The sequence below is a fragment of the Coptis chinensis genome, chromosome 5 (genome assembly GCF_015680905.1).
Source record: "Coptis chinensis isolate HL-2020 chromosome 5, ASM1568090v1, whole genome shotgun sequence".
Classification (NCBI taxonomy): Eukaryota; Viridiplantae; Streptophyta; class Magnoliopsida; order Ranunculales; family Ranunculaceae; genus Coptis; species Coptis chinensis.
Genome location: NC_141460.1, coordinates 21,616,470 through 21,688,558, shown reverse-complemented (window position 1 = coordinate 21,688,558; position 72,089 = coordinate 21,616,470). Strand labels below are relative to the sequence as shown.

General features: G+C 36.5%; 3 protein-coding genes, 1 non-coding gene and 1 pseudogene across 7 annotated transcripts; 4 read left to right on the top strand and 1 right to left on the bottom strand.

Moving 5' to 3' along the window:
* The first annotated feature begins 13,907 nt into the window (after positions 1–13,907).
* LOC147497076 (small nucleolar RNA R71) lies at positions 13,908–14,011 on the top strand. The gene has a single exon (XR_015197214.1). It is a non-coding gene; the product is annotated as a small nucleolar RNA R71 (small nucleolar RNA).
* A 12,572-nt stretch (positions 14,012–26,583) lies between these two features.
* LOC147497075 (conserved oligomeric Golgi complex subunit 4) lies at positions 26,584–32,800 on the top strand. Its single transcript, XM_086559807.1, has 2 exons — positions 26,584–28,331; positions 32,061–32,800. The coding sequence occupies exons 1-2, from the start codon at positions 26,745–26,747 to the stop codon at positions 32,688–32,690; spliced, it is 2,217 nt and encodes a 738-aa protein (XP_086415933.1). The 5' UTR covers positions 26,584–26,744; the 3' UTR covers positions 32,691–32,800.
* Positions 32,801–32,916: 116 nt separating this feature from the next.
* Positions 32,917–34,814, top strand: LOC147497074 (plant-specific TFIIB-related protein PTF2-like). Its single transcript, XM_086559808.1, is given in 2 exon segments — positions 32,917–33,756; positions 33,758–34,814. Coding segments are annotated over 2 exon segments (1,704 nt in total). The 5' UTR covers positions 32,917–32,977; the 3' UTR covers positions 34,683–34,814.
* Positions 34,815–36,019: 1,205 nt separating this feature from the next.
* Positions 36,020–40,442, top strand: LOC147497073 (NEDD8-activating enzyme E1 regulatory subunit AXR1-like; annotated as a pseudogene). Its single transcript, XR_015195026.1, has 10 exons — positions 36,020–36,113; positions 36,933–37,007; positions 37,602–37,690; positions 38,058–38,131; positions 38,229–38,391; positions 38,829–38,914; positions 39,472–39,555; positions 39,644–39,824; positions 39,918–40,006; positions 40,102–40,442. The product of XR_015195026.1 is annotated as an NEDD8-activating enzyme E1 regulatory subunit AXR1-like (transcript).
* A 785-nt stretch (positions 40,443–41,227) lies between these two features.
* Positions 41,228–48,206, bottom strand: LOC147497072 (protein RRP6-like 3). 3 transcript variants are annotated; one of them, XM_086559805.1, is made up of 12 exons: positions 47,867–48,206; positions 47,517–47,767; positions 47,341–47,439; positions 46,597–46,680; positions 46,181–46,267; positions 45,442–45,562; positions 44,533–44,717; positions 44,398–44,436; positions 43,294–43,811; positions 42,715–43,213; positions 41,819–42,474; positions 41,228–41,524 (listed from the first exon to the last, which is right to left on the bottom strand). In XM_086559805.1, the coding sequence occupies exons 1-12, from the start codon at positions 48,078–48,080 to the stop codon at positions 41,452–41,454; spliced, it is 2,826 nt and encodes a 941-aa protein (XP_086415931.1). In that variant the 5' UTR covers positions 48,081–48,206; the 3' UTR covers positions 41,228–41,451. The 3 variants fall into 3 exon arrangements, with proteins under 3 accessions (XP_086415931.1, XP_086415932.1, XP_086415930.1); XM_086559806.1 differs by having other exon boundaries at positions 41,228–41,560; positions 47,864–48,205; XM_086559804.1 differs by having other exon boundaries at positions 47,864–48,205.
* Between the last annotated feature and the right edge of the window lie 23,883 nt (positions 48,207–72,089).

Below are 72,089 nucleotides of genomic sequence, written 5' to 3'. Positions count from 1 at the left end.
TGCAATAAATAAAATCCTAAACTAGCATGATATTCGATTGCAATAAATAAAAACCTTAATCTATACTTCCATTCCCTAGTCTGGGCAATGGAACTAATAACTAAAAACATAAAGAACTAACCTGATTGAATAACATAATGAACCAGAAGAATCAACAAACCCTAACCACCAGCTTCATCTTCTCCCTTGAAGGAGAAGATTAGCCTTCCATAAAGAAGGAAGAACACGAAGAACGAGAAGAAGAAAAGTCGAAGAACATAAGACTAGAAAGAATAACTTATTAAGACTCGGCCAGTTAAAACCAAATCTTTTATTATTAATCTCTCTCTGCCTTAAGTTCTGGAGACAAGAGTATAAGTGAATTGGCAAATTACATGAGGCACTTAGGTCCTCTATTTATAGGGGTTACAATGAGTTCTAGAAGCATCCCAAACCGTCATTTGTTTCCTAATACAAATCAACTTCTTTCAGAGTCCAACTTCGTCTCCAAAATTGAGAAAGAATTGGCTACAGTGCCATTTCATGCATTTAGACGCACGATCCATGCGTCTCAGACGCGAAACTCTATTTTCCTTATTTTGCTTTATCATTCTATCCTCTTTTGCGAGCTTTGGTCCAAGCAACGAATCTTTTGTCCTTGGGCTTCCAAATAGGCTTTAAAATAAGTCCAAGTCGCATCTTTAATAGCTTCAATTCCTTAGCCTTCTCTATGATTGTCCACGGGCTTCCCATGTGATCCTTAATGCTCTAAATTGCTCCGTTTTACCCCTTTTTCTCTAATATTCCACAAAACTCTCTTTTTCACCTACAGAATCATAAAATATAACTTACAAATACTATTAGTCTACTAAGATAGCTAAACAAGAGGCATAATCGAGGGTTGAATTGCACTTTTTGAGCACTTATCAATTATATAGACTAATCTACAATGGCAATAACACAAATAGTGCTAATTTCACTGACTTGACCACATGCTCCACAAGACATGCCTCCTCTCACTGGTTTGTCCCTCCGTTTCTTCTTTTCAATAACCTGTTTATAAAAGAAAGAATTAACCAATACACTGAAAACAAAAACAAAAACTAACAAGTTGTACAAGGAATTAGCTCAAGGATAACTTTAACAATATAATAAACAAGGGTAATCTATTTTAAGACTAAAGGCAATACGCTTTACAGAGAGAGACAGAGAGATTCACCTGTATACGATTATAAATCAAACAAGGTTCAGAATAACAATGCATAAACAACTCCGTACATATATGGAAATTCAAATTAGGTGCATCAAAGCAAATAGCACAAATACCTCCTATCCAGGTTCTGCAACTATATGTTATTTTTGTTAGGAATATACAACTTAATTATACTTACTCTTTACCAATTACCAAACTATACAAACCTTTTGTCTTGTACGTGTCTTAAACTTCTTAGTTGAATCCGAGCCTAGTGTAGATACACTATGTCCTTAAGACAGATTTTCCCCCTCACGGTGCTTGAAGATTGATAGGAAACTGTCTCCAAAGATAGAACGGATTTCCTTCATTCTATAGAAAGCTAGCACTTCAATTCTACAGAATCAGCAAACACAACATAGTATTTAACTGGGAACAGGAGGAGAAGAGAAAGATCATAACTCTGTGTGATCTGGTGTGTCTTTCTCTCCAAATTCATTCACTATTTATAGGTGAGTGGTACCTTTTCGAAACAACACAGTGACTCTTGGGAAAAAGTAATCAACTCTTTGAAAAGTCACATGTTTCAAAAGGACACACTGTTTCGAACCAGTGCCTATTTCGAAAGGTCACACCTTTTCGGCATGACGCACTGTTTCGAACCAATGCACATTTTGAAAGGTCGCACATTTTCGGCATAATGCACTATTTCGAACCAGTGCACCATTTCGAAAAGGCTTTTCTCACTTTACGTACTATTTCAAGAGAAACCCATTTTATCTCAAGTTTGGTAACTAATAAAACATAAAATTGAATAGTTTACCTACAAAATGAACGATGAACTCAAAATGTAAGTAAACTAAAACTATCTTATGAGCCTATATGTTTATCAAAGTTTCTACTCTCAATTCTATCGAAATAGAGTGGAGTAACAAATTCGTTCCACTCCTAGTGCTCTAGCATGGAATGTTTTCTAGTCTAATTAGTCGGTCTTAAGTCTAATGAGAGCTTTACGAAGGGTGTTATACTACGATACCTAAATGAAATTGATTATGTTGAATTTAACTACGAATGCTATGGAAATATGATTGTTTATGAATCTAGATAAAGGATTAGAGGGGAATTGAATCCACCTCGAATCCAACTTAATAACCTAGCATAGATTCTTGTATCTCGATTCTTACGTTCTTACGGCAAGAAATTCGAGTTCTAATCCCTAGTGTTCATGGCATTTCTACCGAATACTAACTAGCATGTGAGGTCGTCTACCCATTCTCATGGCGAATCATGACCTTCTAGAGTGGAATAGATTCTACAATGCTTCTACACTATACCACTAAGTTTTCATCAAGGCTTCATCAACCCCTCTAATGGAGGTTTTAGCCTTGAGTCATCAAACCATCATTTCCCATTGAATTATAACTACTCATCATATTAAAATTCTAACTTAACTAAATTAACTAACAATGTTTCAAACTACTTAAACTACGAAATGATAATCAACAAGAATTAAAACTAGATCTATAAATTGAGATGACAAAAATCGAAATTGATAAAATAACTATTTTATTTATCTAATCAATCAAGAACAATGATTCAAAGACTTAATCTAAAACAAGAATTGAAAATGGAACTAAAACTTAATTAATCTACTGAAAACTAGATCTAGAATTATCTATATGGTTTTAGGTCTAACTAGCTACCCTTAACAAAGAGCTAAGCTTTGGTTTTTATACTTTCAAATCCAAAAATCGTGCATGGGCTTGGAGCCATGTTTTGGGCCAGAGAATCAGGCCCAAAACCCAATACTTTCAGTCCAAAAAGGCCTCTTTAGCTGCAGTTGGCTTCAACAAACTTTTCGTCCACTTCTGCTCCTCTGATTGGATCAAGGCTTAGAGCATTGGAAATCTCTTTCCGAGCCAGTCGTTTTGACATAAGGTAGGCCCAATTCCGAGGTATTAGTCCAAAGATATGGTCTTCGGAAGTTCTGTTGACTTTGTGCACTGTTTCTGCCCGCGTGGACCTTGACTCTTCATCTTTTGACCGGGCTTTACAGAGGCTTTGTCTTCTTGAATCTTGGCCTTTAATCATAGAACTCCTTAGCAACCGATCTTTTCTCCTTTATCTCGCTAAAGTGGCACATTTCTGCACATAATGGACTTTTACGCCTGAAATGTATAAAAACAAGTAATCAGTATTAACTCTTAATTATTACTCACATAATTGGTCTAAAAGTATGATTGTTACAGGGTTAAAACTACAGTTTTGGGCTCTTATCAAACCACCCTCAAACAGCATTTTGCTTGTCCTCAAGCAAAGATGAGAAATTAGAATAAGTGACCAAAAATGGAGTTCTATCTACTCTCTTTACTGAAAGTCGCGATTGCATTGACCATATGTAACAAGGCCTTAAACCACTAGGAATTCCCTAGTGGACGAGTTATAGCCTCGTGAGAGTTTTCCAGTAAAGGTACTCACAAACTTCAACTATACTACAACGACTAAGAAATAAAACTATTGTTTCCTCATTCATGTCCCAACTATCTATACATCTCATTAGCAACCTGAATAAGAATAACCAAGTTAAAACCTAAAAACTAATATATGCATAATAATCAATCATCTATGATACAAATATATATACTATGAGTAATACTATGAAATGCCTAGCAGGTTCGTTTAAAAACTTCGAATAGCGGCCCCTTAAGGAGGTCCTCACATAATTGTCAAGATCGAAAACCACTCGATTTTTCCGCTCAAGTTTACTACTCCGGTTAATGCGGTGGGCACACTTTACCTTACAATCTCAATGACAACAAGGAAGCCTGAGTCGATCAAACACATCTGCCACTTTACTATCACACTAACCTATTCCTAATTGAGCTAGAGGTCTTTATTAGGTGTTCATGGGATTAGGAGATGGTTTAAGAAGGAAGGAAATGGATATTCAAAAGACAAGTCCGAGATAATAGAGTATTTATATTATGTAACTTAGAGAAAACCTTGTTATTTTCTTTTGCTTCTATACTTTGTTTCCATCCTTAGCCATATTTTTCTTTTTCTTTTCTTTGGCTTTTGACTCCCTTTTATTCTATTTTTGAAGTTTTTATTTATTTCTATTTTTATTATTATTATTATTATTATTTTCTTTTTCTTGGATGGAAACTTCTTTTCTTTTTCTGAAGCAACTACTAATTTTTGTTTACACAGGTTTTTCTCTTCTTCTTTCTTCACTCATTCTATTCTCAGACTTATTCTAGATTGGGTAAGTTGAATTTTTTATTTTGTTTGTTTTTGTAACAGGGTAAAGGAATTGTGGTTTAAGGAAGGCTAAAGAAAGGCTCAGAGGGGCAACTAGTGGAAAATAATTCATAGGTTTGAATTTCTGGCTATATCGATCCAAAGAGGGCCTAAATTCTCGCTTAGGATATGGCATAGTGATCAAGCAAGTGGACGTGTGATTTCTCTATCCGGATTTTACTTCTCCCTTGTGTCATTTCTCAAATGTTTCGCTCATATAAGGCTTTAAGCTATATTCTCACAGGATTTGTAGAATAAGTACTCTAGCCTAGATTTCAGAAACTTACTGCTAACAATCATAGATACTCATGTAATATATTTATAGATAGATGCAAAGATTATTACCTACATATTAACCTAAGTTGCTAACAATTATTCTGATGCAAAAGCTACGTGAGACTTCTAGATTGTTAAGCACATAGAGAAGGAAAACAATACCAATATTCCTAAGTGTATAGCATAAACTTATTTATATTTTTGAAATTTTTAACTTGAAAACAAATGCATATTATACATATCTATATCCTAACAGATGCCTTAATTACATGTGTTTCTATGCCCCCAAACAAGAAGCATGCTTTGTCCTCAAAGCATTTAAATAAAGAGGGTAGAACAATACCATGGAAACGCGTGAAATTCTGGGACATCTGCAAAACAAGGTTAGAACATACTAATATAGAAAATAAAAATACTGACGCAACTCTATAAGAGTTCCACCCATTATGGGGTTAACAGAATTAAATATGCTTGGGACATAAGCGGACAATAACAAAACTAAAACTTACCTTATCTCCCCGCTTTAAACGCCCTCCTCCTCATTAAAGAGATGAGGTTCCTTCAAGATCCTACCGGTCCATTATAACTTGCCAAGCTTGCCGCCATTTATCATCTACTAATGCTAACCCGTTAAGTGTTATTATGTCCGATGGGATATACGGGCGACCAAATGAGGTTGCACCCGCCATCCCGCCAAGTCATTATTCGCATAATAAGCGAACCACCCAATTGGTGGGTCTCATGACTTCAACCCTTTTCCAATCTCGTGTGAATTGTGGTACGTAATCACGTAAACAACTACGATGATGCGGCTTTACCAACACAGGCATAAGAAGATACTTACCATGGTTTGGGCTCTCTTAAGACTAGCGACTAAAACTTCGGGGAATGTCATATCGGCGACGCCCCTCGCCTAAAGCGAGGAAAATGTCACCAGCCCGATCATCTTTTTGCGAAAATGAACTGGCCGTTCCCCAAAATATTCATCGATGATGAATAACATGGTGGTGCCTACGTTTAGGAAAAAGGCTACCAAGGGCAATGCTATATCGCCCCTGGTCCATTACTCGAAATACCCCTCCCCCATAATACTCATGGAAATATGTATAATCATAAAGATATGCATTATCGGTCATATATGCCCATGTGTGAACAGGATTAGGTATTGGTAATCCTGAAACTAAAGCGACCACATTTTTATTGAATTGATGTGTCGTGTCATCGACTATGACGGAGAATTCTTGTTCTCCATCCTGATTACAATAGAATTTAATGTGGTCTTAGAAATAAGCAGTAAGCTGTGGTGAATATAAATCGTCATCACTTACCAGTAGATGACGCCATCCTAACTGCAGGATCCTGTGTCGGAACCAATGTCCATAGGTCTCGGTGCCCAACACGTCTTCGAAAGACTATTCAGGTATGACTATAGGGGATGTCATCTCAACTACTCTTTGAACAGTTCCAAAAAAAAAATCCTGGAATGACCCTCTGAAAATTGGAATTTTCCGTTGGCCGAAGGCGGTAGCGAATTCATTATATAGCGCAGCGCGGTCGCTACTTCGTGGGTTTTGCTATTACAGTGTTTGGGCACTAGTCGCGCTCAAGGAGGGCGCGGGTCGCGCTCTGACTAAACTTTGTGAAATTGTATGCGAGTATGCGAGCACGCCTCTCTGAAGCCTTGGCGCTTCGTAAGTCTTTGAAACAAAAATTTGGAGGAAAAATAAGGAAAAGCTTGGAGTGAAAGGTGCGGGATGATGGTGGGGTGTAGTGTGGTTTGTTAGTGTAGAATGAAGGGAGTTTAAATAGGTTTTGAGCTTCCAAAACGAATCGGCAAGTTCCCAAATTGTTTTAAGGCAATTTCCGGAAATAGAAAAATTCCAAACCCGAAAACGGAAACAAACCATTTTCGTGATTTTCTAAAAATCCTGGTATCTTTCAGAATGGATTTAAAATAGTAACTTCTAAACTCTCATACATTTTATGCTACCACCACACAAATCATATATATGCCGATATCGGCTAAATTATCAACCTTTCCTTCAAGACTACTTTACCGCGGATGATCATATAACGAATTATGCTCGGTATAAATATTACCACCCCCAAACAAGTCGGGAAGGTGGGATTAATGATAAAAACAAGCAAGACTTTCGAAATTAACCAATTATATTAAAAATAAAATTTAAATCCAAACAACATTAAACAAACACATTAATATTTAAATTTAACTACTTAATTAAAATCCAACTAATAAAACAATCAAAACCATGAAATAACAGCGAACACAACTGATGGTGAACACCTAGCTATGTGATGAAGATAGGCCCGAGAGATGGAGATTGGTCCCGGCATGGAGAATGGCTTGAACCATCTCGTCCGGCGGCGACGACGCATGCCCAATCGGACTCGGCTGAAACAGAGTCCTCCACGGGTGGCATGCGTCATAGCATCTCTATTCGGAACAAGTGCTGTGCTTCCATCTCAGTCCTGATTACTACATATTGGGCTTGTTGATGCTGGTGGATAGTCTCCATGTTAGACAAGATATCGTCCTGAACCCCTTCGAGCATTTCAAATCTCGTCTAAAGGTTCGTTTGCTTCTTTCGAACTACAATCTGTCTATCTCGGATATCTTCACAAATACCATAAACACAATGCAAGGCAGTTTGCAACACTTGCATGCGTTCTAAATTAGAACTACATTTATCTAATGCATCGTCATCCGGACATGTCATATCCTCCCTTTCATCCTCCGACTCAACCATTTTTCTTCGACAACGGCTAAGTCTCTTGGATGCAATCCAGATAGATACTTGCATTAGAATGCAATTTGATCTTAATAGGAGCAGATCTTGCGGCGGCTCTAAAGGAGAGCATGATCTTAGTGATCAATAATACGGGAAGAGGCCAAGCTCTTCCCCTCCTCGAATCACATTAAATATTAAATCGAGGATGCAGAAATTATACTTATTTGTTTGCAAAATCCGAGAACGTCTGCGCACATTGCGGGGCGATATCATCGACTTTGTCTTTCCCGAGGCGTTCCTACCAATCCACTGAGCTATAGCCAGTTGATTGGTTCTCAGGGTTGACTGGCGGACGCAATGAATGTAGATTGTATTCACCCTCCACGATAGTATCCTTCATCAAAGCAGGAACTCCAGTATACTGGGATTCCTGAATTATCGTTACCAGGTTGCTTTCAAGCGTAATTCCTAACAGTTCAGCCAACAACTGTCTCGTTACTTCCCTCCTCATTCCTGCTATCTTTATGAAAATCCTATCCCCCTCCAATTCTCACTTCTTATAAAATTGTTCTACCAAATCATAGTGATAGAACTCCTCAGTCGAGTACCACAGTCCGTTCCAATACCTCCTAATCATCTCCGCGTCGTAAAATGGCGCGAAGCTGTCGGAAGCAAAAGCGTGCTCCGGCAAAATTCTTCGTCATAGTGCCATTGAAGTTTCTGAGACAACTAATGGTTTTGTAGACTGTGGGGGAGGCAAGTTTGAAGAAAAACAACTAAAACAACGGTGGTGGCGATGGTTACTTGAATTGGTGGCGGTTTTTCGGAGTTAGGTTGGTGGTGGTAATGGTTTAAAGAAGATTTTAGTTGGATTTGATTATCTTGGTGTGGGTGTAGTTAGGTTTTCTTCTCTCTCTCTATTTTTTTTTTTTATTTTGGTGTTTAAGGTTTGTTTTACCTTGATAACCGGCGGGATTAACTAAAAAGAAAGAAACCGTGCGTTTGTTTTTGGGAAGGAAGGAGACGCACAGCCGTGCGTGCGGTTTGGGCCCAAGCCCAGTTTGAATTCCGAAATTTTCCGATTTTTCGCGCAATTTCAAACTCAATTTGCCGCTTCATTACTGGCCCGATTTTGGTGAATGAGTTATGAAAATGATCAGTAGAGAATTTCCAATCCAATGATCCATAAAACACTAAATTTCAACCATGGGTGACGTATAAAAGGGTAGAAAAATGCCTCAAAGTGCGTGTGTGACGTAAGTTATGCGAACGAAGAAAATCTAAGTTTAGATTACGTCAACCCAATTGAACTACAAGTAATGGGCCTAAGCAACACAAATGGAAAGTTCGAGCAATCCAGATGGAGAGACCGATTGCCCACCCCCAAACAAATTTTTATACACAAAATTTGTTCTAACGCGGGTCGTTTAAAGTCAGATTCCCAAGACTTGTTGGATTGCTATTTCTATGATTAAGAATTTTTTTATTACTATTTATTTTATTTATTTTATTTTTTTATTAGTGTATTATAAGAAAAACGAAAAACATTAAATACATAATTTACCCCTTAGAGGAACATGACTCAAAAACCGAGAAAACATGCAAAAGTGGAAAACGTGAATTATGTTAACCGTGGACTTAGGATCCGTCACTTACAACCACACACTCCATAGGGAGGGCCCGGTTACCTGAATGGTGCACTTACCACTATATGGAAGTGAAAGGAAGTACACCAATGACAAAGGTCAATCCTCATAGACAGGGTCCTGTAAAAGGACTTCCTCTACATCAGGGGACAAAAGTTCGTGAAAATGTTTTAACCGTTGACCATTAACTTAAAAGGTACAGTTGTCATTTAGATTTACCAAGGTGATTGCCCCGTAAGGGGTGACTTCAGTAACCAGAAAAGGGCCAGACCAACTGGTTTTTAGTTTTCCTGGGAAAATATGTAGACGGGAGTTGTAAAGCAAGACCTTTTGACCGACCACAAACTCTTTTTTAAGAAGATTTGCTTATCATGAACACGCTTCATGTTAGCTTTATAATCCTTCAGCGAGATCGTAAGAATCGCTTCACATTTCTTCAAGCTCATTCAGTTGCAACTTGTGTTTGACACCGCCTCATCAATATTGAAGTTAAGGCTTTTATAGCCCACGAGCCACGGTGCTCTAATTCAATCGGGCAAATGACATGGTTTCCCAAATACAAGTCTAAAGGGAGACATACCTATAGGAGTTTTGAAAGCAGTTCTATCGCCCATAAGGCATCCGATAGACGCTTTGACCGATCTTTCCTATCAGGGTTTACAGTTGTTTCTAAAATCTTTTTGATTTCCCTATTAGAAACTTCTACTTGTCCGCTAGTTTATGGATGATAAGGAGTTGCTACTTTGTGTGTAACTCCATACTTTTTCACTAGGGATGCAACGACTCTGTTGCAAAAATGTGTTCCACCATCACTAATGATGGCTTTAGGAATGCCAAACCGACAGAAAATATATTCTTTAATAAAAAATACAACTGTCTTATGGTCATTGCTACGGCAAGCCAGGGCCTCTATCCATTTAGACACGTAGTCCACGGCAACTAGAATATAAATGAAATCGTGGGAAATAGGGAAAGAACCCATGAAATCAATGCCCCAAACGTCAAAAATTTCTACTATTAAAATTGGATTTAATGGCATCATATTATGTTTCGTGATTCGCCCAAGTTGTTGGCAACGAATACACGTCTTGCAATGCACTTGGGCATCCTTAAAAAGGGTAGGCCAATAAAATCCACATTGAAGCACTTTAGCGGCTATTTTCATCCCACTAAAATGGCCACCACACTCTTTGTCATGGCAGAACGATAGAACTTCATTGTATTCCCACTCGGGAATACAACGACCAAATAATCTGATCCGCATAAATACTTAAAAAGGTATGGCTCATCCCAGTAGTATAACTTAACTCTGGCCAAGAACTTCTTACGTTCATTTCTTGACCAATTATGAGGCATAACATCAGTCGCTAAATAATTTACAATGTCAGCATACTATGGTGCTAAAAAAAATCGCATACAGATGCTCATCAGGAAAAGAGTCCGGTATGGACTCAGAATCACTCTGATCGTCGTTTGTGAGTCTAGAGAAGTGGTCGGCAACTACATTTTCGACCCTCTTTTGTCCTTTTATTTCTAATGTGAACTCTTCCGGAGAAGGATCCAACGGATTAATCTACTTAGCATCCTTCTTTGCAAGAAGGTACTTAAAATTTGTATGGTCCGTGTAAACTAAAGTTTTAGAACCAACCAAATAAGGATCTAAACTTATCTAAAGCATAAATGACACTAAGAATTCTTTTTCTGTAGTTGAATAATTCCGTTGAGCATCGTTTAAGGTTTTACTAGTATAATAAATAACAAAGTGGACTTATTATCTAGTTTTTGTCCCAAGATCGCACTAACCTGCATAGTCACTAGCATCATCACACATAAGTTCGAAAGGTTTAGACCAATCGGAGGTCAGTATAATTGGTGCGAGAGGTTAGGGGGCTTTTAAAGTTTCAAAAGCCTGCGTCTGATTAAAATTAAAATCAAAGATTGCATCTTTCAAAAGTAGATTAGTTAAGGCCTAGCTATTTTCGAGAAGTCTTTAATAAACCGCCTATAAAAACCTGCATGGCCTAGAAAGGCTCTAATATCACGGACAGTCCGTGGTTTAGGTAGAGTCGCTATCTTATCTAGTTTGGCCTTATCTACTTCGATGCCATCACTAGATACAATGTGACCTAGTACTATGCCTTTTTTCACCATGAAATGACACTTTTCCCAGTTTAAAACGAGACTCTTTTCTTCACACCGTGTCAAAACCTTAGACAGGTTAGACAAACAGTCTGTGAAGGAGTCTCCATAGATAGAAAAATCATCCATGAAAACTTCCATAAAAAGCTTTCTACCATGTCACTAAATATATGAAGCATACATTTGGAAGGTTCCGGGAGCATTACAAAGGCCAAAAGGCATTCGTTTATAGGCATACGCCTCGAAAGGGACATGTGAAGGTAGTCTTTTCTTGGTCATCAATATCAATAATAATCTGAAAATAGCCCGAGTAGCCATCCGTAAAACAATAAAAACATGACCCGACTAGGCGCTCGAGCATTTGATCTATAAAAGGTAAAGGAAAGTGATCATTTCGTGTCATAGCATTTAAACGCGTCAGTAATCAATACAGATCCTCCATTTCATAGGACCTTGTGTGACAACATAGTCACCCTTTTTCGTTACGCACCATGGTAACTCCCGATTTCTTAGGAACTACATGAATGGGGCTTACCCATTCGCTATCGAGATTGGGTATATGATACCCGCGATCGAGTAATCGTAAGACTTCTTCCCTAACCACCTCTTTCATGGGGTTCAAGGTTCAACGGCGGCGAGGTTCAGCGAGAAGTCTTCGCGTTATCCTCCAAATGGATACGATGAGTGCAAATATTAGGGTCAATTCTCGGCTAGGGACCAACCAATCGCAGACCGATGTTCCCCAATCACCCGGATTAAACGTGTCTCTTCATTCTTAGATAACAGAGAAGATATAATTACCGGATGACTACCATCCGGATCAAGTTGAATATATTTTAACTCTGGGGGAAGAGGTTTAAGCACTGGGGTGGAAGGAAAATCAATAGATGTTTCGTCGGGGTCCTCATTTTGCATAATGAATACTTGCTTAGGTAGCAAGTCTTCATACTCAATATGTGGAGCAACCGAAGGGTCTACAATTGGTGTGGACTCAAGGATGGTGTTGACTTCCTTTAAGTAGGAGTCATTTACAAAATCTGAAATTCCAAAAGAAAGGAATTTGTACATATTGTTTTCGGGAAACGTGTTGTTAAAATAATCTTGAGCTAAACTCTCGATCATGCTAACCTCCCCATCTATAGACGAATCTGGTAATTGGTTCATCATTTTAAAAACATTTACCTCAACTGTAAGATGGCCAAAAGATAAGGACATCTTACCATCGCGGCAATTTATAAGTGCGTTGGCAGTTGCCAAGAAGGGGCGCCCTAAGATGATCGGTACAGAGTCGTTGGCAACTTCTGTATCGAGGATAACAAAATCAGTAGGATAGTAAAAATCCTGAACCTTAACAAGCACGTTTCCTACTACACCCTTAGGATACTTAACTGAGGGAATGGTGGTTTCGCTCTATATTTAGCGTATGGCTCGACTTGATGTGTTACCTTGGCTTTCTGTTTCTTAGTTTGTTGTTTAACTGGTACCTCTACAGTGGTAGGCTCTTCAGTTTCTACTTCGGTATCTAGTTCGATATCTGGTGTAGGGAGTACTGATGGGGGTAACTATAGGCATAGTTACTTTGTTATCAACCACTCTTCCGAATCGGAGAGTGGTGATGGCATTCAGTCACCTACTATTGTCGTTTCGTTCTAGTATTACCGTTTACCTCAAAGGTCGTGTTTGTTGTTTTAGGGTTGGGTATCGCTTGTCCCGGAAACCGCCTTTTGGTTGGGCTTTCTCTTGGGCTAACCGTTGTATGCCCCGATTTATGGATTGTAAGATCTGTTGGTTTGACCGAGTCATTGATTGGAAAAGTTGTTGGGTAACCTGTATAAAGGCGCGTCTATACGATCCGGATGTGATGGTGTAGTAGTCCGCAGTGGTGCGGCTGAACTATCTCACGTTGATTATTTATGGGTGGGTTGTTACTATTGTTAACCTTAAACGATACCTCTATTGGTATTATAACTATTATAATTACCCGACCTTGTGCTAAACCTTGTCGTGGTTTAAGCTTGGTTGTTATAATTATTATAATTTCCCTGACTTAGTCCCCGGCCTTGCCTAGGTGGAGCTTGATTATAGTTGTTAAAGCCTAACATTACGGTTATTAGACCACGGAGATGAAACTTGTTGATTGTTTCGCCAACTAAAGTTGGGATGTTGTCTCCATGGGGCATTAGGAATAGGATAGTTATTAATGGAGTACACATTATCTTGCTCTAATTGTTGTTGTTCATAGGCGAAAGGACAATAGGAGTCGGGTGCTCGGGGACTCAAACAGACATTACATGGGTTGGAGTTAACATTCATGACGGGGTAGGCTTTTGTTGCATAGAAATAGCCTTAACCTTTTAGTTAGAGATTCGATTAAATTTTTAAGTTCTAGATCGGGTTTCATCTCAAACATACCGCGCGCCTTAAATCTGTTGAAAAAGAACTAACAAATACGGGGGATATCATCACTACCCCCAATTGTTATTACGTTTAGTTTGATCTTCTAAAAATTTGTAAGCCTCTGAGGCTCCTTTACTTAGGAAACAACCCCCATTCATTATGTCAAGGACTTCTTTATGGTGATGTTGAAGTCCTTTGAAAAAGGCACGAACTAACGTGTCTTTTGCTAAGTTATGGTGTGGACACTCAATAAGCAGATCGATGAAACGATTCCAAGCCTCAGAAAACGATTCATGAGGATTTTGTCGGAAAAAATGAATCTTAGAAAGCATCTCATCCGTTTTTAGGGGTGGGTAAAAATGTCCCATAAACAGTTGAACAAGTTTAGCCCACGAGTCCACAGAGTTAGGCGCTTGGGCAGTTAACCAAGACGCTGCCTTATTAGCTAAGGTGAAGAGAAATACCCTCAGTTTAATTTGTTCCGTACCAACCGTAGGATGATGGAATGTTGTAAGGACTTGTTCAATCCTACGCATGTGTTGGTAAGGTTTTTCATGGTCTAAACCATGGAAAACGGGTAACAAATTAAATATATTTGGGGGAATTCGAAAATCCCCCACTGGGTCTGCTAGAACGATGCAAGATTTAGGGCTATCGCTCAAGGCTTTGTAAAAGTCGGAGAGAGGAGTCTCTTTTCTTCACCATTATGTCCGTGGTTGGTGGAATAGTAGCTAGAGGTGTAGTGATTGGTATACTTTCGATAGATTTGTTTGTTGATGTTGACGGTTAATTACGTTTGGTGTTTTTCTCCCACAGGACCTTAATCTCATGCAAGTCTAAGTCTAAACCGACAACAATCCAAACAATCTTGATATATTAGTATGAACCTCTAACTAGAGATCGAGGGTATGGAAGAAAGGAATACCTGATAAATATTCCTTGCTTTCGCTTATGAATAGCGTCTTGTTTACGCGTGTTCAGTGTAAATAACAAGTTAGAACACTGAAAAACTTAAAAAATCAAAGTTCGGAACAAACCTGTAGAAATTCGGAAAATTTGGCTTAGAGCGGTGGTGCTTCGCGCCAGATAGCCTTGATCGCACTCTGTGTAACTTGAAATTCCAGTGTTTTAGGGCGGGTCACGCTCCACATGGGGGCGGGTCACGCTCGTGTTCCAGTAACTTAGGGCGGGTCGCACTCCATATGGGGGCGGTCGCGCTCCGTGTTCCGGGCTATAAGGCGCAGGTGCGCTCCTTATAGGTGCGATCGCGCTCAGTGTAATTTTGTCGCGGAATTTTTCAACGCTGAAATAGATAACCACAGTATGAATCAAACGAGGGTGGGTGGGTTTAATAGGGCTTAAAAATGACTAATTCTACTATGATAACAATGCTAAAGTACAACTAAGATGGTAGCGGCGCCATTTGATAAAATGTAAAATTGAATAATTTACCTACGAAATGAACGATGAACTCAAAACGTAAGTAAACTAAAACTATCTTATGAGCCTATATGTTTATCAAAGTTTCTACTCTCAATTCTATCGAAATAGAGTGGAGTAACAAATTCGTTCCACTCCTAGTGCTCTAGCATGGAATGTTTTCTAGTCTAATTAGTCGGTCTTAAGTCTAATGAGAGCTTTACGAAGGGTGTTATACTACGATACCTATATGAAATTGATTATGTTGAATTTAACTACGAATGCTATGGAAATATGATTGTTTATGAATCTAGATAAAGGACTAGAGGAGAATTGAATCCACCTCAAATCCAACTTAATAACCTAGCATAGATTCTTGTATCTCGATTCTTACGTTCTTACGGCAAGAAATTCGAGTTCTAATCCCTAGTGTTCATGGCATTTCTACCGAATACTAACTAGCATGTGAGGTCGTCCACCCATTCTCATGGCGAATCACGACCTTCTAGAGTGGAATAGATTCTACAATGCTTCTACACTATACCACTAAGTTTTCATCAAGGCTTCATCAACCCCTCTAATGGAGGTTTTAGCCTTGAGTCATCAAACCATCATTTCCCATTGAATTATAACTACTTATCATATTAAAATTCTAACTTAACTAAATTAACCAACAATGTTTCAATCTACTTAAACTACAAAATGATAATCAACAAGAATTAAAACTAGATCTATAAATTGAGATGACAAAAATCGAAATTGACAAAATAACTATTTTATTTATCTAATCAATCAAGAACAATGATTCAAAGACTTAATCTAAAACAAGAATTGAAAATGGAACTAAAACTTAATTAATCTACTGAAAACTAGATCTAGAATTATCTATATGGTTTTAGGTCTAACTAGCTACCCTTAACAAAGAGCTAAGCTTTGGTTTTTATACTTTCAGATCCAAAAATCGTGCATGGGCTTGGAGCCATGTTTTGGGCCAGAGAAGCAGGCCCAAAACCCAATACTTTCAGTCCAAAAAGGCCTCTTCAGCTGCAGTTGGCTTCAACAGACTTTTCATCCACTTCTGCTCTTCTGATTGGATCAATGCTTAGACCATTGGAAAACTCTTTCCGAGCCGGTCGTTTTGACATAAGGTAGGCCCAATTCTGAGGTCTGAGTCCAAAGATATGGTCTTCGGAAGTTCTGTTGACTTTGTGCACCAAGTTTACGCCCGCGTGGACCTTGACTCTTCATCTTTTGACCGGGCTTTACAGAGGCTTTGTCTTCTTGAATCTTGGCCTTTAATCACAGAACTCCTTAGCAACCGACCTTTGCTCCTTTATCTCGCTAAAGTGACACATTTCTGCACATAATGGACTTTTACGCCTGAAATGCATAAAAACACATAATCAGTATTAACTCTTAATTATTACTCACATAATTGGTCTAAAAGTATGACTGTTACAGGGTTAAAACTACAGTTTTGGGCTCTTATCAGTAACTTGGGAGATAAATTACTCATTCATATCTCAATGGATTTGTGCAAATCCATTTTTCTAACAATCCCCCACATGAATGAAAATTTGGCTTCTTCTATCATAAACATCGGATTTCTGTTCTTTTATAAATGAAAAGATACACATCAGGTCAAGTAGCATGGGAGGCCTTGAACTTTCCATAGTGAAAGACGATTGGATTTAATTGGTCGATTAGTATACTTCAATTAATGTCCTTGAACTATCAACCATTTGTATAAACATATACAATCATCTTCACGTAGTACCTTCTTGAATATTGTTAGTTCTCACGTTTGCGTTCATTTTGGCTTTAAACACTTCTTGGTTTCAGAGAGTGCTTTTAAAATATTTGCCTTAAAATTCACATAGAAGCGACCCCATTTCACACTCACATAGGTGATTTCTATAAAGAGTATCCTTCAATACTCCACTTGGATAACATAACTTTCCAAGATATAGTAAATTATTAAAAGTTTGACTTATCTTGGGTCTCGCGGCAGATATGCATTGTATAGGAATGGGTTAGAGTATATTATTACTCTACAGTGTTAACTGAGTCACAGACATAATTCAGTTGGCCCTTTGAACCTAGATCTTGGGATCTCCAGTCAACTAGGTTAGTTTTTCCATTATGAGGACTCTTGGTTGATTATCTCAAAGGCTTTAAGCCCATTCCCCTTGATAATCTTTCCACTTGATCTCTTGTTAAACCTTTTGTAAGTGGATCCGCAATGTTCTCTTTTGACCTTACATAGTCGATTGAGATAACTCTATTTGAGAGCAATTATCTAACGGTGTTATGTCTACGAGGTATGGGTCGAGACTTCCCGTTATACATGCTACTCTGTGCTCTACCAATAGCAGATTAGGTCATCCACAGTGTATACACATTTCACTTTATCCTGAGGTTTAGCCCAGTTTGGAATATCCTCTAAGAAATTTTGAAGCCACTCTGCTTCTTCTCCAGCTTTGTCCAATGCTATGAATTCTGATTCCATAGTGGACCTCGCTATGCACGTTTGTTTTGAGGATTTCCAAGAAACAGCTGCACCTCCAAGTGTAAAGACATCCACTTGTGGACTTTGAGTCTTTAGTGTCAGATATCCAATTAGCATCGCAGTACCCTTCTGGAACGGTTGGATATCTTGTATAGTCTAGACTAAAATTCTGAGTATACTTTAAGTATCCCAAAACTCTCAGTATGGCAGTCCAATGATCTCTGCCGGGATTACTTGTATATCGACTTAGCTTGCTCACAGAGTATGCTATGTTGATCAGGCCTTGTACAGTTTATGACATACATTAAACTGCCAAGTATACGAGAGTATTCTAGTTGAGATATGCTATCTCCAGTATTTTTGGCTAAATAAAGATTTACGTCAACTGGTGACCTTTTTGGTGTGATGTTATATTTCTTGAACTTTTCAAGAATCGTCTCAATGTAATGAGATTGTGATAGAACAAGTCCATCCTCTGTCCTAAAGATCTTAATTCCTAAGATAACATCAACGACATCTAAATCTTTTATGTCAAACTTACTAGACAACATTTGTTTGGTAGATTATATGACATCCATATTACTACCCAAAATTAGCATATCGTCTACATAGAGACAAACAATGACACATCCTTTTTGAGTGATTTTGACATAGACACACTTGTCATACTCGTTTATTTTGAAATTGTTTGACAACATTGCATTGTCAAATTTCTCATATCATTGCTTAAGTACTTGCTTTAATCCATATAAGGATTTAACAAGCTTGCAAACTTTCCTTTTTTGTCTAGGAGCAATAAACCCTCCGGGTTAACTTTCCTTTCTTGTCCAAGAGCAATAAACCCTTCGGGTTGTTATATGTATATTTCTTCATCTAACTCACCATTCAAGAATGTCGTCTTTACATCCATTTGATGTATCTCAAATCCATGTATTGGTACTATTACTATTAGCATCCTTATAGAAGTTATTCTTGTAACTGGAAAGTAAGTGTCAAAATAATCCAATCCTTCTTTTTGTCTAAAGCCCTTGACCATAAGTCTAGCTTTATACTTGTCGATTGATCCATCAGTCTTAAATTTTTTTGTGAATATCCACTTATATCCCAAAGTCTTGGAACCTGGTGGTAAATCCACCAATTCCCATGTATGATTTTGCATTATAGATTCAATCTCGCTATTTATTGCTTATTTCCAATAAGTAGCTTCTGGAGATGACATTGCCTCCTTGAACGTTTGAGGATTATTTTCCAACAAGTATGTTAGAAAATCAGGTCCAAAAGACGTTGACGTCCTTGACCTTTTGCTACGCCTAGGTTCCTCCTCAATTTCGCTTTGTGTAGGATGGTTACTAGTTGTAGCATCTATAGTTCTCTTTGTTAAACTTGGCTCTATACACATGTTATACGGAAACATATTTTCAAAGAATGAAGCATTCCTTGACTCAATAATTGTATTAACATGTATATCTTGAATCTCTTATTTATGAACCAGAAAACGATATGCATTACTCTATTATTTGCATATCCAATGAATACACAATCCATAGTCTTGGGTCCTATCTTCGCCTTCTTAGGTTTAGGGACTTCCATTTTAGCGAGACACCCCCACACTTTTAATTATTCGTAGGAAGTCTGATGACCTTTCCACAATGCGTATGGTGTTTTAAACATCTTCTTGTTAGGAATCTTGTTGAGAATGTAATTAGCGAAAAGCAAAGCTTCCCCCCACAAATTCTGGGGTAAACCAGAACTTAACAACATAACATTTATCATCTCTTTTAGAGTTCGGTTTTTGAGTTCCGCAATGCCGTTTGATTGAGGTGAATAAGGAGTCATAGTTTGATGAATGTTTTAGAACAGAAACCTTCAAAAGGTGATTCATATTCACCTCCTCTATCACTCCTTAATTATAGCCTTAATCTTTTTGCTTAGTTGATTTTCAACTTCATTTTTATAGTGTTTGAACACTTCAATTACCTCATCTTTACTTCTCAACAAGTAAACATAATTATATCTAGTGTTATCGTCAATAAAAGAAATGAAATACTTTTTACCACCTCTAGTTTGCACGTACTTAAGATCACATATATTTGTGTGTAGTCTAGAGGTTCAGTACTTCTTTCAATGGAATGAAAGGATGATATGGTCAACTTGGATTCTACAGAAGTTTCACATTTATGTTATGGGTCTATTTTTATCTTTGGTATATAGTCCAAATTAATTAATCTACGCAAAGTATCATAATTAACATGTCCTAATCTACCATACCATACATGTGAAGACTTAATCAAATAAACAGAAGGTTCAACTTTATTGGCGCTCTTTGGCACAATAGTAAAACAAGACATCTAAAGAGTCTATCCTGAAAATAGCCTTTACCCACGAATACATCATTCTTAGTTAGTACAAATTTATCAGAAATAAAGACTAACTTAAAGCCATTCTTGCTCAGCAGTGACCCAGAAACCAAGTACTTGCGAATGTCAGGCACATAGAGCACCTCATTCAGAGTTAGTTCCTTCCCATAAGTCAACCTCATCACCACCTTTCCTTTGGCTTCAACCTTGGACGTAGAAGAGTTTCCCATAAATAGTTGTTCTTCCTTTTCCACAACATGATAAGTAGAGAACATTGACTTGTTGGAGCATATGTGGTGAGTAGCACCAGTATCCACCCACCATTCCCTTTCATTTCCAATCATGAGACATTCAGAAACCACAGCAGATTGGTTCATGTCATTAACATTGTCAGAAAGCGTGTCCATTGTCACATTTGCCTCAGTCTTTTGCTTCTTGTACTTCTTTGGCTTGCGACATTCACTTGCCTTATGTCCAGCCTTCCCACAGTTGTAGCACTTGCCCTTGAACTTAGTAGGCGTACTACTTTCTTCGTCTTGAGCTTTGTCTTGGCGCTTCCTTTTTCCCTTAGCACTTGATCCTTCCACAACATTGGCCTTTGCCACCATGGGATCCTTGCCCTTCTTTTTAGATAGATGGTTATCTTCCTCTATCCTTAGATGGACAATCAGTTCTTCAAGATTCATAACTTTGCGTTTATGCTTAAGATAATTCATATAATCCTTCCAAGATGGTGGTAATTTCTCAATCATAGCAGCCACTTGGAAAGATTCTCCTAGGGTCATTCCTTCAGCAATGACATCATGGAGGATTAATAGAAGTTCTTGGACTTGGCTTATGACGGTCTTACTATCCGTCATTTTGAAAATCAAGAAATCTTCCAACTATGAATTTCTTTATGCCAGCATCTTCACTCTTGTATTTCTTGTCCAACGAATCCCAAAGTTCCTTAGCAGTCTTGAACACTTTATACACATTGTATAATGAGTCAGCCAACCCGCTAAGGACATAATTTCTACATGAGAAATCAACATGAAACCAAGCATCCTTGGCCAAAACCTTTTCCTTGTCGGTTTCATCAAGGCTTACATCAGGAGTTTTATCCCACAGAAACCTTGCCAAGTTAAGGGTGGTCAGATAGAAGAGCATCTTCTGTTGCCAGCACTTGAAATCAGTTCCATTGAACTTTTCAGGCTTCTCCTCATGAGGAACATAATGGGGAACAGCAGTAGGAACAATAACAGCAGGAGTAATTGGTGGTGTTGTCATATTCTGAAGTACAACTACACTTTGTTATTCCTTTAAACCAAACAGAAACAAATTTTGATCGGTAAAGAAGAAGAAGGAAAAGAAATCTATTTTACGTTGTTAGGAATATACAACTTAATTGTACTTAATCTTTACCAATTACCAAACTATATAAACATTTTGTCTTGTACGTGTCTTGTACTTCTTAGTTAAATCCGAGCCTAGTGTAGATACACTATGTCCTTAAGATAGATTTTCCCCCTCACGGTGCTTGAATGTTGATGGGAAACTATCTCCCAAGATAGAACAGATTTCCTTCTATAGAAATCTAGCACTTCAATTCTACAGAATTAGCGAACACAACATAGTATTTGACTAAAAACAAGGGGAGAAGAGAAAGATCATAACTCTGTGTGATCTGGTGTGTCTTTCTCTCCAAATTTATCTACTATTTATAGGTGAGTGGTGTCTCTTCGAAACAACACAGTGACTCTTGGGAAAAAGTAAGCAACTCTTTGAAAAGTCACATGTTTTGAAAAGACACACCATTTCGGCATAAAACACTGTTTCGAACCAGTGCCTATTTCAAAAGGTCACACCTTTTTGGCATGATGCACTGTTTCGAACCAGTGCACATTTCGAAAGGTCGCACATTTTCGGCATAATGCACTGTTTCGATCTATTGCACCATTTCGAAAAAGTTTTTCTCACTTTATGTACTGTTTCAAGATAAACCCATTTCATCTCAAGTGGGGTAACTTGGGAGACAAATTACTCATTCATATCTCAATAGATTTGTGCAAATCTATTTTTCTAACAATTTCAAGTTACAAAGTTTCCACTTTCTTCCATTTCCTTGTTCTTCTTCTCAACAATAGATTCCACCAAACTAGTCCTAGTCCCAAATATAACAGTTAGTTGTAGATAATAAGACCTCTTCATCTTCTGATCAAAACCACTCTATAAAGAAAAGCAAGAAGAAAGCAACATTCAAATAAGAACCGTGAGCCCAAAGGATTCTTCCTTGGTCCTATTACAAATTAGTCTAAACAAGAACAAGAACATGTTAGAAGAAGAATAATAATAAGTAAATAGTAAAAAAACAAATTAGTCCAAAACCAAACACAAATTTAATATTACCAATTTTTTCACAAAAGAAGGACTAAACAACCTATTCATTTTAGAGATGGTGAGAGAAAATGAGACGAAGATGAAAGATGGTGGGTGTACAATAGCAATGAGCCAATGAACATTTATAATAACATGTATGTAGAAGTGGTTTGTTTCTCTATATTTTTTTTGTTGTGAGAAGAATTAGGGAGTCTTAATTCATGTTTATTAGCATTATTCATCTAGATGAAAATGACGTGATAAAAAGTAATTATGGCCTGTATTACAACGAAAATGCTTTTTCTCCCGTATGAAAATTACACTCTCAATATCCATATTCTCTCAGTATGAAAATTGGTGAAAAAAAGGCGTCCGAGCCAGCCAACTCACCATTACTTTGGGGAAAAAAAAACAGCTAAAGAAGGTTGAGCTACATTTAGTTGGGAAAATTCTGCAAATCTCTAGTTTCTCTCACTTAACAAAATAATTCCTCTTCTAGTCTTCCCTATCTAAATAAACTCCTTCTCGCCAAAAACTTATTATTATTATTATTATTATTATTATTATTATTTTATTATTTTGTTAATCCTCTCAATCCGTTAAATCATTTTTTGTAGGTGAATAATGTTATTATTCTTTTATAATAATATATATGCAATTCCACATTGGATGCATCATTTGGCAACAATTTGGGAACACCAATCTTTCTTTAATTTTTTTTTTGTTATAAAGTTAATAGTTCCACTAGCTAGGACCACATCTTCACGTTATATTTAAATTTCAATTTTGTGATAATCACATTTTTTTTATTTCAGTTTTTAAATGGTATATAATCTCCTTTTTTTTTTTAAAAAAAAAAAAAACATATGCAACCAGTGTTTGCGGTAAATTGCTTGCACCATCTAGGGTGTGTTTGGAATACTAGATTTAAGTGGAGAATTCAAAATATATTTCCAAGAATTAGGAGTTACCTCGTTTGGGCGCTAAAATGGAAACACCAAAACCCCAAAATCAAGGAATCACAAGTTTCTATGGGGGGTAGAAACTTGAGATTTCCATATTCCACAATTCATGGCGAGTGAAAAATTATCGTGCAAAATATGTTTTCTACTTCTTTATTTAAAACCTCTCGGACATCTCACTCTCTCTACCAATACCGTCAAAAACTTGTCTATTTTCTCTGCAATCCTTCCAAGGTGTGCACTCTTTCTCGCTACTTTTTATTTATCTCTCCCATCCCTCATTATTTATTCTTGTGCATAGTTCTACAATTCTTATCCATGTTTTTCTTTTTTCTTTTTATGTTTTATATTAAATTTATAGTTAGTTGACTCTCTTGATAATGTATCACATGGCTTACTGTTGCAATATTTATTAACTAAATGTTTTTGTGTTTTCTTTGTATGTATATATTGATGATTAATTTGATACTTAAAATATAGATGGAAGATCATACATATGATACCAACGATGAGAATATGGATGTTGTTGTAGCTACATGTGTGGCTACAACTTTGTGTGCTATAGGATGGTATCACGATACATATATAGATAAATTTCCTACATCCAATCTTGATATTGAACGAGAGAAGTTTATGAATAAGTTGATTAATAGGAATGATAACGATTGTCGCAACATGTTACGGATGAATAGAATCCAATTTCTTAGTTTGTGTGATTTTTTGCGCTGAAAATGAGGAATACATGATTCAAAGTTTGTCTCTCTAGAGGAATAGATTGCATATTTTTTATATACCTCACCATTGCACATGATGTAAGAAATCGAGTAATGAAATTTGATTTTAATCGTTATGGGGAAACTGTTCATCGTCATTTTAAGTGGGTTTTGAATGCAATAATACGTGTGTATAAGTATATTGTTAGACGACCTGGGGGACTTCCATATCCACAAATTGCCGAGAATCCAAGATTTACATATTTTAAGGTAAATGTTTCTAGATATGTGTTGTTTGTCAGAACAAAAAGTTTCATTCTTATTTATCTAAAACTTTTCAACATGGGATATTAGGATTGCATGGGAGCACTAGATGGAACTTACATCCTTACAAAAGTCCCACTTGTAGAACAATGAGCTTATTGTAATAGGAAGAAACATATTTCACAAAATATCTTAGGTTCATGTACAATGGACATGAAGTTCACGTACGTTTTAGCCGATTGAGAAGGATCTGTGACAAATAGTAGAGTACTACAATCTGCATTACGGAGGCAAGATCCACTCCATGTTCCAATTGGTATGATCTTTACCAATTGCTATTAAAGGACGATATACATATTGATTTGAAATAGACTAATGAGGTGTCGTCATTTTAAATAGGTAACTATTACCTTGTGGATGCGGGATATGCAAATGCCCCTGGATTTCTTGCCCCATATCGTGGTGTTCGCTACCATCTCAATGAATGGAGGGGAGGTAGAAGACCCCAAAATTTGAAGGAATTATTCAATCATAGGCATTCATCGCTACACAATGTGATCGAAAGGACATTTGGATTGATAAAAAAATGATGGGCGATACTAAGAAGTGATCCATTTTATAGTCATGAGATGCAAGTGAAGATTGTGCTTGCTTGTTGTGATGTTCACAATTATATAATGACTATAGAATCCAGATGATTCTTTGTTAGCTGAGGTTGATATTGAGTTGGAAATCCTAGGGCTAGAGACCAATGAGTTTATCACTTAAATTAGTTATGGCAATGATGATTGGAATGTAATGAGGGACCAGATGGCACAACAAATGTTTGCTGACTATATGACGTCGAGAAATCATTAGACTTAGTTTAATAGTTTATCTACTTGAGAATTTTTTATGTCCTACTCTATGTTTGGTCTGTTGCAGTGTTTCTTGGATTGAATAATTATGTTATTTTTATATTTTTATTTAATAAGCATTTGTATCATGTTGCATGGGAATTCAATAATAATTTTTGTATGTAACTTCTGAACTGTTAGAAATGGAGAACAATCAATCGTCTGAACAACCAAAAAGCACCAAAGCAAAAGGAAACTATGTGGTTTGGACAATTGAGATGGATCATGTATTAACTGAGACGTTTCTTGATCAACTTCAAAAGGGAAACAAATCTGAACAAGGTTGGAAGCCTGTTGTTTGAACTGTAACTGTTGATGCCATCAAAGAAAAATGTGGAAAACCAGTGACAAAGGATAATGTTCAAACTCGCTTAACGACTTGGACTAAGAATTTTAATATCGTGACCGAGCTTTGAGACCAATCAAGATTCGGGTGGGATGACAATCGCAAGATGATTGTGGTGAGGGATGACGTCTGGGAGAACTACGTTAAGGTAATTTTTTTGTAATATAGATTTGTATTTTTCAAGGTGTTTCTTCTTAAATATTGGTTAAATAATTTGCAGTCACATCCTGATGCCAAAGGGTTCAGGTATAAGCCTCTCATGTTAGCAATTATTGTTGGGAATAATAATGCAAAAGGAGTTGGCGCTAACACTGGAGGAGAACTTGATAAAGCAAGAGAAGAAGTTGAAAACAATGGAAGCAATGAGAATGATGGGCATGAGGACATTAATGGAGAAAATGAAGGAAGTGACGAGCAATTGAAACGAGGTTTGGATGAGAAACAATCCACAAATAAAAAAGTTTGCACAGGTGATGCCATTGCTACAGTTGTGACTTCCATGACTGATACATTGAAGTGTATGGTACAGACCAACTCACATGCACATCTTCCCACTGTTGATGTGAACAAGTTATGCCAAGAAGTTAATAAAGTTCAGGATTTTGATTGTTCTCTAACACTCCGAGTTGTTGATTTGCTTGCAACTGATAAGACGTCTTTTATGGGCTTTCAGATGATTTTAAGAAAGAATATTGGTTGATGATGCATCTCAATGTTTAGAATACTACTATTAAGAAAAGGTTTAAATATTATTCAAAATAAAGTTTATAATAAATTTGGTATGTAGACCTATTGGTTTAGAGTACATTTTTTTTTTAATATTTCAACTTTGGTTTGGAAATTTTGAGTGGCCAAACAGCTGATTTGAGATTCTATGGAATTTGAAAATGAATTCTTTTGTGCAACCAAACATAGGAATTCCAATGTGAAGAATTTTAATTACTTGAAATTGTAAGTCTTGGAATTATGTTTTCAATTCGTATTCCAATTCCAATTCCAATTCCAAATCCAAAGGAAGACTCCACACACACACCCCCTAGAGGCTAGATATGCCATTGGGCTGTGATTTGGGCCTAATTGGTGGAAAAAGCCCAAAATGCCTTATTAACAAAATGTTAATGGAGACTTTCTCTCAAAAGTCAAAACACCATTTTCATCTTCTTCAATCCTCAAAACACATAAAAACAAACACTCAGGTCGAAAAAAACCAGAAAAGAAACAACCTTAACCTAAAAAAATAAATGGCTTCACCTCGTATCTCAAACGGAACAAATGAAGAAACAAATAATATAATTTCTTCATTAAACTTTGGAACAACAGAAGCGTTATCTCAAATACGTAACTTAACAGACGTTGGTGCAATGACACGTTATCTCCATGAATGTATAGCTTATCAAAGAGGTATAGATCTTGAACTTGAAACTTTACTTTCATCAAAAACAGATCTTGAAAAGAAACTTAACAATTTATCCAAATCAGCCCAAGTATTAGAACTAGTTAAAATGGACTCAGACTCAATGTTAAGCAATGTGAAAACTACTTGCAATTTAGCTGATCAAGTTAGTAGCAAAGTTAGAGAACTGGATTTAGCTCAATCTAGAGTTTCTACTACATTGTCTAGGATTGATGCTATTGTCGAACGGGGAAATTGCGTCGAGGGGGTGAAAAAGGCCTTGGGTGCCGAGGATTTTGAGAATGCCGCGAGGTTTGTTAAGACATTTTTGGAGATTGATTCGATGTATAAGGATTCGGGGTCGGTTGAACGAGAAGAGTTATTGAATTCGAAGAGAGTGTTAGAAGGAATTGTAAGGAAGAGATTAGGGGCTGCGGTGGATCAACGGGACCATTCCAGTATATTGAGATTTGTTAAGTTGTTTTTACCACTTGGGTTGGAGGAAGAAGGTTTGCAAGTTTATGTAGCTTATTTGAAGAAAGTTATTGCGATGAGATCTAGATTGGAGTATGAACATTTAGTTGAGGTTATGGAACAAGGGGGTGGTGGGAGTGAGGTGAATTTCATTGGGTGTTTGACGAATTTGTTTAGAGATATTGTTTTGGCTGTTGAAGAGAATGATGAGATTTTGAGAAGTCTTTGCGGTGAAGATGCTATTGCTTATGCGATTATTGAGCTTCAAGAGGAATGTGATTCGAGGGGTTCTCTTATTTTGAAGAAGTATATGGAGTACAGGAGATTGTCTAGATTGGCGTCCGATATTAATTCTTACAGTAAGAATTTGCTTTCCGTTGCAGTTGTGGAAGGACCAGATCCTAAAGAAATTGAGCGGTATCTTGACGAGATATTGTCGTTGACGCAGTTGGGAGAGGATTATACTGAATTCATGGTGTCCAAAATTAGGGGATTGAGTTCTGTTGATCCAGAACTAGGTCCACGAGCCACGAAAACTTTTAAAAGTGGTACTTTTAGCAGAGTGGTTCAGGATATTATTGGCTTTTATGTAATTCTGGAGGAATTCTTTATGGTGGAGAATGTGAGGAAGGCAATAAAGATCGATGAGCATGTACCTGATAGCCTCACGACTTCTATGGTTGATGATGTGTTTTATGTACTTCAGAAATGCTGCAGAAGGGCCATCTCAACTTCAAATTCCAACTCAGTGCTTGCAGTGCTTAGTGGTGCAATGAATTTGTTGAGCAATGAGTATCAGGAGGCATTGCAACAGAAAATGATGGAGCCAAGTAAGCTGTTCTTAGGTGGGGTAGGTGTCCAAAAGACTGGAACGGAGATTGCAACGGCGCTAAACAATATGGATGTCAGTGGCGAGTATGTCCTTAAGTTACGACATGAGATTGAGGAGCAGTGTGTAGAGGTATGTGCCTGATTCAATTTACATTTTCATTTATGTATACACAAATTGTGTTATGCTACTGACTGAATTTGGTGAAGAATGCATGCGCTTTACTGATGATTTTGTTGAACATACTTTCTTGTTTATCCTTAAATGTGTTCTGCTAAGAAGGAAGCAACATATGGTATTTATGCCATTATATTGCAAAATGACAAATAAAATGCATCTGCTTAATGTCTGTTTCTATGTAATTTATTGTAGTGTCATCCTGTTATCTGATTTACGCCACTTTTGTATGTATTGATCGTCGACTAGTGGCATTCTATCACCAATCAAATAATGCGTAATAAATGGTTTAGTAATGCCGTAGCATGTGATACCAGATATTAGTTAGGCGTGCATCTTTAGTAGATGTCCTCTTTGCTGATGAGAAAATTTAGAAACCTGAGCTCTTGATGTGTGTTGCTATTAGTGAAAACTTATAATACTGTCTCCCAGATATAAGAGACCTTTGGGCGGCTTGCTGACATGAGTAGAATAGAATGTCATTGCTTGACTCTGCATAATGGCAGATGCCAGTGAAAATCCACCCTGATCGTAAACCCCTTTAGTTTGGTTTAAAGTTGCTTGACGATAAACTATGCTATATAATTATATAAGCAATGGTTCAGGGGGAAATGAAAATATTCAAATGAGCTGATTTCTGCAAGGATGATCTCCATGGCAGGGAGATCGGAGATCATCTCGTCAAATAAGTAGCCCCTGATTCAAGATCTAGTCCACTTTTGGGGTGGAGTGGCTCTACCCTCCCATGTATATGTTGCGAGATTTGGTTGAAGCATGTTTTGGGTAGGAGATTGAAGTTATATTATACTTAGAAACTGAAAACTTTGTATTTGTTGTTTGTCTTTATACTCACTCCATGGTTTCACTAATTGGTGTCTTCAGATACTTACTTATCCCCTATGTTGAATAGCGTCAGTGATTAGTTTTAGTAAAAGTTTATGATTATAATGGAGAATATATATAATTTTTTAGTTGGAATATATATTTATATTCATTTTAATTAAAGAAAATCTATGTACATTTTTGGTGTATCTTGAAAGATTGAGAAAGTGTTACTGAACAGTCTGTTGCCACTTGCCAGAGTTTGTATGTTGAAATTGGAATGCTTACATAGCTTTTGATGCCGAGGACTTGGTTATTAACTATTTAACTTCTCAGAGAAGTCAATCTAGTTTTAGTATAGAGTTTAAAGAAGCAGGGAGGATTTGCATTTAGAGAGGATACATAATAGATATTTGATCTGGGTTTTACACAATACGTACCCAGTCCTTAAATTCCCTTGGGTGATGTCCTGAGAACTCGACCAATTTTGGATGCTTGATCAGCATTTCTCTGAATTAATCCTCAACTTCCTCGCTACCTTATTAAATATTACATGTAGTAAAAAGCTTTTTAGCACTTCTACACAACTCCCTAAATCCTGGAAAAGCTGAAAGATTAATATAATAAATAATTATCTGACTGAAAAAGGTAATTTAGGTTGTACTTATTGCAATGTTTGTGTGCTCTTCATTTTGTGTTGTGATTGAATGATTTTACATTCATTTTACTATTAGAGGTCCTTAATGGTTTAGGAAAAGATTGTGGGGACCATGCAATGTGTTACATGCTATGTGTTATGTGTTACATATTAATGTCTAGTTATGTCTTGCGAAAGGGCCCCAACTTGTAACTATGGAATGTCAAAGTTGAAGTCCATTCATAATCTGAAGACACCTACTCACTGCAAAATTTGATGGAATTCAACATCCATTTTGTTTTTATCTGATTGTGCGCGTATAGAATAGTGCAAAACAATGACATTGCCAGTGAAAACCCACTCCTGATTGTAAGCCACATTAGGGAGTTGACTAGAGGTCATTGCTTAACCGTGCGTAGACTTTCCGGTGAAAACTCACTCTCGATTGTAAAATACATTAGTTTATAGTTGTTTGATGATAAACTCTGCTATATATGCAATGATTTAGGGGGAAATGAAACTAGCGGAAATATTCAAATGAGATGAGTTTTTAAGGATAATCTCCCCAATGGTGGGGAGAGATTTAGGTTATAAATTCAACTTAGAAACATAAAACTTTGTTTTACCTTTTCATTCACGCAAAGGTTTGATCTTTGAACTTCACTGATTGGCGCTTTGAGAGAGTTAGTATCACCGATGTTGACCAGCCTTCATTGCTTAAAAAAAAATGATGCTTGAACTGCGTTTCTCTGCTTGATCATGGCCTAACAACTCTATGCACTTATGGAAATCTATATCCTTTTATTTATTCCATTCGATAGTTCTAACTCATAATCAGAGGTTCTGCATTTCCATTTTATTGGTTCCACATAGAGTCGGGGAATATTGTTGCTCACGAGTTAATATGGAACATGTGCATTGCCTTTGGTCTTTTTAGTCTGTGATCAGCAATGTCCCTGTCCTTCTTTTGATGTTATAGATACACATGTGCTTTGTTGATGAGTTTGTTGAACATACTTTGTCTTTCATCCTTAATTGTATTCTGCTAAGGAAGCAAAATTTGGTATTAATTCCAGGAAGATTGCAAAATGACAAGTAAATAAAACTATCCAATGCCTGTCTTTTAATAGAAAGAATCAGAACTCAGAGATTTGGTGCCTTTTACACTTCGAGTATGATAGTCTTTGATGGTCCATCTTATTATTTGATTTAAGCCATATATATTTTGTAATGATCGTCAAGTAGTGGCATCCTATCACCTATACAAAATTATACAATAAGAAATAATCTAGTAGCTCCTTCTCAAGTGTTACTAGAGATTGGTTAGGCCTAGCATCTTTTGAAGGTATCCACATTGCTGATGATAAATTTTAGACGCCTGCGTGCTTGATCCCTTCATGTGTGTTGCAAGTTGTGAAAATCTAATACTGCCAGTTTGCAACCCAGATACATTGAATTAAAGATCTTTAGGCGGCTTGTGAGGAGACTAGAATGTCATTGATCCGCGGTGCGTAATGACGTTGCAAGTGAAAACTGACTCCTGACTGTAGCCACATTGGTTCATAGTTGCTTGATCATAAACTATGCTATGTAAGCAATGATTAACGGGGAAATGAAATGGAAATAAGCTAATGAGCTGAATTTTTGTGAGGATGATCTTCACGGAGGGAGATCATCTCACAAATAGATAGCATTGCTTCATGATGTAGTTCCACTTTCGGAGTGGAGTGGCTCTAACCCTCCCATATATATGTTGTCAGATTTTTATGTTTTCAGAAGGAGATTTAAGTTAATATTCTACTTAGAAACTGAAAACTTTGTATTCGTTGTTTGTGGCTCTTTGAGATAGTCACTATCGCCACAGTTGAACAACCTTCAATGTTTCAATAATAGTTTTGATGCTTGAACCACTTTTCTTTTAAACAGTTTTCAATTTCCTTGCCACTCTGTTAATATCACATAAACTAAATAACTCTTTGGCACTTCAACACCTAACTTCCCAAATTCTGCAAACACAGAAAAAAGTTGACTTAAAATTGTAAATAGAGGTGTACTTGTTGTAATGTCTGTGTGGTCCTTAGTGGTCTATGCTTTGTCTTGTCTTGCTTTCGTTTTGATAATTGAAACTTTTATTGATATCCTGCTTTGGTTTAGTTCTTTATCAGCTCTGTGTTACTGTCCTGCTTTGGTTTAGTTCTTTATCAGCTCTGTGTTATTGTCCGCAGGTATTCTCAGCACCGGCTGACAGAGAGAAGGTTAAATCTTGTTTATCTGAATTGGGTGAGATGAACAACAGTTTCAAGCAAGTCTTGAATGGTGGGATGGAGCAACTTGTGACCACTGTAACACCCCGCATCCGTCCGGTGTTGGACAGCGTCGGAATTATAAGCTATGAGTTGTCTGAAGCCGAGTATGCAGAGAATGAGGTGAACGATCCATGGGTTCAGAAACTCCTCCATGCAGTTGAGACAAATGCAGCATGGCTCCAGCCTCTAATGACAACCAACAACTACGATTCATTTGTTCACTTTGTTATCGACTTCATAGTAAAAAGACTAGAAGTTATCATGATGCAGAAGAGGTTCAGTCAACTTGGTGGGTTGCAACTCGACAGAGATGTACGTGCACTAGTAAGCCATTTCTCCAGTATGACCCAGAGGACTGTCAGAGACAAGTTTGCTCGCCTCACTCAAATGGCAACCATCCTTAACTTGGAGAAAGTTTCTGAGCTACTCGATTTCTGGGGTGAAAACTCAGGTCCCATGACATGGAGATTGACTCCAGCAGAAGTAAGAAGGGTGTTAGGCCTACGAGTCGACTTCAAACCCGAAGCCATTGCTGCTCTTAGATTGTGACTCTCCTCCCATCTTGTATTATTTTATTGTTTTTCTTTTGACATTGAGTGTGACTGATAAACACAAATCGAGAAATTTTCTCTTGTTATATCTTACAAAAGGTTGCAAAATCTCGTTGAATATGGCAACCCTTGACATCTCGATATATGTGGTCCATATATCAAATATCGGCACCGAAATAAACATGCCCACGACATACTATAAATTCCACCGGGCATTACATATACTTATTAAACTCCAATTCTTCCAAGTTCCAAGAAAACAGGGAACACCTCCGTGCAAAAAAAATGGACCCAAGCTCAAAAACGTGCAAAAAGTGCCACCAGAAAAGATTAATCCGAGACGAAATAACAAACAACTTAGTCTGTGAATCATGTGGAGTGGAACACGAGTTCGACAACTTCCAACCTCATTTCAACATCTCAGAAGGACCACAAGGAACATTCATACGTGTCGGTTCGTCGTCACACAACGGTGATTTTAATTACAAAGAAACTAAACTTTACTATTCCAAGTTAAAAATACAAGAGATTAGTAAATGGCTAGACTTTACACCTACGCGTACAAATGAAGTTACGCGTATGATTGAAGAGATTACGGATGGGGATTTTGGGAGTGGAAATTGGTTTAGTGTACTTGTTGGGGCTTGTTGTTATGTTATAATGAGGAAGGATAATAATTTGTCGTCTTTATCTATGTCGGAAGTCGCTGTTGTTATTGGGTGTGAGTTACATGAGTTGGGTAGAATGGTTGTTAGAGTTACTGGCTATTTGGAACTAGAGTTACCTGAGTTTGATATTGTTTTGTCGTTTGAAAGGGCGATTATGGTGTGTCATAGTTTTGAGAATGTGTTGAAAGGGGATATGGTGGGGAAGATGATTAAACAAGGGAGGTTTTTGTTGAATTGTGCGGTTAAGTGGTTTTTGACTACTGGACGTCAACCCGTTCCGGTTGTTGTGGCTGTTTTGATTTTTGTTTCGGAGTTGAATGGTGTTGAAGTTAGTTTCGATGAAGTTGCCAAGGAAATGCGTGCAGGGGTATTTACGTGTAGGAAGAGGTATAAAGAGATTAAAGAGGCTTGTGAAAGTTGCTCAAGGTTTGCCTTGGGGTAAGAATGTTACGGATGAGAATATAGTGAAGAATGCACCTGGTATTATTCAGTATATGGAAATTAAGTCGAGGTTAGAGCGTGGGGACAAGAGGAAGTTTATTGAAATGCATGAGTTTCATATGGAAGAAATAATTAATGAATGTTTGAGAAAAGAAACTGGATTTGATTTTGATGATTTAAGTGCGGAAAATGATTCTCAATATTTTGAGGGTGAGACTCAAAATAGGATATCTGGAAATGCTAGTTCTAATGATATGGACTATGCTAAGATATCTCAAGAGTGTTTGTCTAACATGTATAGAAACTTCTTGAGTGAAAATCACTATGTTAAATCGGTGGATGAAGAGGAAAAGGATTACAGAAAAAAGAGGAAGAAAGAAGCTGGTATCCAGGTGTATAAGGATTGGTGGTCTGGAATGTCGGATATGAGCCAAAAGCTTTTCTTAGAAGAAATATTGGAGAAGGATGTTGGTTTTAATGGTTTGCCTCCGTCTTTTGTTGCGGGAGAGTTGGCTTTTAAAAGAAGAAGAGAGAAGATAAATGCTGCAAAGCAACGAATTGATGAAATCGTGCAACCACCCAACTCTGTTACAGGTGACAAGAAAAATATGGCTCTGGTAGAAGGCTCGCAATGTAGAAAACAAAGGAAGCAGAGAGAAAAAGTAGGTTATATTGATTGGGAAGATTGTATTATTGAAACTCTCCTCCTATATCATGTGAAGGAGGAGGAAATAGAACAAGGCCATTATAAGAGGATGCTAGACCTGTATGTCTTTGATTCCGAGAGAACTTGTAAGATATTTGGGAGAAAGAAGATGAACAGTATCATCGATCAGAAGAAAAAGAAAAATATGAGTATAGTCTCGAATGGATTCAAATAGCAGTCTCATGTTGAAGAAGGTTTGTCCTTTTGCAGATTTCACAATGAAGCTTAGGAACCAACAATGTAACACTTTTTTGTTTGTACAGTGTTAAAAGGTTTTGATACAAGTTAAAATTTTGAGCTCATGAAATTCATCTTCATTTTCCTGTTTTGAGTGAGTTTCTGCAATTTTCTTTTGGCTTATTTGTGTTTTCTACTGCAATTTACTTGTGAGTAGTTTTTGTTATATAAATATCCAGTCTCAAGTGCTTGGTGATCATCTTTTTCGTGACTTTAAGAACACGTAGGCCGCAACTCTTTTTCTTCTTTTATGTTGACATTCATAGGTCACAGTTTTCAATTGATTTATGGGATGAGTTCACTTAAGAGTGATTTTGGTTTAGCCCATGTTTGCTTGGAAACTTTCTTTGGGATATTATTACTATGAAGTTTTAATTGATCTATGGGGTGAGTCAACTTAAGTTATTGAATTCGAAGAGAGTGTTAGAAGGAATTGTAAGGAAGAGATTAGGGGCTGCGGTGGATCAACGGGACCATTCCAGTATATTGAGATTTGTTAAGTTGTTTTTGCCACTTGGGTTGGAGGAAGAAGGTTTGCAAGTTTATGTAGCTTATTTGAAGAAAGTTATTGCAATGAGATCTAGATTGGAGTATGAACATTTAGTTGAGGTTATGGAACAAGGGGGTGGTGGGAGTGAGGTGAATTTCGTTGGGTGTTTGATGAATTTGTTTAGATATATTGTTTTGGCTGTTGAAGAGAATGATGAGATTTTGAAAAGTCTTTGCGGTGAAGATGCTATTTCTTATGCGATTATTGAGCTTCAAGAGGAATGTGATTCGAGGGGTTCTCTTATTTTGAAGAAGTATATGGAGTACAGGAGATTGTCTAGATTGGCGTCCGATATTAATTCTTACAGTAAGAATTTGCTTTCTGTTGCAGTTGTGGAAGGACCAGATCCTAAAGAAATTGAGCGGTATCTTGACGAGATATTGTCGTTGACGCAGTTGGGAGAGGATTATACTGAATTCATGGTGTCCAAAATTAAGGGATTGAGTTCTGGTCCACGAATTTGTTGAGCAATGAGTATCAGGAGGCATTGCAACAGAAAATGATGGAGCCAAGTAAGCTGTTCTTAAGTGGGGCAGGTGTCCAAAAGACTGGAACAGAGATTGCAACGGCTCTAAACAATATGGATGTCAGTGGCGAGTATGTTCTTAAGTTACGACATGAGATTGAGGAGCAGTGCGTAGAGGTATATGTGCTTTATTCAATTTACATTATCCTTTAATTTTCATTTATGTATACACAAATTGTGTTATGCTACTGACTGAATTTGGTGAAGAATGCATGCGCTATACTGATGATTTTGTTGAACATGCTTTCTTGTTTATCCTTAAGTGTGTTCTGCTAAGAAGGAAGCAACATATGGTATTTATGCCATTATATTGCAAAATGACAAATAAAACACAATTGCTTAATGTCTGTTTTTATGTAATTTATTGTAGTTTCATCATGTTATCTTATTCCGTTGTAAATAAATGATCTTATCATAGTGATTTACGCCATTTTTATATGTAATAGTCCTCAACTAGTTGCATTCTATTACCAATCAAATAATGCGTACTAAATGGTCTAGTAATGCCGTAGCATGTGATACTAGATATTAGTTAGGCCTGCATCTTTAGAAGATGGCCTCTTTGCTGATGAGAGAATTTAGACGCCTGAGCCCTTGATGTGTGTTGCTATTAGTAAAAACTTATAATACTGTCTTCCAGATATAAGAGACATTTGGGCGGCTTGCTGAAGTGAGTAAAATAGAATGTCATTGCTTGACTCTGCATAATGGCAGATGCCAGTGAAAACCCACCCTGATCGTAAACCACTTTGGTTCAAAATTGCTTGATAATAAACTATGCTATATAACTATATAAGCAATGGTAAGGGGGAAATGAAAATAAAGGAAATGTTCAAATGAGCTGATTTTTGCAAGGATGATCTCCATGGCAGGGAGATCATCTACTCAAATAAGTATCCCCTGATTCATGATCTAGTCCACTTTTGGGGTGGAGTGGCTCTACCCCTCCCATATATATGTTGCGAGATTTGGTTGAAGCATGTTTTGGGCAGGAGATTGAAATATTGTACTTAGAAACTGAAAATTTTGTATTTGTTGTTTGTATTTATACTCACTTTATGGTTTCACTAATTGGTGTCTTAAGATTGTTACTTATCCCCTATGTTGAACAGTGTCAGAGGCAAATGTTATGTTGATATGTGCACGATCATGTGGCCTAACTGGGGATGGTTTGTATCAGTGTGAAGGTAATGATGATGCTCAGATGAGACTTTTGATTCCGACAAATGTTGGTGTACAATATCTTGGTGACAGCACTCTTTCTTTTTGTCTTTGTCATGATTTGGAGGTGCTTGGTTTTACCCTCAGCCCTCAAAAAATGGAAATATACAGAAGTTTGTCTTTTTGGTATTGGACCTATATATTTGTCAAAAGAAAACGTCTCATTACAATATCACAGAAATAAGTTATTTACTGTTCGGTCTGTCCCTTACCAGTGTTATAAGCAGAGTCAATGAGGTCATTTGTGTGCTGAGAAGAGTTGTACATGGGTGCCCAAATGCCTTAAAGCTAGTCTCTTTCGCCAGACTGATTTATCCTGTTATTTGAATCTCATAAGATGGTTTAGGAGAAGATAATTTGATTTTCGTAAGCCGAGGCAATTTAGCTGTGAGGCAAGGCCCTTGAGATGCTAATTAACGAAAATTGTGTTGCCTATACACATTTTTTCTCCCTGATGAATAATTGTTGACACTGTTCTGATTGTGGTATCACAAGTTTATGTAGCAGGGCCTAAGGCAGATAGCTTTTACCTATTATGTTAGTAACCATTCCATTTACAGGTTCAGGTCTCCGTCAAATCCTCAATGATAGCTCTGCTGAAGTTAATTCGGTGTCATCAGATTTTTGGGTTATGGTGGCCGCTCTAAAGGTTGGTTAGTTTTCTTTCCTCTACTGTATTAAATATGTGTGCAAGATCCTGCCCTAATTTTTGCAAATTAGGGTTAGGCTGCCAAGCCTTAGGATTCAGCTACCTCTGTCATTCCTCATACGAGTACCAATATGAACATAAATTAATTGGAATCTTAAAGTTAGCGTTAGATAATGGTGTCATGGTTTTGACTGTAGTAGTTTCAGCCGTAATTCGTGAGTAGGAACCACCACAAGGCTTTGCCTTTAACCAAAAGCTATCAACGTTTCATAGATTATATTCTCTTGTTGCTTTCCTACGAAAAAAAAATCAGCTATAATTAACCTTGTTTGTTGTTTTCCTCCATATCATTAACCTTGCCTGGCAGGAATTTATTGCAAATGAAGGTGGTGGAGAGGCACCTCTTGAGGGATCAATACCAGACATGACATCCTTGACAGAGTCAGTGGCTGGATTTGACCCAGTGATGCTAAACTTGTTACTGTAATTTTTTTTCTTTTCTTCTGATAGTGATGAACCTATCTGTACTCTCTTGCAGATATTACATAAATTTGCAAAAGATATACCAAGCGAAGGCTGAGGCAGATTTTCTTGCCATTGAGCAACGAGTGAGGAATATTCTGAAGAGAATCGGTAGGGAACCATATTCCATTCCAAAGACAACCATAAAAAGCTTCTGTAGAAATGCTAGAAAGCTCATAGTAAGTTCATCTCACCACTTTCCATTTCTCGTCAAGTTATCTTTAATTTACAACGCAGGAAGGGAAAATCACCACTTTCCATTTCTCGTCAACGTAGTTTAGGTGTTGACGTTTATTGAAATCCCCTATAAATCACTTGAATTGCGGCTTGTTTTAGGAAAAGAAAGATTCTGTTTGTTTTAAAGGGCTATTAGGTGCTGGATTTAAGTTTCCATCAGTGGGAGAATATTTGTTGTAATAATGTCCTTCATTTACATTCTTGTCTATGTATTAAAAGATGCAGAGTTAGGTAGAAATTGGACAAAAATAAAATAGAATAACACAATGTACAAAACTAGAACTTAGTACCAAGAGGCATTTTACAGAGGATTTCCCTTGGGAAAAGTTTGTTACGTTATTAGTATGTCTATATGGTGATTGTGTGGCTCCTTGTGCAGGTATGCAGGTACCGTCCTATTGAGGAAGAGCTTAATTCTCCTGTGCTGTCTGAGTTGCAGAAGTATTTAACAGATAAGGATTACAGGTGTTTTTACATTTTTTTGGGCATTTGGATTCATTTTCTTGATGAATAATATGTAGAACACTATAAGAAAATGTGTTTTGAGGTTTTCTGGAAGTGCTCAGGTGCTGAAGGGGATGTTTGAATTAGAGTGTAGTTCGATGCACACACATCCCCACAAGCTCATGATTTTGGAACTCAACAATAAATGGTTGAGTTTTGTCATTGTTGGATGTGAAGCCAATGGAAGCAGCTCACATATGGTCTTAACTTGTCCGAATTTAGCTTTAGAGTTTCTGCATTTCTCCTTACCAATAAACCTTGTTTTTAGTGTTTGTACTTACAATCCTGTAGAAGTGTCAGAATTTTACATATTACATAATAATTTAATTATATTTTTAGCTTTAGGAAGTGGTGGTGGGTGATTGGATCTTCAATCCAAGTTCAAAACCTTGACAAGACACCAACATCATCAAATACTCAAAATCTTGACAAGACACCAACATCTTCAATCCAGTATTTTTTGGGGGTTAATCACTCGGAAGTTGATTAAATTTTCTGACTTGATACTAAATTTGCAGTGCTGCAGTTGGTTTCTACATTCTGCTCTGAGCTGTTGATCGCTTTGCTGCCAACTATAACAGATTTCCTGGTCTACATGTTGGGTACGTCTGATGCTATTACCTTCCGCACCATGTAGTCTCATTTCTGGAGATGCTTCTGGAATTTTGACTGTATGGATATAAACTACAGGGAAATGGATGAGGATATATCACGTCTGAAGACTATAGCTGTTGGCCTTCTAGGTGATTTAGGATGCAATGGTTCTGCCTTGACCGAGGACCTAATCAATGAGATGTGCAGATTTGGTGTTGCAGAACTCCATGCTGTCGCTGCCTTCATTGGAGGGGTCGCATCCCAGGAAGTGATCAAGGTTTGATTTTGGTTTACCGTAGTTATCGTTTTCCAGAAAATATGGAGGGGAAAAGATGAGTACTAATCCTCTATTTTATTGTTTTCCCTATAGCTCATCACAAAACAGTTTGTTCCTATGTATGGGACTTTCATCTTCAATGGCATCGATCACAAGTCTCAGTTGCTGGCGTTATAGTAGTGGTATGTCGCCCTTTCAATGGACAAAAGATTTCTTCATATAACTTTTGTTTTTAGATATACATTATAACCTTCCATTCTTATTTGTTAATTTGTAGATTTTCGGGAGAAAACTTTGTGCAGAACCGTGTCTATTAGACTGTTACTATGTGCATACAGACACTTGAAGATGCGTGCAAGATTGCTGTCCCAGAATGTGCTATTCCAGATTTTGATGCCCTGATATACTTGTAAAACTCCGTTGAACGTTAAATTTGTCTTCTTTTGTCGGCGACTTTTCAGAGCATCCACATGGGTCCATCCTATTGCAGAGACAAAATAGGGATATGCAAGAGCTTTTGGTCGGAATGGTCATATAGTTATGTAAACTTGTAAAGACAGTAAAGATCATCCGCTTAAGAGAAAAAACATATTTAGATTTTTGCTGGTTATGCACGTATCCCATTCTTGCCAAGTACTTGGTTGTAAGTTATGACGTTTTGGAGCTTAGTAGTAAGAGTAGTAGTAGTAATACCCCAATAACAACATAAGGAAGCACATACAAAGAGAAGTGTTTATGAAAGAGTGCATGCAAGTGAGTATGTTCATCTGAACATGCAGCAACCGGATGGAAGTTCCATAAAGTGAAAGAACACCAGGTGACTCACGACGAAGTCATGATAAGGTATGGGACTCTGCTGAAGGGTGAATTTGAAAGCAAGAATTTTAAGGGGGGGGGGGGGGCAGAGAGTTTTCCCATATCTGATGGGTCCTGTTATGGGCGCACACTTTACCCACAAAGCTTTTTCCAATCTGAAAATGGGGCAATTTTTGACACATTGAATTTTACTTGAAGTTTTACAGCTAAAACCCTTAACTACCATTTTGTTGCCGAATGAAGAAACCTTTATGGTGATGCAATGCTGATTTCATTTCTTCGTTTAGCAAGACTGCTTCGAGATACTATGACATACATGATCTCAAACTTCAATCCTGGTAATCGTTGCTTAAGGTCATACATGTTTTAAAACACTCAAGTTTGTAGGGGAAAGTGTCTGTCTTCAACCACCATAGACCAATCCCAGTGTATTGGAAATAGGGCATCGATGAGAGACGCACATAATAGAGAAATTTTGCACGTATGTCCTCAGTCCTCACTACGTATGGCCTGATTGCTACCTTAGCTCCCAAAAAAACTCGGAATCCTGCTCGTGAGCAAAATACAAATAGATAACTGCACTCATGAAACCTCCAAGTATTATATATTTATTTATAAGACGATTACAATGAATTACAAAATTCAACAGGGAAAGAGCTCTACCGTTTTGAGATTAAACATTCACACAACAAAAGCGAATACATGTCAAATCCGCAATATGCCTCTCATCTTTATCTGATCCAGTAAGTATACAGTTACACCCTTAAAATGATATGGGATAACCATGTTATGCAAAGACGGACGACCCCATTCAATCTGTTGCCTTAATTGTAGATTTTTTAATGGGATTATACACACTGTATTCACCGAAGTCCCGTCTTCCTCTGGCAAAACAGTATCCGGAAACCAAATATCAAATCCTTTGCATAAGATATCAGAAAACAAAAATAAACATTCAGTTGCAAAACATATTCATCGACTTATAAGGGTTTTGTCATGTAAAATTGAACAAGATTATGATAAATATTAAATCATTGCCAGGCCAAAAAATTCTCCAAAAGAAGAAAGAGAGGAATCAAATCTTGTAGATGAAAAATCACCAGGCAAGCACGCGTGGCACACACACACATGTAGATTTATGGATGTGGATACACGGGGAAAAAAAATGAAAATCATACCTGTGATTTACATCCCAACCAGATGGTAAGAAACGAGGATGAAGAGCTTCCACAAAGACTTGTCTCCACCTTTGGCAAAATAAACGAATTCCATCCTCCCCATATTTCTTTAGCAGATGATCGACGACTTGTTTTCCATGTGGTCCGTGTCCTAACAATGACATTTTCTGATTGTACGTAGAAGAGACTGTTCCGCTAGGTTTACACTGTGAGGAGTTATATGTGAAATCTGATAAACTTTTATCTTCAAGGTCTTCACCTGTATCTGTAGCTTTTCCCTTATTCAAAAGACTTGCTATGTTAAAATTCAGATCCTCACCATCAGTAGTAGCAGCGTCACCTTTAACCTTTGAGTCACAACCTTTATGAATATCTCTTGTACTCGCATCCATATCCACGCCCAGATTGGCTTCTGTAGCAGTTTCCAGTCCATTTTTATAGTCCCATTTAATTGCTTCTGTAAGAGTGTAGGGGCGTATGCTATCAGCATTATTGTAGTTGGCCTCATTTGAAAGATGACCCCTCGTAGAATGTTTGAAAGGTAATCCTCTTTTCTTCTCATGTTTTCTTCTCTGATGAGGACTCATACCAACTAACAGAGCACTTTTTAGATCATCAGTTGATATTTTCCTCCCTCCGAAATATTTCATCACGGTCTGCAAAGATACAAAGATACTAAGTAAAATAAACTACGTAAACCCAAAAGTTTCATATCCCAAATAATTAACTTGCTGAACGTCCTAGTGTAAATTAAACTATCAAGGTTATGTTTTAACATCAGATGTGAAATGGAATAAAGGATCTATTAATGGCTTCTCACAAAGCCGTCTATCCTTCTCCAATTGCAGAGTTGCTTTTAAATATTCACCTATACTAAAATATAAAAGCAATCTCACCAGGGTAAGCTCCTCCCTACGTTTTGCCGGCATATTAGGTCCATGACGTAAAAGAGCCATAGCAGCAGCTCGTAATTGCAAAGGAGACACACCTACCTCCTCAACATTTTCCTCAGACCCAGATGTCCCATCAATAATATCAGTTTGACTTGATTCAGTCACTTTTTTCACAAAAAGCGGGATACCAAATTCTGCAGCTATCTGTCTCTTATGCTTCTCTGCAACTGAATGAGCAACTTCATGGCAGTCCACACAAAGAAGTACAATATCATGAGAACGATGGCTTTTCAAATGCTCAGGGAAATGCATTCTGTAGCATGAGGGTACTATTCGGTATCGTAAATAATGATTCCTTTCACCACAACCGACACATATGTTCTTCTTACTCTGGATATAGAAATCATTATCTTCATCTTCAGGACGACCTTTAGGTTCAAAAAGAAGCATTATACCTGGTGGATCATTCTCAACAAGTTTCGCCAGATCTCTGCTTAGATACCTATAATTTTGAGAAGTTTGCATTTGTGAATACATGGAAAATGAAAAATGCAAACCAAAAACACAAGTCTTATCACTCACCAGTCAAGTTTTCTGCGATCACAATAGCAAAGCAGTCGACCATCGCTTGCATAAATCCTACAATTATGATAGACTGGAGATTTGCATGAAAATTTCTTTACAAACAATTGTCTAGAACGAGAAGCCTTTCGACCAAACTGTTTGTAAGACTTAATGCCATTTTGTTTGGCAGAGAAACCATTGGTAACTCTCAAATTCGATTTAGTCAATAAAGCATAATTGTAAATAGATAGTGGACAACACCCACTTGGACCGAGATGCTTCTGGGGAAGTGTTTGAAAAACATTGCCTAGGTTGCTAATCTTTCCTGCAAGGAGATCACAGATGTCCTCGAGATGGCTACAAACAACAGGGGAAGGGGAGGGAACAGAGGAACCACCGCAGAGAAATTCCACATCCAGATCAGCTTCAGATATAGTATCATATATTTCTATTGCAGTTGTTGGAACTTTTGATGCAACAGCCACAATAGCTTGATCTGATAATACATATCTCAAACTTTCATCATGCACACGAGCCTAAAGAGAATTTTTATCAAAAGAGTGAGCTTAATTGTCTGGAACAGTCTAAGGAATATTCTCACTGTTGCACATAACAATATATCCAAGAGTTGATGTAGATATCTATTTTTGACGGACAACTAAAACAAATATTGAAGAAGGATAGCTTGACTAATAATACAAAAAGTGAATTAAGTTATCAATCATATTAGTTAATCCAACAGAGAATTGCAGTTTACTAAATATATAGACAGCCATTTATAAGCTCTTGAAAAGAGAAACATATAATAATGTTTCAGCTGCAAGCAAACCATGAAATATTTCAGATTCTTTTACTTCCACTATGAGTATGTTTCATTTGCATAACAAGCTAGTGTCAATATCCGAATTACTTTACTCAAAGTTTAGTTGCAATTAGTTTCAACTTCCAATTATCGGCAAATACAAATAATACCAGTTTAGAGTCCATGCAAATTCCAACGGTAAAGTGTAAACTGTTATCCATGATTAACCATTTGGAACCAGGTCAATGTCATAAGCATCACAGCGTGTTATGGTAATAAAGTAGTCCATAATTGGATCCTACGCCTAGGACGGCACTAACCATTAAATCCCTCCACATGCACAGACGCCCTACAAGCTCCTGAAACCAAAGTAGAAGTTATAAGACATATAGTATCAAAACAAAACCACCAAAAAAAGATGATTAACAATGACAGGATGGACATATACAGCACACCTTGGCTTCAGAATTTGATGAAACACCTCCTTGACCAGTAAAATTGCGTGACAATATTGATTGTGCCACAGACTCTCCAGGGGAGGCTTCAATCTCTTTTGTGTAAAGTTGTAAACAAATCATGTTTGAACGTCGGTTAGCCTCACGAACTAAAGGGAATTCGTCATCAAGATCCACTATATTTTCTGAGAAATATTGTCAAGACAAAAATAGTATGAACATTATCAACGTAAAATTGTTCATCAAGACAAATGACCAACAAAAAGGAAAAAAAGAAAAAGACTATCAACAGTTTAAAAAGACAAATTTCAGATGAAAATTGGTTCAGAGAAGTTATTTCATCTATGTTGAAGCCACTTGGTTAAGTAGAAAGACTACTATAGATAGAATCAGTCATTAGTCCTTAAATTAAAAGTCCAAAGTTTCAGCCCAATAATGTCAGGATGATGTATAGCATCAACTCCTGTAAACATTTTTTTTTTATCGAATCTACTCTATGAATATCAACATAATTGGGCATGTTCAGTGTCCCAGCTTATCTCCAACTTGTCAGCCTCAGCTTCGGGAAGATACTCCTTCATGCATTATGTTTTCTGATAATTTGGCTGAAATGAAGCCCAGAAGTTTTAACTTTTCAGGATAATTTTTCAGTGTTGGAGCAAGTTATCTGTAAAGTAAAAACTTCCTTGTTTATGGGGTCTTTTCTGGATAGAGTAAGAGACTTAATGAGTATTTCCTAGTACTCATCAATTGCAGTGGGATAACGTATCTCCCAAAATTAACAAAATCTTGTTTTTCTGAGGAAAAAGAAAGTATGACAGATGGTATTTCTCATAATGAAATTTCTTCATTATCAGAAGCATCAATACAACCATATAAAACAAAATTAAGAAATGGTGAGAGGTATACCAGTAGTCTGTTTTTTTAGCTCATTAGCCATACAACTTGCAATATACAACAGATAGTGAGCATCCGTACGAGCATATTGTATCATTTCTTCTGAAAGTGGGCGCAACCTCCAGTCTTCACGCTGTAATCCAGAAAGACACACAATGAGCAAATCTTAGTTCTTACACTAACAATTAAGATTACAATTCAGTTGGATATCATATCTTTGAATTCCAAGGGACATTCCATAGTCATAAACAATTGAAAGAGCTGGGACGACAGGTAACCCGCAGTTGTCAGTTTGTCACGTATATCTCCATGATTTTCAATCAGTATTTCGATGAAAAGAAGTAAAGAACTATGTGGAGAGAAGAAACTTTAAAATTTGAAAGGTACACAATAATGTTGAGATGCATGTTTTCAGACAATCGGAACTCTTTCTTTATTCTTTTTACGTTTTATGATTGTTATTGGCGACTGCAAACCAACAACCAAACAACACTATCACAAAGACAGATGCAAACACATGTATTTCGTACATATTATATACATAGTGCTTAGGCATATATGTACACATGACAGAACATACAACTATACAAGCATTAAAAGTTGTGAATCAGTGTCCCGTGTTTCTTTAAACAATATATATAGATACTCCTAATATACAAAGAAGGCCAAGCAATAAGCATACAAAATAAATAAAAATACAAATAAAAAAACAGGTCACTCTAAAACTCTAAAAGGTAATTTGAAGCCAAACCTGTAACATTTTGTTTGTGGCTACACCGCAGTACGTTTCAAGTAAATATGCCAAAGATCTGTGCGATTTTGACAACACCTCACATGCCTGCAAGGAAAACATCAACCAGCAATTTGGGATGAGTATAAAGTCTAGTCTGTGACTGCAAACTACCTATTTCTAAATAACCACCAAGGGAACACGAATAGCAAGTAAGAAAATCAATTGCAATTCAGGTCCCTTCCCTACCATTATTTTTTCCTTTATTTTCTCTGTGTTATACACTAACTGTGAAATGAATTATTAAAAGAAACTCACAATCGGCATTTAGCAAATCTGTAGCCGCAATAACTCCAGTATCATAACAACCTTGCTTATTTAGACATCTACTTAATACTAATTGTCAAACCTGGTATTGTCAGAACATTAAAATTAACCTTTGCCGTATCAAATAAGTTCACAATATATATGTGAAAGTCTCTTTGAAGCCAGGTCACATCATTATCCGCTCCATGAAAGACCTGCATTATAGGAAACTTGTCAAACACTCAATAAACTTCCATGGACATGTAACAGGAGCTAGATAAAATCCAGATTAGCTGAAGCAGATATAATAAAATAACCTATTCACGTGAGGATACCATATGCAAAAATTACGGTGCATGACTATACATATGCTTTCAAACTTTTGTTTTTCCTAAATCTCTTAGTCCATTTGGTATTTACAACCAGGTAAATAACTGTATTCAATAACCAAATTCAATTATTATGCAATCTGTTAAGTTTCACTTTTTAATTCTCTCTTTTTGATAAAGCTTCATGTTAATCGGTTTCCAACGTATAAGATCCAGAGATATGTAGAACTCCTGTTATACGCACAAACAAATATAGTATCTCTTCCATAAATTTCAAGCATTTATTTCAATAAATACCAATTCTTTCACAATTACCTCCTTCATACCATCTTTGTACCATGAACTGTGGGAATGTAATTGTCAGAAAGTCATTATTCTCATACCCCAAATAAAAAAATTCTAATCAGATACAAAACTTATTGACTTTGCAACCTCTGCTAGTTCAAACTTGTGCTAGCTTACATTTTCAAGTCAATTTCTTTCCCATTGTTGTCTTTAAATAAATCTCAAAAACACTACCTAACAGAACTACTAGCTGAATATTACCTTGCAGATATTAGGATCAGAAAACACGGGGCGAAGAAGACACATTACATCATGAAGCACAATAGTATCTACCAAATAATCTTCTTTCTGAGTAGAAATCTGTTCAAAAAAATTCATTAATCCTAAATCGAAAACACCACCACACATTTAACACACATGATACAAAACAGACTTACTTGCAACAAAGCCGTAAACCCCAGAAAAGACCGTAAACTATGATGTTCGATATCAACAGCAAAAAGTCTTTCTTCACTCAAAACATCCACAAGCTTCACTAACTCCTCTTCACTATCCACCCAAACATAACTCTCCTTCATTTCCATATCCAAATCAGCCCCACCATAAAAAAACCTCGAAAACTCAACACCATTGCTTCCAATTAACTCCGTAATCTCCTTCTCATACGGATGCACATTCAACACATTATCTAAAACAAAAACAATAAAAATGCAGTACACTTTTTAGCTAAAACAAAATATGTATATAAAAAAAATGAATATATTGAAAAAAGTGAGAAATGTACCACGGTTTCGATTCAAGTGTTTGAATGGATTATATGAGTTATCAGCTAATACACGTTTAAATGAAGACTGGGGCTTGTTTAATTCTGTGTCTAGGTAACAAATTTGAGGTGGATTTTTTTGTTTACGACGTCTTTGATAAAATGCCACAGAGAAGAGTGAAATGGCTGTGAGGGTGATTATTTTCAGTGTCAGCTTCATTTTGTCCTTAGTTTCCATCCTTGAGCTGTTTTTGGTGATTGGGGTTTTAGTTTATGTTGTGTGAGTTTTCAAGTTTTTGAGTAGTGGAACAAGGTTGGGGTTTAAAGGGAGGGTTTAAGAGTGCCTTCGAGTTTGAGGATTGGTGGGCCTTTGTTGTGTACTTTTACGGGCTTTTTCATTGTGGGCATTTGTTATGGACTTTGATGGGCTTTTTACGTAACTTGTTTATTAGTAATTCGACCCAACCGCCCAAGACCCATACTAAAACCCAAAAACAGCTTAGAAAAAAATATATATGAAGAAATATATAATGTTACTTTGATAAACTCTAATCAAATATCTTTCAATGTTAACAAACAAGGTGCCATGTAGATAGTGTGACCCTTAAAATCATTATTAACTACTGCTAATAAGCATATTTTTGGTGTGTGTGCTCTTCTTTACTAGTGGTGATGAAAATCTTAAGAGCTGGGATCATGAATTTATTAAGGCATTCGATCTTGATACCTATATGATCTCGTTATGGTAACGCATTCTAACAATTATTCTCCCCTGTAGGAAGGTTAGGGATTTTTTAGACAAATAAAACTAGAAGCGTATGGGATCCATGACTAAAGAGTAGGATTGGAAAAGACTAAGGACTATATCTTTTGATGAATCGTATCTTTTAGTTGTCGTAGTTTGTAGTTTGCTTGCAAAAGTCTATGTTGAATGTCAATGTCATCCTAGCTAACTAGTATTTGGATTCGATGAGGCAATATTATAGTGTGGGGGTCACAACTCCATCTTCTATAGATCAAAGATATCTATATCATGTTCGCGGTACAATCTTGTACAACCTTGATTTAGATAATATAAATCATTAGTAAAATAAATTGAGTTATGTGTTGTAAGATACTAGACTCGGTCACGTAAAGGCACAAATAGGCGCTATCACCCAGGTAAAGATTTACTTAAAAATTGTTTATAAACAATTCATTTGTCTAGGTTTCTCTGTATTCTCTTCTAGTATAATTTTCATTTTTGTAATAAACAATTAATATTGTAATTGGTGATGTATTAGAAATTGTGCATACTAACCTAGGTGACCCTTATATTGAGGCTCATGTACTTGCTAAGACTGCAAATTAAATGCGAACGAATATCTAGTTGAGTACACAAATTGCTCTCGCTATGACAGAGAGAATAAACTGAACATGGACACAGTTGTAGCTAATAGACTCCGACCATTGCATCAGTAGATGATGTAATTAATCTAATATATGTTAATAGCCGGGTAGAAGTATATAGGGATTATATGTGGTGGTGTGCGATTGTAATAGAAATAGATTAATTTGACATATAATCAATAACTTTCCTAATGTTATACATGTTGACGAACATAACATTTAATTTTATCACTGAAAAATAACTGGAAGTCACGAGCAAAACAACTTGTCATCATTCACATTGTTGAACACTTCTTCCCTTATTTTCAATCTTTGTTAGACATTCAACAACCTTGATTAAAAACAAATGCATTCTTGTTTTGTTTTTTGTTTTTATTTATTTTTTTCATATAATATGATTTTGAGTACTATAATTATTTTGCGATATTAGATGCAAGAGATATTTATAGGCCGAGATTTCTGATTCCTTTATCTTGGGGTTGCAATATATATAAATCACTATGTTAATCTAAACACATCACACAATGTTGTGCGATATTTTTGGACGGACAATAATACAATAAACACATTATACAATGTGGTACAATATCTCTGGACTAACTGTACAATCAACTATTTAAAACAATTGCGAACAAATAACCTTTTCAATCCAAATAGTTGATTTCGAAACGCATGATGCCACTTTTGGCAGTACAATGTTTGATTTCGTACCTCAATAACATTTCAATGCAAAATGGATATTTTATTGAAAATCACAAACCATTGCATGTGCCATGCAAAGAAACATGTGTTCAGTCAAAGAGAAGCCCATATTTAATAACAAAAAATGTTTCTTGTGTCTGAGAATCAATGGAAATAAAGGGATATTTATGCAAATGGTAATATATAAGTTTAGGTGATATTGTGATTTACCTAGGAGAGTCCTTATATAAAATGTGAAAAAGTAATTTAAAAACTTGACCATTACCAAGAGTGATTAGCTAAAAACACTTTCAACTTCATAGTGCACCACAGTTCATAATTAACATTTGTTAAATCGCACCACATTCTTTTAGAGGTTTAATAGAAATTGATGATGCTACACCTGTAGAGGTTCCAATATGGAAACCTAGTTGGAAAATAGCAAAAGATAAAGACAAGGTTAATACTACTGTTGACCCTTATACTGAGTATAGAGATAAACCACCGTATCCCCAGAGACTAGTTGTGTCTAAGAAGGATGTGAATTTTGATGAGATTAGGAAAGTGTTTAAAAATCTGACTATAAACCTACCTTTTCTAGATGCTATCAAAAGTCTACTTGGATACACTAAGTTTCTAAAATAGTTGTGCACCACTAAGAGGAAAACTAATATACCTAAAAAAACATTCTTAACTGAACAATATCCCTCTTTATCTGAACACAACGGAATCATTAAGTACAATGACCCTGGTCGTCCTACTGTACAAGGCACCTTGGGAGATTATTTCATAACAACTGTACTATTAGACCTTGGGGCGAGTGTTAACTTACTCCTTTTTTATTTATATAAACAACTAGGTCTAACAAAACTTCAACCATCCAAAATGACTTTGCAGTTAACTGATCGTTCTATTAAGTATCCCAAGGGTGTAGTAGAAAATATTTTCGTTAAAGTTTAGGATTTTTACTACCCAGCCAACTTCGTTATTCTTGACACATAAGTTGCTCATGATTTTATTCCCATCATCTTAGGGCATTTTTTCTTGGCAACCGCCAATGCCCAAATAAATTGTCGAGATGGATCAATGACTCTTTTCTTTGGAAATCTTTCTATGGAGATTAACATATTTAGACTCAAGCAGGGACAACTAGGTTTATATGTAGAAAGACAAGTGAAGTCTATTGAGAGTTTTGTATCTTACATTAGTGTGGCCAACGATTTCATCCCCACACTAGTAGATACCCCTCTTATGGAAGAAGACAAAGTCACAATTTCGACTCTCTGGATGTAGATGAAATCGAGGAAGATTTCCTTCGACTCTTTTGCAACCCTTCTTTGCCACCTCGCGAGTCCTCACCTATTAACATTGATAAGAGCCCAAAACTGTAGTTTTAACCCCTTAATAATCATACTGTTAGACCAATTATGTGAATAATAAGTAAGAGTTAACACCGATTCAGCGTTTTATGCATTTCGGGCTTCAAAGTCCATTATGTGCGAGAAATGTGCCACTTTAGCGAGATAAAGGAGCAAAAGTCAGCAGAACTTCCGAATGCCATATCTTTGGACTCAGACCTCGGATTGAGGCCTACCTTATGTCAAAACGACCGGCTCGGAAAGAGCTTTGCAATGGTCCAAGCCTTGACCCAATCAGAGGAGCAGAAGTGGACGAAAAGTCTGTGGAAGTCAACTGCAGCTGAAGAGGCCTTTTGAATTTGAAAAGAATTGGGTTTTGGGCCTGATTCTCTGGCCCAAAACATGGCTCCAAGCCCATGCACGATTTTTGGATCTGAATGTATAAAAACAAAAGCTTAATTCTTTGTTAATGGTAGATAGTTAGGTTAGAAAATAAATTAGATTAGTTAGCCTCCATTAAACCTTAATTCTAGATCTAGTTTTCATTAGATTAATTAAGTTTAATTTCATTTCAATTCTTGTTTTAGATTAAACTCTCAAATTATTGTTCTTGATTGATTAGATAATAAAAATAGTTATTTTGTCAATTTCGATTTATAGATCTAAATTCCATTATTGTTTGTTATCATTTCATAGTTATTAATTAGATTTCGATTATTGTTTAGTGAAATCGCATAAAGTTAGAATCTTTTCATTATGTTTAGTTTAGATTTAATGGGAATTGTTAGTTTGATGAATCAAGGCTAAAACCTCCATTAGAGGGTTGATGAAGCCTTGATGAAAACTTAGTTGTTAGTGTAGAATTGTTTGTAGATTCTATTCCACTCTAGAAAGTCGTGTTTAGCCATGAGAATGGGTAGCGACTTCACATGCTAGTTAGTACTTTCGGTAGAAATGCCATGAACACTAGGGATTAGAACTTCGAATTTCTTGCCGTAGAAACGCGTGAGAATCGAGATACAAGAATCTATACTAGGTTATTAAGTTGGATTCGAGGTGGATTCAATTCCCCTCTAATCCTTTATCTAGATTCAAAAACAAGCATATTTTCATAGCATTCGTAGTTTAATTTTAGTTTATGTTATATCTTGTTATTTATATTAGCGCGTCTTGTTAGTATAATTTCCATCGTAAAACTCTCATTGACTTAAGAGCGACTAGTTAGACTTAGAAAACAATCCGTGCTAGAGAACTAGGAGTGGAACGAACTTCGTACTCCATTTAGTGCAATTCGCATTGAGAGTAGAAGCTTTGATAATCAACACGTAAAAAGAAAAGTTCTAGTTTACTTACGTTTTGGATTCGTAGTTCATTTCGTAGTTAAACTATTCATTTCACAGTTATCAAATGGCGCCGCTGCCATCTTAGTTGCACTTTAGCATTGTTTTCATAATATAATTAGTTATTTTTAAGTCCCATTTCACCCACCCACCCTTGTTTGATTCATCTTTGTGGTTTGCCGTTTCAGTTTTGGAAAAATTCCGCAGAAAAACGACTGAAGCCTTGCCAAAGCAAAAGAGACCAGCTATCTTCTTGGACTTCTCTTATACATCGAAGGCCAGCATCAAAGAGAGCGCGACCAGCTATCTTCTTGGAGCTTCGACTTTGCCTTGGCGGCGCCAGATAAAGATAAATAGCGCCTTTTAAATTGAAATTTTCGGTTTCCCGGGTTTGATTCGAACTTCGAGTTGTCAAGTTTTTCGTGTTCTAATCTCTTATATACACTGAACACGCGTAAACAAGACGCTATTCAAACGCGTAGCAAGGAGGCATTCAGGTACTCCTTCTTCCACTCCTCGCATCTTCTGTCAGAGGAGTTTTAATTCTAGTATAATCAGGCTTGTTTTTCGTAGAAATAAATACAACACGCCTATCTAGAATTTCACACACTACACCTGATATTATGGTGAAGAAAGAGAGACTCCTCTCTCGACTTTTATAAAGCTTTGGCGATAGCCTAAATCTTGCATCGTTCTAGCGGACCCGATTAGGGGATTTTGAATTCCCCAAACATATTTAATCTGTTACCCGTTTTCCATGGTCTAGACCATGAAAAACTTTACCAACACATGCGTGGGATTGAACAAGTCCTTACAACATTCCATCATCCTACGGTTGGTGCGGAACAGATTAAACTAAGGGTATTTCCTTTCACATTAGCCCGATAAAGGCGTCTTGGTTAACTTGCCCAAAGCGCCTAATTACGTGGACTCGTGGGCCAAACTTGTTCACTGTTTATGGAACATTTTACCCACCCCTAAAGACGGATGAAATGCTTTCCAAGATTCACTTCTTTACGAACCCTCATGAATCATTTTAAAGGCATGGAATCGTTTCACCGATCTCCTTATAGAGTGTCCACACCATAACCTAGCAAAAGACACGTTAGTTAGGTGCCTTTTTCAAAGGACTTCAACATCACCATAAAGAAGTCCTTGACATAATGAATGGGGGTAGTTTCTTAAGTAAAGGAGCCTCCGGAGGCTTATAAATTTTTAGAGGACCAAACTAAAGCGTAATAATAATTGGGGGTAGTGGCGATTACTCCCGCTTCAGCTAGTTCTTCTTCCACAGTTAAAAGGCTACCGGTATGTTTGAGGTTAAACCCGATCTAGAACTTAAAAATTTAATCGAATCTCTAACTAAAAAGGTTGAGGCCATTTCGTACAACAAAAAGCCTATCCCGTCATGAATGTAAATTCAAATCCATGTAGTTTCATTTGGAGTCCCGAGCATCCCGACTCCCACGTCCTATAGCCTATGAACATTCTTGTTCTATTAATAGTGAACCTAACCCCTTGGAGACAAAATCCCAACTTCGGTTGGAGAAATAACCAACAAGTCACACCTCCGGTGGTACAATAATCAATATGTTAGGCCACCACCACGGTTACAACCAAGCTACACGGGACAAGGGCGAGTCGGGGTAATTATAATAATTATAACAACCAAGCCTGAACCTCGACAAGGTCAAGCACAAGGTCAATATAGTTATAATAATTATAATGCTAATAGAGGTATCGTTCGGTAAATAATAACTATCACAATCCGCCTAAAATAATCAACGACATAGTTCCAATCCACACCACCCGTGACTATTACACCCACACAACCGGATCGTCTTGACACCTTCATACAAGTGAGCCAACAACTTTTCCAAACCATGGCTCAATCTAACCAACACATTCTACAATCTGTTAATAATTTAAACCAACAGTTAGCCCAAGAGAAAGCCCAACCAAAAGGCGTGTTTCGGGCCAAGCCATACCCAACCCTAGAGCGGCAAACACGACCTTTGAGGTAAAACGGTAATACTAGTGCGAAACTACAAACGTGGGTGAGCTAAATGCCATCACCACTCTCCGTTACGGAAGAGTGGTTGATAACAAAGTAACTATGCCTATAGTTACCCCATCGATACTCCCTACAACGGATATCGAACTAGATACGAAATAGAAACCAAGAGCCTACAACCGTAGAGGTACCGGTTAAACCACAACCTAAGAAACAAAAGCCAAGGTTAAACATCCTGTTGATCCATATGCTAATTATAGAGAGAAAACACCGTTTCCCCAAAAATTAGCCATGTTAACTAGGGATACAAATTATGAGGAGATTAGGAACGTTTTCAAAATTCTAACGATAAACCTTCCTTTTCTCGAAGCTATAAAAAAGCTACCTAACCACGCTAAGTTTCTTAAAGAGTTGTGCACTACTAGGCGTAAGACCAACATACCTAAAGACGCCTTTCTAACCGAGCGGTTCCAACTTTATCACGAAAATAATGGAATTGTTAAGTACAAGGACCCTGGTCGTCCTACTGTACAATGCACCTTAGGAGATTCTCACACGACGACCGCGCTACTAGACCTGGGGGCTAGTGTTAACTTACTCCCGTTTTATTTGTATAAACAAATAGGTCTAGAGGAGATGCAACCTACTAAAATGACGTTTTGCAATTAGTGACCGGGTCTATTAAGTATCCTAAGGGTGTGGTTGAGAAACGTCTTTGGTTAAAGTCCAAAATTTTTACTACCCGGCCGACTTAGTTATCCTCGACCGCGAAGTCACTAACGACTCTGTACCTATCATTTTAGGGCGTCCCTTCTTGGCTCTCTGCCCAACGGCTCATAAAGCGCCGCGATGGTTCGATGTCCTTGTCCTTTGGCCATCTTTACGTTGAGGTAAATGTTTTCAAAACGAGGACCGCGGTATCGATTCACCTACAAATGGAGAGGTTAGCATGATCGAGAGCTTAGCTCAAGATTACTTCAAAAACATGTTTCGGAGAAACAAATTAACAAATTCCTTTCCTTCGAAATTCCGACTTTAACAATGACTCCACGGTAGTAGACGAAATCGAAGAAGAATTCCGCAACTCTTTTGCACCACTTCTTTACCACTTCAGCGAGTCCCCCTTGCCAACAACCATTCATCCCTTGATGCTATGGCGGAAGATGAATTTTTCAATCTTTATCCCATGATCCTTTTGACCCACCTATTGAGGAATGTCTTGCATATATCAAGATTTCGATGATATGGACTTGAGAGCTAGCTGAGAATCATTCACCTTCCATCACCAATATTCCCCACCCTCCACCTTTTCAAAGGAACCTCGAGTTTGCACTTTCGATCCTTTAGTTTCTCCCACAGCTTCATGATTTTTTAAATCCACCTATTAAACAAATACTTCCCAAGGATAAACCACTAGACACCTTCATTTTAGACTTGAGATGCACCATGAATGAGTTTTGTGCTAAACTCACATCCTCATTTTTTTCATGCTTTCCCTTTAAAACTTATCCCAATCCACCATATCTTCCACAACCATTCACTTTTCCACACTTATTCACTAGGACACCCTCTCGTTCAAAGATGAAACCTAAGGTGTATGCTCGGTTATGTTATAGGTCTATCCGGCTTCGCTTTCATTCCACTAGGCTGTGTCCTAGGAAATCTTGGTGCTTGTTTGTGTTTGGATATGTTTGCTGTGATATTTATTTATGGAATGATCCACAACTATTTCGGTTGTTGATATATGATAAACTGCATGTTCATACATATGTTTAGATAAAGTCTCGAGTATCTGACTATAAACGACTCAATTTCTGTGTTTGGTGCACTTCCTTTCATTTCAATATATTATTGAGTGCACCATTCAGGTAACCGGGCCCTCCCTATGGAGTGTGTGGCTGTAAGTACCGGATCCTAAGTCCACGTTTCACATAATTCACGTTTTCCACTCTTGCATGTTTTCTCGGTTTTTGAGTCATGTTTCTCTATGGTGTGAATTATGTCTTTACTGCTTATTGTTTTCCTTTATATTAAACCTAATTCATAAAAAGTAAAAAAGTGTAAAGATATATAAAAATAGTAATCTAGCAAGTCTCGGGAATCTGACTTTAAAAGACCCCGTTTTAAAACAAATTTTTACAAACCTGTTTTCAAAAATTTGTTTGGGGGTGGGGTGTTTGGTTTTTCCATTCTTGATCACTTAAATTCCTATTCTTACCCCACCTCGCTCCCTTGAAGAGTAGCTAGATTTCTACTTGTTTGTTGTTTTGATGTTGTCTTTTATTATTTTTAGTAGATAGGATGTTACGTTGTTAAATTCCGTAGTTAATTTTGACTTTTGTAGTGAAATGTTGTTTGAATGACAATATGAATATAATGTCGTTATTTTCATTGTGCGTGATTAGTTAATGTTGATCCCACCTTCCCAAACTGTTTGGGGGTGGTGTTATCTATTCGGCATGATTTTATATAAACTTCATTCATTCTACACTCACAACCCACACTACACCTAATTTCCATCACTCACCTTTCACTCCCACGTTTCGTCTCATTTTTCAATTTTCAGCAACTCCGGCGCTTTTCAAAGCGCCTTTCGCCTCTGTATATTTTTGTTCTGAATTTTGCTTTCGAGCGCCAGCGCTACAAGCTGGCCGACCCTCATCTATCTACCTAGATTTACGAAAGTTGTTCCAGCTAAAACACTGGAATTCTAAAAATTTCAGAGCGCGACTCGCGCCCTATACGAGCGCGCCCGCGCCCTGACTTCCGTGGACCAGAAAAATTCCAGTTTTCCGCGAGTTGTGCCCGGTTGTTTTGCAGCTGTTCCAGAGCGTAGTTTTGAGATGACATCTCCTATAATAATACCAGAACAGTCTTTCAAAGATTTGTTCCAAAGCACTACTTATGGTGCTTGGTTTCGCGAGGTGATCACACACGTAGGCTAGGAACCGCTTATGGGTCTTGCTAGCAATTGTTCTTGGACTTGCCATGCCCGCTGAAATACAAGACCCATGATGCTATTGGGTAGATAATATGCATGTCCGGGAGTGGAGGTAAGTTTTAGTTTCTGTTAGTGTCTGCTTATGTCCCAAGCAATTTCATTCTGTTAACCCCATAATGGGTGGAACTCTTATAGAGTTGCGTCAGTTTGTATTTCCTATATTAGTATGTTCTAACCTTGTTTTGCAGATGTTCCACAATTTCGCGCGTTTCCATGGTATTTTCCTACCCTCTTTATTTAAATGCTTTGAGGACAAAGCATGCTTTTTGTTTGGGGGGGGCATAGAAACACGTGTAATTAAGTCATCTGTTAGGATATAGATATGTATAATATGCACTTGTTTTCTAGTTAAAATTTCAAAAACTCAAAAATATAAATAAAAAGTATGCTATACACTTAGGAATATTGGTATTGTTTTCTTTCTCCATGCTCTTAACAATCTAGAAGTCTCACATAGTTGTTGCATCAGAATAATTGTTAGAAACTTAGGTTAATACGTAGGTAATAATCTTTGCATCTATCTATAAATATATTACATGAGTATCTATGATTGTTAGCGATAAGTTTAAAATCTAGGCTAGAGTACTTATTTTACAAATCCTGTGAGAATATAGCCTAAAGCCTTATATGAAGCCGAACATTTGAGAAATGACACAAGGGAGAAGTAAAATCCGGATAGAAAATCACACGTCCACTTGCTTGATCACTAAACCATATCCTAAGTGAGAATTTAGGCGCTCTTTGGATCGATATAGCCGAAATTCAAACCTATGAATTATTTTCCGCTAGTCGCCACTCCCTTCTTTAGCCTTCCATACACCACAATTCCTTTACCCTGTTACAAAACAAAACAAAATAAAAAAAAATCAACCTACCCAATTTAGAATAAGTCCGAGAATAGAATGAGGAAGAAGAAGAAGAAGAAAAACTCACTGTAAAAACAAAAAATTAGTTAGTTGCTTGAAAATAAAGAAAAGAAGTTTCCATCCAAAGAAAAAAGAAAAGAAAAGAAAAAAAAAAAAATAGAAATAAATAAAAACTCCAAAAAAAAAAAAAAAAAAAAAAAGGAGTCAAAGGCCAAAGAAAAAAAAATATGGCTAAGGATGGAAACAAAGTGTAGAAGCGAAAGTAAATAACAAGGTTTTCTCTAGTTACATAATATGAAGACTCTATTATCTCAGACTTGTCCTCTAGAATATCCATTTCCTTCCTTCTTAAACCATCTCCTAATCCCATGACACCTAATAAAGACCTCTAGCTCGATTAGGAATAGGTTAGTGTGATAGTAAGTGGCGGATGTGTTTGATCGACCCGGCTTCCTTGTTGTCATTGAGATTGTAAGGTAAAGTGTGCCCACTGTACAATGGAGTAGAAACTTGAGTGGAAAAATCAGTGTTGTTTCTTGACTATTATTGTGAAAACCTACTTAAGGGGCAGCTATTCGAAGTTCCGAAAACAAACACGCTAAACATTTGATAGTACTACTCATTGTATATATGTTTATTGTAGATGATTGATTATTATGCATATATTAACTTAGGGTTTTGACTGGTTATTCTTGTATAATTGCTAGAGAGATGTATAGATAGTTGAGCATGAATAAGGAAACAATAGTTTTATTTCTTAGTCGTTGTAGTATAGATGAAGTTTGTGAGTACCTTCAGCGGAAAACTCTCACGAGGCTATAACTTCGTCCACTAGGGAATTCCTAGTGGTTTAAGGCCTTGTTGCATATGGTCAATGCAATGTCGCGCACTCAGTAAACGAGATTAGGTAGAACTCCATTTTTGGTCACTTATTCTAATTTCTCATCTTTTGCTTGAGGACAAGCAAAATCTTTGTTTAAGGGGTGGTTTGATAAGAGCCCAAAACTGTAGTTTTAACCCCTTAATAATCATACTGTTAGACCAATTATGTGAATAATAAGTAAGAGTTAACACTGATTACGCGTTTTTATGCATTTCAGGCTTCAAAGTCCATTATGTAATGCGAGAAATGTGCCACTTTAGCGAGATAAAGGAGCAAAAGTCAGCAGAACTTCCGAATGCCATATCTTTGGACTCAGACCTCGGATTGAGGCCTACCTTATGTCAAAACGACCGGCTCGGAAAGAGCTTTGCAATGGTCCAAGCCTTGACCCAATCAGAGGAGCAGAAGTGGACGAAAAGTCTGTGGAAGTCAACTGCAGCTGAAGAGGCCTTTTTGGACTGAAAGAATTGGGTTTTGGGCCTGATTCTCTGGCCCAAAACATGGCTCCAAGCCCATGCACGATTTTTGGATCTGAATGTATAAAAACAAAAGCTTAATTCTTTGTTAATGGTAGATAGTTAGGTTAGAAAATAAATTAGATTAGTTAGCCTCCATTAAACCTTAGTTCTAGATCTAGTTTTTATATTAAAGTAATTAGTTTTATTCTTGTTTTAAATTTAGTATTGAATGATTGTTCTCCCTTGAATTAGATAATAAAATAGTTGTTCTTGATTCAATTTCAATTGTCAATTACAATTGTTAGATCTAATTTCATTTACTACTTGTTATTCAATGCTTAGTTGTTAATTAGATTTTTAGTTATTGTTTAATTTAGATTAGTTAAATTTCATAAAGTTAGAATCTTTATATTATGTTTAGTTTAGATTCAATGGGAAATGTTAGTTTAATGAATCAAGGCTAAAACCTCCATTAGAGGGGTTGATGAAGCCTTGATGAAAACTTAGTTGTTAGTGTAGAATTGTTTGTAGATTCTATTCCACTCTAGAAAGTCGTGTTTCGCCATGAGAATGGGTAGACGACTTCACATGCTAGTTAGTACTCGGTAGAAATGCCATGAACACTAGGGATTAGAACTCGAATTTCTTGCCGTAAGAACGTGAGAATCGAGATACAAGAATCTATACTAGGTTATTAAGTTGGATTCGAGGTGGATTCAATTCCCCTCTAATCCTTTATCTAGATTCAAAAACAAGCATATTTTCATAGCATTCGTAGTTTAATTTTAGTTTATGTTATATCTTGTTATTTATATTAGCGCGTCTTGTTAGTATAATTTCCATCGTAAAACTCTCATTGACTTAAGAGCGACTAGTTAGACTTAGAAAACAATCCGTGCTAGAGAACTAGGAGTGGAACGAACTTCGTACTCCATTTAGTGCAATTCGCATTGAGAGTAGAAGCTTTGATAATCAACACGTAAAAAGAAAAGTTCTAGTTTACTTACGTTTTGGATTCGTAGTTCATTTCGTAGTTAAACTATACATTTTACATATTATCAAACATCCATTCATCCCTTGACGCCATGACAGAAGAATAAATGTTCACCCTCTATCCTAGTGATTCTTCTGACCCACCTATTGAGGAATGTCTTGCATATTTCAAGGCTTCTGATGATCTAGAACTGAGAACACTATCTGAGCACCATTCACCCACCTCACATCCTCATGTCACTCATTTCCCTTCCATCACCAATGTTCCCCTTGATAAGTGCTCAAAAAGTGCAATTTAACCCTCAATTATGCCTCTTGTTTAGCCATCTTAGTGGACTAATAGTGTTTGTAAGTTATGTTTTAAGATTCTACAGGTGAAAAAGAGAGTTTTGTAGAATATTAGAAAAAAAGGGGTAAAATAGAGCAATACGGAGCATTAAGGATCACATGGGAAGCCCGTGGACAATCATGGAAAAGGCCAAGGAATTGAAGCTATTAAAGATGCGACTTGGACCTATTTTAAAGCCTATTTGGAAGCCCAAGGCCAAAGGATTCGTTGCTTGGACCAAAACCCACAAAAGAGGAAAGAAAAATAGACCAAAGGTGGAAAAATAGAGTCTCGCGTTTGAGACACGACTATCGTGCGTCCAAACGCAACCCATGCGTTTGGGACGCATAGATCGAGCGTCCAGACACATTGATTAAGTCTGGGATGCATGAATAGTGCGTCCAGACGCATGAATCGACACTGTAGCCAATTTCTTCTCAGTTTTGGAGATGAAGTTGGACTCTGGAAGAAGTCTATTTGTATTAGGAAACAAATGATGGTTTGGAATGCTTCTAGAGCTCATTGTAACCCCTATAAATAGAGTACCTAAGTGCCTCATGTAATTTGCCAATTCACTTATATTCTTGTCTCCAGAACTTGAGGCAGAGAGAGATTAATAGTAAAAGATCGGTTTTAACTAGCTGAGTCTTAATAAATTAGTCTTTCTAGTCTTATGTTCTTCGACTCTTCTTCTTCTCGTTCTTTGTGTTCTTCCTTCTATATGGAAGGCTAATCTTCTCCTTTAAGGGAGGAGATGAAGCTAGTGCTTAAAGTTTAATGATTCTTCTGGTTCATGATGTTCTTCAATCAGGTTAGTTCTTTATGTTTTTAGTTATTAGTTCCATTGGCCACACCAGGGGATGGAAGTATAGATTAAGGTTTTTATTTATTACAATTGAATATCATGTTAGTTTAGGGTTTTATTTATTGCAATTGAATATTTACTAGTAACATGCTTTTATTTATTGCAATTGAATATAATGCTAGAATAGAGTTTTATTTATTATAATTGAATATTATACTATTATTGTGTAATGTTTTAGAGTAAGGGAAGTATTCCTTGTGTTTGCCTTAGATGGTGATTCATTGAATAGCTGCCCAAGCTCACATAAAAGGAAAGAAGATACTAGTAACATGAACATAGGAACAATCTTAAGTAGAGTTAATTGTTTAACGATGTTTCACCCAAAAAGGCATCGTCACTCGCTCGATTGCCCGATTGTAGTCTACTTGGAGAACAACATGAAGCAAAAAGTCATTAAATCAAAAGCATTGGTGGATTTGAATCTCTTGAATCTATCTCTCTCATATTCTCTCCCTATTTCCAATTCTTAGCTTTAGTAGAAGTTTAGTTAGTTTAGTTTAGTTTAGCATTAGAATCTAAAATCTCTACAATTATAATTTTTAATCCCTCAAACCCCCTTTCCAGTCCTGTCCTTCATATAAACATACACTTAAAAGTGGAATGATACCCTACTCATCCTTTACTTATTGAGGGATAATTAGGTTTTGATACGCTTCTATTTTGTTCAACAACCATCATCCATCTACATCATCCATACACCATCTACACACACAAAAAGAGGCAAGGTCACCCCTCCCTCTGCTTTTTCAATGGAACCCTGCGTTTGCACTTGACCTTTTTGCTTCTTCTGTGCTTCATGACTTTCTAAACCCATCTGGTAAGGAAGTAATACTAAAGAAAGAGTGACCTAACACCTTCATTTTCATATGTGAGACAGTTCAGACCTACACCATGAACAAGTTTTGTGCTAAACCCACATTCTCATTTTTTCCATTCCTTCCTTCTAAAATTTATCCATATCCCATGTATCTTCCACAACCATCCATTTTCTCACAATCATTCATTAAGACACCCTTTCGTTGGAGGAAAAAGAAGAGAGTACATGCTCGATTAGGTTCTCCATCCATGCATTAGACTTCGCTCTCATGCCACTAAGCCACGTCGTAGGAAGTCTTGGTGCCTAATTCTGTGTGGGGGTGCATTCCGTGTTAATTATTTATGGAAAAACCCACAACTCTTTAGGTTGTTGATATATGGTAAGTTGCATGTACAAAATTTTTAGATAAAGTCTCGAGTATCTGACTATAAAAGGCTCATTGTACTCTTCGGTGTACTCCATTCCAATCTTATTTTATGGGAGTGCATCATTAAGATAACCGAACCCTCCTTTTGGAGTGAGTGGTCGCAAGTGCCGGATCCTTAGTATATGTTTCATGTGACTCACATATTCGTCTCTTGCACTTTTTCTTGTTGTTTGAGTAGTATTTCTCTATGGGGTGAGTTTACATTTTATTCTCGTAATTTTGTTTTTCTAAAAATCAAACATATAAAAATAAAAACAAAAACTAAAAACAAAAACAAAAATTAGTAAGTTTAGGGAATCTGACTTTAAAAGACCTAAGCTTTTGTAAATACCACTTTTCTGGAGTATAGCCCACAAAATTTTTCAAACTTAAAAAAAGTTTTCAAATTTTGTTTGGTGGTGGCGTATTTTGGTTTTTCATTTCAAAACTTTTTGCCACCCTTTGCATGTCATGTTTACTCCGGTAGAGTATAGGTTAGTTACAAAATTTAATTGTGCTATTGAATTATTTTATGAACCCCCCTTTCCCAAATTGTTTGGGGGTGGTATATTTAATTTTAGCACATTGTACGTTCTCGTATTAAATTGCATGTATAAATATCAAAATATAGAACCCATGGGGCCTTGTTGATTTTATTGGGATGCATAATGTAATTATGTACCTTAATTTCGCAAAATTTCGGAAGCTAAATCCTATAGGAGCCATGATAGGCGCATGCTTGGTTTGTGATCGTATGGTATTATTTTATTTATGTTAGAGTCCGCTTATGTCCCAAGGCGCTATTTATTATTTCATGTTACCCATAACGGGTGGAACTCATATAGGAGTTGCGTATGTTTTTTATTTCTTTATATTAATATATATTAACATTCTTTTTCAGGTGCTCTCATTTACAAGTACGTTTCTATGATATTCTTTATCCTTTATTTTCATTCCATACTTTGGGGACAAAGCATGATTCGGTTGATTCTGTTTGGGGGTGGTATAGCTAGAAACACGTTGTAAATGTTTAAGCACATTTTAGGATATAAATTACGCACTTTTCTTTATAAAATGTTTAAAAATCATAAATATAGTTTATATTATGCACTTAGTGATAATAGTATTGTTCCCTTCTCCATGATGATATTAATCTAGAAATCTCACATAATACTTGAATTATGATTTAATTTTTGAAGCTTAGATTAATATGTAGGTATAGTCATTACATCTTTTCATGAACATTGATAAGCACCCAAAAATGTAGTTTAAACCTCTTAATAGTATTCCATTTAGGTCAATTATGTTTATGATAAATAAAAGTTAGTACTGTTTACGTGTTTTTGTGTATTTTAGGTCTTGAAGCTATTTATGTGCTTAACGATGCTATTTTGCATGAAAAACGAGTCAAGATGATTGCTGGAAGAGTTCTATGTTTAAAGCTCAAGAATCAAGAAAAAAAAAACCTTTTCAAGCCTAGTCAAAGTTGGGAAGTCAAAGACAATTCGGGTAGAAAAAGGACAAAAAGCCATCAGAACTTCAAAAGAGTGTATCTTTGGACTCGGACCTCGGAATTGGGCCTACCTTATGTCAAAACGACTGGCTCAGAATAAGCTTTCCAATGTATCTAGCCTTGCCCCAATCAGAGCTATAATAGTTGACGCAAAGGGCACTGTAGTAATTTTCAGTTGAATTGGCCTTTTTAGACTTAACCTAATGGACTTTGGGCTCACATTAGAGGCCCAAAGTCTAGCCTCCAAGCCTATGCACGAAAATGTAACCCTAATCCTCTCCTCTATATATATATATATATATATATATATATATATATAGCTCTACCCTTTTCAATTGAGAAAGCATTTCTAGAGTGTCCACGTGTTATGGCTAATTAAGAAAAAGTAGGAGATAAAATAGGAAATAAATATTTATAGATATATATTATAGCTATACCCTCACCAATATATTTTAGACTCCAGTTTTTTCTAAACTCTATTATTAATTATAAAAAAGTATGATATAAATAAGGAAACAATTCCATCTAGAGTTTCACAGAGTCTCTAACTTTTCCTAAACATTATAGCTAATTACGAAAAAACAATCTAATATAGAGTTTTACAGAGTCTCCAACTTTTTCTAAACAATATAACTAATTAAGAAAAAAAATAGGAGACAAAAAACTAAATTGCTAAAAACAATAGTTTCTACGAAAAACGATTTTCCTAAAACCCTTTCGATTTGATGCGCCATCTACTGTAGGATTTAGACATTTATTCATAATTAAGAATTCCAAAAATCACAATTCCGGCCACAATAATTACGACATATTCCAATTCTTTAGATATATATTATAGTTATACTCTCACCAATCTATTTTTTGGAGCACTCGCAGAGACTCCAATTTTTTCTAAACTCTATTACTAATTATAAAAAAGTAAGATATAAATAATGAAACAATCCCATCTAGAGTTTCACAGAGTCTCTAACTTTTCTTAAACACTATAGCTAATTACGAAAAAAATAATCACATCTAGAGTTTCACAGAGTCTCCAACATTTTCTAAACAATATAGCTAATTACAAAATATATATATATATATATATATATATATATATATATATATATATATATATATATATATATATAACTAAATTGCTAAAAACAATAGTTTTCACCGAAAAACAATTTTTCTAAAACTCTTTTCGATTTGATGCACCATCCACTATGGGATTTAGATATTTATTCATAGTTAAGGATTCCAAAAATCACAATTCTAGCCACAGTAATTACGACATATCCCAATTAAATTTATGAATTTACTATTTTTCAACACTATAATGTAATTTCAACACTATATATATATATATATATATATAGTGTTGAAATTACATATCGGGTTGGCTACGTCGAGATACAGAAATGACATACAAAATTGACATATGCAATCCTACGTACATACATAATGAACTAAAAGATGATTTTATGGGGATGTGATCTCCATAACGTGGAGATCACATCCCCATAAAATCAGCTCCTTTAAACATGTCTAACCCTACCAAAATATGAGTTCAAATTATATATTTATCTGACAGTCCAGAATTTTAGCACTCTTTTGACAAGACTAGACACATCCGATTGAGCTGATTTTTTGTGGAGATACTATCCATAGTAGGGAGATAATATCTACAAAAAATCAGCCTTTAGAGCAATGTGCAAATATGCTTTTGGATTGCGTATGTTAATTCCGTATGTCGACGTAGTCAACCTGTATATATATATATATACCAAACCAAAACAAAAACTATGTCTTTTTTCCGTGATTAAATTGGAACATATATATATACATGTGAAAAATTAAATAGAGAATGGGCTTGAAGCCCAGTGTTCCAATTTAATCACGAAAAAAAGACACAATTTTTTCTAATTATATCAAAAGCCCATCCGGTCCATTTGTTGCCAATATTACACAATTGTCCCTTAAACAGAAATCAAAACTAGACAAATATGCAACATTCATGTTGTAGACTTGCAGTCAACAACATATGCAAATTTTGAAACCCTAGTTCCCCAAATTAAACCCAAATTTTGAAACCCTAGTTCCCCAAATTAAACCCAAATTTTGAAACTCTAGTTCCCCAAATTAAACCCAAATTTTGAAACCCTAGTTCCCCAAATTAAACCCAAATTTTGAAACTCTAGTTCCCCAAATTAAACAAAAATTTCGAAATGAAGAACCCTAATGAAGAAAAAAGAAAAGATTCAAACGATAATGTGCAAGCAAATACAAGATCTACTACAAAAAAAGGAGAACAAGAGGGCAAAAAGGTTAGATACCAAATTTCATTGATAGTTTCACAATTTTGATATATTAGGATTTTCATTTTATGAAAAATTGGTTAAAGTGTGTTGAATGTATTCACTGCAACATGACTGTTGCATCGAATATACTTGGATTTTCATTTGCATTGTCACTTACCACTGCAATATGGATGTTACACTGTCAAATCCCAATGCAACATGGATGTTGCAGTGTCGAATCCCACTTTAACATGAGTATTTTGGGTCGAATGCAACATGAGTGTTGTTTGAGGTTTAAATTGGTGATGTTTGTTTGAGTTTTGAGGCATGTTTTCTACTGAAACATCCATGTTGCAGTAAAAAAAGCACATTGCAACATTCATGTTGTAGGCAACATTCATGTTGCAGTCGTAATAGGTTGAAACAAGCTACTAATTAATTAGTTTTCTTTCAGGTTACGCAGCAAGGGAAGGCTGCTAAATCTAAGTTGAGCCTTCCGAAACAAACTAAAGATGCAACTACCTCAACGAGCGAAAACTCAAAAACGAAAGGCAAAGAAAAGATAGAGGAGAAAGGTAAAGAAAATTTGGTGAAAAGCGAGTTGTTGAATTATAGGTCCAGTTTAATGTCAATGATTGAGGTTATGGACTTGATTAGAGCCGATATAACGGAAGTGCATAAGGAAAAAATGATGGATACACCGTTTGCAAATCTTTTTAGTGTCTTTATTGAAAATAAGGTGAATGTTAAGACCACAATAAAAGCAAATATTGATGTTTGGTTAGTTTTGAAGACATACTCGGGAGTAGATGATGGGTTTAGTGTTGGGGGTAAGATTGTTAGATTTACCCCGGAAGATGTTGCATTGATTTTTGGGTTACCTTTCGTAGGGGAAACTGTGGTGGTGTATCCAAAAAATGTAGGAAAGAGTAACTTGTCAGAGTTTATGAAGACCTACTTTGGAGGAGAGGACGAAATCAAATTGTTAGGAGTAAAGAGTGAGATTACAAGTGTTGTGAAGAAGATTGGGATGGAAGATGATTTTGTGAGGTTGATGTCCCTATACTTGACTTCGATAATCTTCTTTCCGAACCTAACAAGAATCAATTGGTCTTTTATTCCTCATATTGAAGATTTGAATGGGATAAGAAGAATCTCATGGCCAAAAGTAGTCCATGCGGAGTTGATGGACCAGATAAGACGTAAAAGCGACAAGCTCTCGACGGTTTCTGGTTGTGTTGTTGCACTTTTGGTAGGTTTCGTTTTATTTTGCAAATGAATTTTGTTTCTAATACAATCCTTTTTGCTAATACTTTTGTTTCAAATTGCAGTATTGGTTGTGTGAGCATACAAAGATAATCACACCAATAAATGGATTTGAATATGCTGAGCCTAGAGTTTGTAGGTGGAGCTTGGACGAACTTAGAGAAGCCTTGGAGAAGTGTCCTCCTCTAAAAGAGATGGATCCATAAAATGAAAGTGTCAAGGTTATCCACTGCAACACTGTAACATGGTCAAATACCACTGCAACATGGATGTTGCACTGTAAACTCACACTGCACTGTTACATTGACATCAAATAAATGAGATTGCATGTTAGTTTTGAATCTTAATTGTGTTTTTTGTGCATCATTTTCAGGTATTAGTTGAATTGGGCACTAAATCAAGCAAGGAGGAAAAGTTGTTAGATCTCAACTTCAAAGTTGAAAGAGAAGTTATTTCAAATGAAGAAGCCATGCAAATTGAAAATGAAAATATGAAAAGGTTAATTGATGAATTGAGAGATAATCAGAAGAAGGACAAGGAAGAGATCGAAAATCTCAAGAAGGAGGTCCAAATTTTGGATGAGGAGAATAAGAGGTTGAAGGAGGAGAAGCAATTAGAGATTGTGCGGCACGATGATAGTGTTGTGCAAACTGAAGAAGAAAATCAAATTGGCAAGAAAGGGCCGAAAACAAAAAAGAATGAAGAAATAGGTTCATTGGTCAAAAGGGTAAAGAAAAGAACAATATTGGAAACAAGAAAGGAGAAAAAATCCAAGGACGGTGATAACAAGAGCTCCAAAAAGAGGAGAAAGGCTGAGAAGAAAGAAGTAGATGCCATACCTATAACTGTGGATGAGTGGCCTACTCCAATAGTGGACCCAATGTCATTAAAAATGCCTGGTGTCACTACAAGCATGGAATGACCTTATTTGGAGAAAAATGAGAAAAAATTAGTTGAGCAATTTTTCAAGAATGCAAAACCAGAGTAAGTAACAAAGCTTAAAAATTACTGCTTTTGTTGATGTGTTATCTTAGTTCGTGCAACACTTAATAAACTATTTTTCTTTCCTTTTTGTTTATTTCGCAGTACTATAGCGTGGGAAGATGAGTGGAAAGAGTTAACACTCAGTGCATCGATGGTTATGGACCTTATGTTGGGGAGATTCGTAGATAGTCAGGTAATGATAACAATTATAGCTTGAATATGATTAAGCTTAGTAGCAAACATATAGATGAGTTTTGTTTTGCACTGGATATCCCAATGCAACATGAATGTTGCTCTGTTATCTCGCATGGCAACATGGATGTTGCATTGTTACAATGACATAAAATAAATGAGATTAATATGATTATTAGATGTTAATAATTCTTAGTTTTTCTCTGCAGATCATTAATTGGTATGGTCGATATTTGCAAAGAAATGTCAAGGGAGCTGAAAAAGAGACATTTTTCTTCGATTCTTGTATTTGGGTAAAGTTTGAACTTGTACCTTATTTTATTCTCCGCAAATATTATTTTACAAGGTGATAAATGTAAAAATGATAGTTTACCTATGAAATGAACGATAAAACTCAAAACGTAAGTAAACTAAAACTTGATTTTACGTGCCTAATTTATCAAAGATTTCTACTCTCAATTCTATCGAAATAGAGTGGAGTAACATGATTCGTTCTACTCCTAGTCCTTCCGCATGCTGTGTTCTCTACGTATAAGTAATCTTAACTAAAGTCTAATGAGAGATTTACGAATGATAACTAGACTACGATGCAACTACCCACAAGATGCAACTAGTCGACTATTTGAACAACTATGAGAATACTACGTCGATTCTATGATAAGGAGTTAGAGGGGGATTGATTCCACCTTAGCTCAACTTAATCCACTAACAACGAATCGTCGTAATCTGAATTGAATTGAGCTTGCTTAACAATGGGTTACTCCTAATCCCTAATTACACATGGCATTTCTACCAATTCATAACTAGCATGTAAACGATTACACCCATTCTCATGGTGAACTAATCATTTCTAGAGTGGAAAATAAATTACAACGACTCTACGATAATCGGAATCAAGCTTTCATCAAGGCTTCTCAACCCCCTCTAATGGAGGCTTAGCCGAGAATCATCACGCTATCATTCCCAATGGAATTCGAACAAGACATTATATAAAGATTGAAACTTTGCTTATTTAAACTCAATTCAAAACTACTCATGCAATAATTGAATTAAACTAATAATGACAAATAATTGAATCTAAGAATTTAACTAAATAAGTAAATGGAACATGAAACTAGATTACCAAGAACACTATTTTATTAATCTAATGAATAATAAAACAATGATTCAAATACTAAATTAATAATCTACTTTGTTCTAAAGTAATTAATTAAACATGAAACTAGATCTAAAACAAGATATGAAAAACTAATTAATTAACTAATTGAAATTCTAAAACTAAGTTCTAAAACTAATTAATGGAGGCTAACTAATCTAGGTCTAACTATCTACCATTAACAAAGAGTCAAGCTCTTGTTTTTATACTTTCAGATCCAAAAATCGTGCATGGGCTTGGAGCCATGTTTTGGGTCAGAGAATCAGGCCCAAAATCCAATTCTTTCAGTCCAAAAAGGCCTCTTCAGCTGCAGTTGGCTTCAATAGACTTTTCGTCCACTTCTGCTCCTCTGATTAGGTCAAGGCTTAGACCATTGGAAAGCTCTTTCCGAGTCGGTCGTTTTGACATAAGGTAGGCCTAATTCGAGGTCTGAGTCCAAAGATACGGCCTTCGGAAGTTCTGCTGACTTTGAGTGATGTTTCTGCCCGCGTCGACTTTTCAGCTTTTGACCGGGCTTTAGAAAGGCTTTGTCTTCTTGAATCTTGGTCTTTAATCACAGAACTCCTTAGCAACCGACCTTTGCTCCTTTATCTCGCTAAAGTGGCACATTTCTGCACATAATGGACTTTGAAGCCCGAATGCATAAAACACGTAATCGTCGATAAACTCTTAATTATTACTCACATAATTAGTCTAAAAATATGACTATTCTGGGGGTTAAAACTACAGTTTTGGGCTCTTATCAAACCACCCCAAACAGCATTTTGCTTGTCCTCAAGCAAAGATGATAAATTAGAATAAGTGACCAAAAATGGAGTTCTATCTACTCTCGTTTATTTGAGTCGCGATTGCATTGACCATATGCAACAAGGCCTTCAACCACTAGGAATTCCCTAGTGGACGAGTTATAGCCTCGTGAGAGTTTTCCAGTGAAGGTACTCACAAACTTCATCTATACTACAACGACTAAGAAATAAAACTATTGTTTCCTTATTCATGCTCTAAATTAACTATACCTCTCACTAGCAATGCATATAGAGTAATCAAGTCAAAACCTAAGCTAATATATGCATAATAATCAATCATCTACAATAAACATATATACAATGAGTAATTCTATGAAATGCCTAGCATGTTCGTTTCTGAAAACTCGGAATAGCGTCCTTAAGTAGGTCCTCACACAAATGTCAAGACAACACTCTGATTTTTCCACTCAAGTTTCGCTACTCCAGTGTGCAATGGGCACACTTTACCTTACAATCTCAATGACAACAAGGAAGCCGAAGTCGATTAAACACATCTGCGACTTACTATCACACTAACCTATTCCTAATTGAGCTAGAGGTCTTTATTAGGTGTTGCGGGGATTAGGAGATGGTTTAAGAAGGAAGGAAATGGATATTCAAAAAGGACAAGTCTGAGATAATAGAGTCTTCATATTATGTAACTAGAGAA

Coding starts and splice junctions, on each gene's coding strand:
- LOC147497075 (XM_086559807.1), top strand. CDS start 26,745: ATGGCTTCACCTCGTATCTCAAACGGAACAAATGAAGAAACAAATAAT. Junction 28,332..32,060: donor TTGAGGAGCAGTGTGTAGAG/GTATGTGCCTGA, acceptor TATTGTCCGCAG/GTATTCTCAGCACCGGCTGA.
- LOC147497072 (XM_086559804.1), bottom strand. CDS start 48,080: ATGGAAACTAAGGACAAAATGAAGCTGACACTGAAAATAATCACCCTC. Junction 47,768..47,863: donor ACACTTGAATCGAAACCGTG/GTACATTTCTCA, acceptor TTTTTGTTTTAG/ATAATGTGTTGAATGTGCAT. Junction 47,440..47,516: donor GGTTTACGGCTTTGTTGCAA/GTAAGTCTGTTT, acceptor TTTTTTGAACAG/ATTTCTACTCAGAAAGAAGA.